At 34.9% G+C, this 72089-nt stretch overlaps 3 protein-coding genes and 1 long non-coding RNA gene across 4 annotated transcripts; 2 read left to right on the forward strand and 2 right to left on the reverse strand.

The window, feature by feature from the left end:
• Positions 1 to 12041: 12041 nt before the first annotated feature.
• Positions 12042 to 12813, forward strand: LOC144573683 (uncharacterized). The gene is made up of 3 exons (XR_013518057.1): positions 12042 to 12179; positions 12446 to 12545; positions 12793 to 12813. It is a non-coding gene; the product is annotated as an uncharacterized LOC144573683 (long non-coding RNA).
• Positions 12814 to 19899: 7086 nt separating this feature from the next.
• On the reverse strand, positions 19900 to 20850 carry LOC144573085 (putative F-box/FBD/LRR-repeat protein At5g44950). Its single transcript, XM_078322773.1, has one exon. The coding sequence runs from the start codon at positions 20848 to 20850 to the stop codon at positions 19900 to 19902; it is 951 nt and encodes a 316-aa protein (XP_078178899.1).
• A 12025-nt stretch (positions 20851 to 32875) lies between these two features.
• On the forward strand, positions 32876 to 35013 carry LOC144573421 (uncharacterized). The gene is made up of 2 exons (XM_078323210.1): positions 32876 to 34563; positions 34878 to 35013. The coding sequence occupies exons 1-2, from the start codon at positions 33447 to 33449 to the stop codon at positions 34913 to 34915; spliced, it is 1155 nt and encodes a 384-aa protein (XP_078179336.1). The 5' UTR covers positions 32876 to 33446; the 3' UTR covers positions 34916 to 35013.
• A 4347-nt stretch (positions 35014 to 39360) lies between these two features.
• LOC144573086 (putative F-box/LRR-repeat protein At5g38386) lies at positions 39361 to 41435 on the reverse strand. The gene is made up of 4 exons (XM_078322774.1): positions 41135 to 41435; positions 40491 to 41020; positions 39949 to 40107; positions 39361 to 39522 (listed from the first exon to the last, which is right to left on the reverse strand). The coding sequence occupies exons 1-4, from the start codon at positions 41433 to 41435 to the stop codon at positions 39361 to 39363; spliced, it is 1152 nt and encodes a 383-aa protein (XP_078178900.1).
• Between the last annotated feature and the right edge of the window lie 30654 nt (positions 41436 to 72089).

Consider the following 72089-nt stretch of genomic DNA (forward strand, 5'->3'; position numbering starts at 1 on the left):
TAAAGTTTTTAAAGTCCAAACGGTTGATCCAAACCGTTCAACTTGATGGATATGTTAAAATGTGCTTGCAGATCAAATTTTATATTTTTTTAGAATTTTTTTACTATTTATTAAGTATTTAACAAAATTGTTATATTCAGATCGTTGAATTTTTGTACCCATCTTAATAAATAGTAAAAAAATTCAGAAAAATATAAAATTTGATCTGCAAACACATTTTAACATATCCATCAAGTTGAACGGTTTGGATCAACCATTTGGACTTTGAAAATGCACGGTGTCATTCGATGTCACCAAAAAAGGATGTCATCCGATCCCTCCTCAATTATAATTTGTATTAGTATAAAAGTGATTGATTATGAAATTACTTTTATTCTCACTGCCATTAGTTTACTGCTCTGCTAAAATAATGTACAGCTCCTTGAATACTTAATAATATCTCTAGGTAAATAATTAATAATATGGTGCTCATAAACATTTTTTAAGAAATAAAATAATATAAATCTATGGGGAATCCCAATCTTTATAGAAAATGTACCATAGTGGTTTGCTCCCGGGTACCTCGGGCCGGGCCGAGCAAAACTCATGACGGACAACGGGCATGGGTACAACAGGTACTCGGGTAGAACGGACACGGGTACATGGGTTTTTTTTTTCAAAAACTCAATCCTGTTCGTTTCATACCCGTGCTCATCTCGGATTCTGGGGCCGGGCGGTCCGGTCCGGTTTTTTTTTTTCTGTTTTTTTTTTACAGTGTCATACGAACATTATTACGTGTTCATAATTTGACTTTTATTTATATCTTGAAATTTTTAGTTTACATTTTAAATTGATAATATATTTTCTAAACGTTCATTTTAAATTGATAATATATTTTCTAAACGTTCATTTATTTTTTCTGTTTTCTGTTTTTTTTCTTTGTAAACTAATAAATTATAAATTAAAATTCATTTGTCATGGTTGATTAATTTTAAGTAATCACTTTCTAGTTTGATTAATTATCCTTGCTCGTATCTTTTTATTTTTTATGAACATAAATAGTTCACAATTTTCAATATTAATTTTCAAATAATAATATTTTCTTATTTCATTTTTTTTAGTTCATTTACGTTTAAATTTAAAAATAGTTATATCCATTTTAATTACTTATGTAATTATATCTTTCCTATAAAAATAAATAATACAGATATACAAAATGAAATAAGAAAATCAAAAGATAAAAATTTCATTTGTTGTGAATTAAAGTAATAAATGTTCAATTTTTGAAAGTAAAAACTAATTGAGATAAATGAAGAGAAAATAACATTGAAGTAAAGAAAATTACAACTAGCAACTGATAGCTCGCGTTTGAAAGTAAAAAATTTACAACGTCGAGATAATCCTAATCGGAATCAGAGTTCCACTGCTTCTTTCGTTTTCTTTTTTGCCTGCTTCACTTAGACTTGTCTAAGGCACAGGGTGGGCATATAAAATGCTTGGACCTTATATCCCCCCTTGTGCGTACCGGGTAGGCGCAATGCAGGAAGGGTGGAAAGCTTGCAAACATTCCGCACAACAGAACATCTCGCTCCTCTTCCCATATTGGTGACATGGATTGCAAAAATTCATCTTTTCTTTGTTTGTACATTGTTGGGACGTTTCATGAAGGTTCTCGGGTTTTTCTTCTTTCATAAGTTCCTCGAGATCTCTTGAGTGGAAGTAGGGGAGGGCTCACATATGAGATTTCGCTGAGGGCTCTGCAATCGGGCTGAGGGCTCGCTTACGAGATTCCGTTGTGTTGGCACGTACTCATTCTTAATATAATATATTCGGTTAATCCGAATGCTTCTTTAAAATGAATATTTATATTAGCAATTCTTCATTAGTAATTCTTCTTTAAAATGAATATTTTTTGGAAAATCCAGGGCCATTCCAATACATCACCAAAACAATTTCAGTATAGACTCTTTTGCATGTGGATCCCTTGGGTCGGTATTCTCATACCAACTGTTTTGGTGATGTACTAGAATTGCCATGGACTCTCTTTGCCGATCGAGTAGGCACCGTAGACTGTCTTGAGCTGTTTATATTGCCCTCCAAATCTATAAGTTATTTAAAAATAAATCTAATCTATTTAAAAATAAATCTAATCTATTTAAAAATAAATCTAACATTTAAAATAAAAAATAAATCTAACATCTTCTGATACCAACTGTTTTACTTCAAATATTCACAAAAATAAATCTAACATTTTTTTAACCTATTAAAAATAAATCCGAATTTCAAAAATAAAATATAACGTATTCAAAATAAATCTAATTACTTCACATATTCAAAAAAAGAAATCTAACATATTTTTTTAACCTATTAAAAATAAATTTGAATTTCAAAAATAAAATCTAACATATTCAAAACAAATCTAATTACTTCACATATTTACAAAAATAAATCTAACATCATTTTTTAATCTATTAAAAATAAATCCGAATTTCAAAAATAAAATCTAACCTATTCAAAATAAATCTAATTACTTCACATATTCAAAAAAAATAATCTAACATCTTCTTTTAACCTATTAAAAAAATCCGAATTTCAAAAATAAAATCTAACCTAATTAAAACAAATCTAATTACTTCACATGTTCACAAAAATAAATCTAACTTATTTTTTTAACCTATTAAAAAAATCCGAATTTCAAAAATAAAATATAACATATTAAAAACAAATCTAATTACTTCACATATTCACAAAAATAAATCTAACATCTTTTTTTAACATATTAAAAATAAATCCGAATTTAAAAATAAAATCTAACCTATTCAAAACAAATCTAATTACTTCACATATTCACAAAAATAAATCTAACATCTTTTTTTAACCTATTAAAAATAAATCCGAATTTTAAAAATAAAATCTAACATATTCAAAACAAATCTAATTACTTCACATATTCACAAAAATAAATCTAACATCTTTTTCTAACCAATTAAAAATAAATTCGAATTTTAAAAATAAAATCTAACATATTCAAAACAAATCTAACATCTTTTTTTAACCTATTAAAAATAAATCCGAGTTTCAAAAATAAAATCTAACATATTCAAAACAAATCTAATTACTTCACATATTAAAAAAAAAATTTCTAACATATTTTTTTAATCTATTAAAAATAAATCTGAATTTCAAAAATAAAATCTAACATATTCAAAACAAATCTAATTACTTCACATCTAACAAATCTAACATAAACTAAATAAATCTAACATAAAATAAATCTAACAAATCTAATTACATAACAAATTTAACAAATCTAACATAAAATAAATCTAACAATTCTAATTACTTAACATTCAATAAATCTAGCATAAACTAAATTTACTCTACAAAAATAAATTAATCTAACATGAAATAAATGTAATCTTTAAATCTTTAAATCTTATGGAAAAATCTTGTGGGAGGTGTTGAACTTCGTAATTTCGATACCTTCATAATTCCGTTTGCGTATTTGTAGAATGAATTAAATTTACAACTATATTTTTTTTAAACAATAAATTTAAAAATTGAGAATAATAAAATGTGAGATTGAGAGAATGTGAAAGTATTGAGAGGAAGAGGAGTGTATTTAAAGAGTTTTGATTGGAGGAGGAATAAAATTTGAAATTTAATAATAAAAAAAAACAGGGAATTGACGAGTGGGTCCGGCCTGTCCGGGTTTGATTTGAACTAGCGGGTGGGGGGGGGGGGGGGTTGAAAAAATTTGAAAAAAAAAACGGGTACAATGGGTAGGGTACACGGGTGCGGGCACGGGTTCAATCCGGTCTGAGTTAGCTCGAGTTTTTTCCAAGAAAACCGTGACCGGCCCGTTTCATACCCGTACCCGTTTACCCGTGTATATCCGGGCTCAGGCACAGGTACCCCGGGCAGCGGACATGAGCGGACCAAGTCCGGTTGGCTCCCGGCGAGTTTTGTCAAACCTCTAACCACCAACAACACCAACTAGGACGTGCTACGAAATAATATAAAAAATACCAATATGAGCAATGAAATAATAGAAAAGGGGATCATTAAAAAAGTTACGAGCAATGAAATAATTTTAGGCATTCATAAATTGTCTCTTTGAAACTAATTGAAATAATGAAGCAACTGCAAACTACTTCCTTTATTTCTCATTCTAATTTCATATTAATTTACAAGTTAACTAATTAGTATAATTGACTTTTGGAACAATAATGGAAAAATAGAAAACTTTTTTTTTTTTTTTTGACATTGTTTGACAGTGGCTGTCAATACATAAGTTACATAGCTCATCTGATTAGCTTCTTACAAAATTTCTAACAGTACTTCATCCAAAGAGCAACCTCCTGGAGCACCCTTTGTCCCAGCACCTGGGGCGGTATCACTTCCTCTCTGAAGATTCTACAATTCCTTTGTCTCCATAACCCCCACATAGTGCACAACATTTTTGAAAACCATTCTTCCAATTTCATTCCCCCAGGCCGTGTTGCTTCTCTGGCCGAGGCATCCCACATATGCTGCATTGCAGTTCTAGAGGAGCTCCCAGTGCTATCTGGTACCACTGCAGCAAGCAAGCGGTTAGCAGACCCGCTTTGCACGTGGGTCCAAACCCGCTTAGCATAGCTGCACCTAAAGAACAAATGGTAGTGCGATTCCGCATTACCGTTGTGACACATGGCACAGCCCATCTCGCAACGTATCCCTCTTCGATTTAGAACATCCCGTGTCAATAGTTTGCCTTTCAACATGAGGTACCCAAATATCCTGACAGATGGAGGAACTTTTGCTTTCCAGACCCTGGAATTTGCACTAATTATTTTCTCTCCTTCTACCATGATTTTGTAAATTGACCTGGATGAATAGGCACCATTCTCATTCCACTTCCACTGAATGCAATCCAATTGATCGGTGAAAACCAGGTTGCAAGTTGGGGCTATCTCCAAAAGAATTGGTTGTGCATCTCTCAAAGACAGCACTTTTTGGAATGGTCTTGGATCCGCGTATGCCATAATCGGGGGACCACACCATGAATCAAACCAAAAGCTAATCTTGTCTCCTCTGCCAATGATCCAGTAGGTACACCAGTGGAATAAATCCTTTAATCTTGCGATTGCATTCCAGAAAAATGAACCTGTTTTAATCCAAGCATATGACCCACCTTGTTCCGTCGGCCATGCATAGATCTTCTGACAGGTTACCGCCCATAGAGAGTCTTGAGCATCATATAGGTGCCACCACCATCTTAGCAATAAGGAGACATTTTGAATTCTTAAATTCATCACTCCCATGCCCCCCATCCTCTTTGGCAGCAGTATCGTGTTCCATATAAACTAAGAGGGTAGTTACAGATATCATTTGACATTATTAAATATTATATTGCTAAACTAAAATATGAAAGCAAAGTGATGACAATCTTCATAATACTTTGCAAATCAATTTAAATAAACTTGAAAATTTAAACATATAGGATAGCTACATAGCCAACCGGCAAATATATTATTTAATTATGCATTAAGTTCAAGGATTATTAATTTTAGATTGTATAATATTTAAGTCACTTGATAAATAGTAAAACACGAACCAAATCTCATCATTCTTACGGGCATATATGTGCACCATAGAAATTATATTTATAATGCCAGATTTTGAATTAAATTTTATTTCTCATCTATATATAATCAAGATCGTCTAATTAATTTATATTATTAATTAATTGATTCCCATTTTAAATTAAAATCAGGGATGCATATTCTAGTAGTTAAAATGATGTATATCAAAATTTGAATCTTAAAAAGTATTTAGTGGTCGCCAATTTATTTAATCCTTTGTTAAGGTCCAGTAGAATGCTTCCAATCAGATAATTTATAGCCCAATAGATTACAGTAAGGCCCACCAGGCCCGCTTATATAACATATAGATATATAGTCACATATATAGAGGATCCGTTTTGAGATTTCTATCAATTTAAAACTGAGGGCTCAGATCTAATTATACTGACTACAATCAGGCATTGCACTCGAAAGTTTGCTTCTGAATATTCATTTCATCTCAACTGATTACAGTGTATATCTATAGACAACAACAATCTATTCTATATTCTGTTACAGCTATCTCATCTCTGGTACAAAAAATGATTAACCACTAACGAATTCTCTAACTGATTCTTTATTATCTTTAGTACGCCTAACAGCTTCTTCCTTGTATTGCTCTTGGTGTCCAGTAGTATCTGTATTGGAGGAGTCCATTTCAATCCTATTACGAGCACATCTCGGGAAAGATAGAATCTAGAATCTAGAATGGGGTTTCCCTTTGCTTTTGACTGGTTTAATGGGACTAGTATTAAGGAAGAATCTAGAATGGACTATTTATGGATTCAGAAAATCGCCAGGGATTTTGGCGAAAATATGTAATGGAGGCGTCACCTATTACTACTTCTCGAGGGGGTTTTCTACAAAGATAGCTTCTGCCGGGCTTTTCTTTCTCTTTGGGTGTTCTATTTCTTTGAGTCTTATAGCCCATTTCTTTGGTTGGATATTCATCAGGTTACCTGATTAAAGCAGAATGGGCTTCAAAGTAGGCCTTACTACACCTCTATTCCTTCTTCAATATTTTTTTTGGAGCAATCAGATAACCAATAAATTAATTATCGTAATTATCGAATATATTTCCTCTCTGTATTTAACGACCTCCTCTTCAAAGAAACCTTGACCTTGTAAAATTAACTCCACCGTAAAATCTGTCTTCAGTGTTCAGTCTTGATCTCTCAAGAAATTCAAGAAGTCCATTTTCCCTCTCTCCCTCTGTGCTACATAATCTCTCTCGCTCTCTCTCTCTCTTGTCTTCTATTACACAACCTCCTCCAATAGTCCTTTGCACCACAACCTCAACTATGAGCAGAGGCAAACAACCGGCCAAGATTGATGGATTATGTAGCACAGACGAAATGATGTCTCAAATGAACTTACAGGACTGGAATGAGTTAGAACAGCAAGGTAACAACCCAGCTCAACCGCTTGAGGTCCCACAGCTACCAGCTCAACCGAATGAGGGCCCACTGCTACCACTTGAAGGGCTGGAGCATCAAGTGCCGGACATCCAACTACCACCTGAACTGCAGGACTTACAGCCACCACCTGAAGAGCTGGAGGATCAAGTATTGCTGGACATCCCACAGCTACCAGCTCAACCAGCTGAGGACCCACTGCTACCATTTGAAGGGCTGGAGCATCAAGTGCTGGACATCCCACTACCACCTGAACTGCTGAACTTATTACAGCCACCACCTGAAGAGCTGGGGGATCAAGTATTGCTGGACATCCCACAGCTACCAGCTCAACCGGCTGAGGACCCACTGCTACCATTTGAAGGGCTGGAGCATCACGTGCTGGACATCCCACTACCACCTGAACTGCTGAACTTCTTACAGCCACCACCTGAAGAGCTAGGGGATCAAGTATTGTTGGACATCCCACAGCTACCAGCTCAACCGCCTGAGGACCCACTGCTACCATTTGAAGGGCTGGAGCATCACGTGCTGGACATCCCACTACCACCTGAACTGCTGAACTTCTTACAGCCACCACCTGAAGAGCTGGGGGATCAAGTATTGTTGGACATCCCACAGCTACCAGCTCAACCGCCTGAGGCCCCACAGCAACCAGCTCAACAGCCTGAGGTCCCACAGCCACCAGATCAAGTGTCGGTGCTCCCACAGCCAGTAAATCAAATGTCGATCCCCTGGGATAATAGCCGTTATAGTCCCTCGATATCAGGGACTGCCTCAAATAACATCCTTAGCTTCTTCCCAAGGATCACCCCGTACCTCTTGAGCTCAGGAATCGCCTCAAATAATGGCCATTATAACCCCTCGAGCACTGGGATCTGCTGGAATAATAACCCTAACCCCTTGAGCGCAAGGCTTAACCCACAGCTGCCAGCAGCTCAAGGGTCGGTGTTCGTACAGCCCAGCCAAGAGGATGGGTGCAATGTAACAAGTTCGGTCATGACAAGGTAAATTCATAAAAATATTTACCCTTACATTTAAAATTTTACTCGACTTCTACATTGTGTTTAATCAAGCTGTTGAAAACAATGTCAACTAAACATGAACAAAGAGAGGCTGGTCTTAGATTGTACATCATTTTGGAAGTGATCGATCAAAAGGAATGACAGAATGAGGGTGCGGTACATTTTGGCCTATTTATATGCTAAGTTGAATTTATTTAAATTGCTCTCCAGTGGGAACAATGACGGAAACAAAGATGGGAACAATGACGGGAGACCGATCCTGGGCACCAAAGCACATAGGATGAAACGTTATGCCCACTTCTTGACGAATAAGAAGCCCAACCTAAATATGGAAAATAAAATAAGGGTAAGTTCTTGGTGTTTCTTCTATTCTCTTCTCTGGTCTTCATTCATGTCATTATGCTAAAAGTAATTGCATCTGTTTTTTTGCAGTACCCGGTAAGAAAGAATTTGTCTGATATTCGTCCGCGAAAAAAGGGACGTTATGTTAGTAGTTCAGAGGCGGAGCCCAGCCACAGATACGGTCTCGGTGCGTCAGACCCAGATGATACCGGGTCGGGTTCTGGTTCAGTAATTCCCAGTACCACCCGGTGTGCCTTACATCCACAACAAGATGCATCCATACAGTCGCAGGTATGCATATCTGTCAATACTAACTTAGTAGTGGACATGACTGGTACAGTATTGTAAACTCTCTCTTTCTCAGTTAGCAGTTGTAAGTTGTACCAGACTACCAGTGCCATCTTGACTGACCCAATTTAGTCTCTGTGAAGGTAACTGTACATATGTGCATGATGCATGTACATCCATACGCCATTATTGATTATTATTGTAGTAACAGTAGTTAATTTGTATACCATACTATTTACAGAAATGTCAAACCATCTAAATTAATTTTTGATTTTGCGCATCATAATAATGCAGGAATTAGCTAGCCCAAACAATGAGCTCAGGTCACAGGTGCGCCGCCAAGGTCATGAGAGACTGATCCCGCCAAACTGGCCGAATGCTCCCTCGGAGTCAGGAGATGACGCCGCCACATTGGAACAGGAACTACGCGCAATTGGATTCTGGGAAAGTGATGCAGGAGGAGGAGATGATCATGTGCCGGGCGAGGACCCTAGCTAAATAGACCATTAAAATTTAGTGATGTTAAACAATGTTAGCATTCTGCTTTTCAATGTAGTTTTGCAATACAGATAGAAGATGCTTTTATAATAGTTCTCTTTAATATCTAGATAGGCAAGTTAATTATCAGCTACTACTAATTAACATATGACAAAACTGCATGGTTTACTGAATTCATATCAGAAGCTTACCTCATCATTGAATAACAATAAATTTATATTATATCACTAATCAAAATAATTGGTAAACCCTTGTATCGCTTATATCAACAAAATGCTTATCTCACAGTCAAACATCAACAGCCTCTTCCTCTACATATATATAGTTGTCCCATTGACATCCTAAAGCAATGAAAACAATATCGACATACATTAGATCTTCAAACTAAAATTCAACTAACACATGCATTGTTTTTATTATGATAAGAGAGCTCATATATTCTCATGTTCTCTATCTTTGTTTAAGAGATAATATATTTGTATTGCTCGGTAGTTTTTTTTCTACATGATTAACAGTAATGTTTTTAATTATATATAATTTTTTATAGATTAAAAAAAAAAACATTTATGCCTAAAATTATCTGAATGTAAGATTTTATATTAAAAATATCATTATAATTCTGAAAAAAATATTAATTATTTTTCAAAGCAAATTAAGTCGAGAAACAATCGTAGCACATGCATGTTAATGTATATATCAAACATATATGCTTTTAAGTAGATTTTCCATTTTAATTATACTTCTGGCAGTCATCAAACCTATTAAATTGTAATACATATGTCACAAGTTACATATATAGTTGTTAAAGAGTTTACATTCATACAAAAGATTAATTCTGTAAAATTAGTTCTCTAATGTACATATTTTACAAATTTTTATTATAAATGTCTTATTCATTCAATTTAGCACGTCTCTATTAATGAGGCGGATATAGAAACTGAAAAATTAATAGTTAATTTTTGTTCATCTCTTTTTATATATATATTTTTTAAATCATTTAACGGAAGAAAGTAACACAACATAAGAGAAAATTAATCTAAATTAAATTCTACAAGGATCATTAGTTTTCTCCAGCCAGACCTTCTCTATAACAAAAATTAAGCTCACAATTTAATCTATCGCCTTTTATTTAGCAATTTCAGGTGTTAGTGTGTTACCATTATAGTGAAATTTACCAACTAATTAAAAGAAAATATATTTTCTAAACAATGCCACAAATTAAAAATAGGCCGTATATTAACATCATTCCCAGAAATTAATTAACATGCATGAAGCCAAGGCAAACTCCTCTCAGATTTATCTCTCTTGTTTCTTGAATCATACACTCTTCTCTTTGCAAATCATTTTCTCAGAAATCTCCTCTGCAACACCACATGCACATTCCCTTTTCTCTTATCTAAAGTATAAAAAAACTTTTTAATGAGATGCACTTTTAACATGGAATCATTGTAGCGTACCTGGATTTGCAATGCTATAACTAGACCAATATAACCCTGGTAAAATTATTTTTTTTAATAATAAAGTAAACAAAAAAAAGTGAGAAATTACACTGTAAATATATATTCTTTCCATCTAATGCAAATTTATTTCCCTTTTAACAAAATCCAATTGCGAATCTCTCATTTCTAAATGTGAGAACAATATGTAAATTTAATTCTACAGATCATTAATTTTCTCCCTCAAATCAAATTCACTAATTATAATAGTTCAAGGGGATGCTACATTTCTATATATTTTTCTTGATTTAGGTTGAGAAGCTTATAAAAGAGCTTCCTTCTGCACCATCAGATTTTTTAGGAGCAGAGATTTGTTCTGTAGCCACTGACTGATGATACCTTGAAGAACTTGGAAACTGGAACTAGCAGTGGAATTACTCAAAGCATTCTATTGGAAAGAATCGCCAGTGAGATGAACCGATTAAATTTCTACATTGGTGATGATAAGGTTTATTTTACTTTTACCAATATTTTTTTTATTTCAGTGGGTATAATGCACAATTATGTACCCTTGAGGAATTTGATACTGAAAATGTCAAAATAAACCCTCACATGACTCTAAGCTGACATATGTCGCAATTGAACACTGAAAATACCTTGTTTAAGTAATTGATAAGATGGTGGAAACTCTTAGAGTCATGATTAAAAATATCCAGAACTGATGAACCAAAAAAAATTGTGGAATAGGGCAATAGGACGGCAGACAATACCAGTACCTTCACGTACTGATATCTAGCACTCGTTATTGTTTCTACTATAATGGTGGTAAGAACCTCCCATTCATTGAAAACTTGGAGGAGAGAATTCAAGCCGCAACCTCACTATTAGAGAACAGCTTAGAGCAGTGCTTCGTTCAAGACCTGGAGCACCATGACAATTATGTCATCTACAACTGCTTCTGTGAATATGCAGCTGTAGACAACACCTCAGCTGCTGAGGCAATCTTTCGTAAAACCATGGTTTCTCCTCTAATATAGGAAATCATTCCAAACAGCAGCAACAACCAGCCTGATGAGGCTGTTACAACGGCATCTAATGAAGAGCTCGAGGGGGATTATCAGCAAATCATGCAGTGCATAGAGAAGGATTTCAAATTCATACTTGAGTTATCTTCTTCAGGTGAGAAATTGCATTTCAACATTTGATTAAGTTTGTACTGTGTTGAAATTAAGGACAGTCAAGTTATTCTTAAGACTCTTTCTGACCCAACTTATAAAAAACAAGCTATGGAAAAACGGCAAAAGAGTTGTGAAGTAGAATACAAACACTCTTTAGTGTATTATGGCAACCCTTGATCCTACCACTAGTGTACTGAAATTTGTATGGCTATCGTCGGTATCATCTGAAGATGCTTCTATGCAATGTTGCATCAAATTCTGGGTTGTATGTTTTTTTATTTCCTGGCTAATGCAATATTGAAGGAGGTGTTGTTTGTGATCGAGAAGGGAAAGTCCGAGACCTTCTCTCCAGGAAAGCCTGCTAAATTCTTGCAGAATTAAAAATCTAGCCTTACTTTTCTTGCATTCCTTGAAGGTACCGCTTGTAAAATATATTTGATTGCAATAGATTACTTCTCGAATGACATTGGAATTGTGGGCCTTCTCTAGGTTCATATATTTGTTGATTAAATATGTCAGATTGATGCTGGGCAGTGTCACGTGCTTAACTAAGTTTGAACACTTTGCACAATTTACTTGGAAGTATAAGTTAATATTTCAGTATAGGATTGATTTTTGTTGAATGTTACCTCCTTCGTTTTGTCAAGAGTTCTGACAACAACCATGCTAATATTTTTTAAGGCTACTGCCCCACAAAATCTGCTATTGCTAGGTTCCGTTCAGAAACAGTGTATGTGGAGTTCATGAGGAAATGGAATGTTGATGCGTACGTTTCATGGAGGTACTTGCATAAACATCTTTAAATCATTGCTTTTTGAAGTTGCAGCAATTATACTATGTGGATTTTGACTTTTAATGTTGAGTTGGTCCTGAAAATTGCCACAGATAAACATAGATACCAGTAAGGTTGCTGGCACTAATCAGAATTAGTACTGCTTGGCACTCCATACTGTAATCCTTGGGGTCATTAATAATCCACTACTAAATGCCCTGCTTTTATGTAATGTTCTTTTCTTTGATTTCCTAAGATTTCAGGAAATTGCGGGGGGGGGGGGGGGGGTCTAGACTCTAGATTCTTCCTTGATTGGTCCCCCATTAAACCAGTCAAAAGCGAAGGGAAAATCCAGAAACTATAGTTGAAATAGAGTATAAAGCTTCTAGAGAGCCTAAGAACTTGTTGGAGTGATGATGTTCTTGTTTTCTCTCATTCTGACAAATTCATGCGTCTATGCTTGCAGCTTCTCTCAAGATTGGCTTATTTCCCCTTTGTCTATTATAACTCTTTCTGTCTTACATCCTTCTAGAATAATTATTTTCTTACTTTTTGGATGTTGGTTGCAAATGCCTCTATCTAGGACATTATAATTCGCTTTGGGCAAATATAATGTAATGTTTTTGGGTACAATTTAGGCAATGAAAAAAGAAACGAAAAAAAAAAAACAAGATAAAATGAAGATCTTGTATCATCCTCATTGTCCTCTGTTATCTTACTATTGAGACACTTTTAGTGTATTGACCATACACATGGAAGTACCCATATAGTCCAATGCTAACGTTTTTCCAATGTTTGGCAGGAATATGGGAGTAATCTTGCAGAAATTGGAATAAACGCTGCTGATATTTTCTCTTACCGCTCCCTGTGGCAGTGGGTTGCCCCAGAAAAAAAGCAATCAGTTATTGCTTTCTAAACAATGTGATATATTGATTTGAACAGTGTCTACTTAGGTTTTCAGGCTTTGTAGGAATGTACTGGACAGCTATGTTCATTGATTTTCTCAAGGAAACAAGTGTTATTTATTACTAGATATATTCCTTTTTGTGGAAAATTATAGATAAAGAGGATCATCCATCAGTGAAACTCAGTTATTAGTTCACAGGTGGTCTTTGTCTCATTTAATTTAAACCTGGAAAATTACGATTGAGAGGACTCGAGTGATATTTGAAATGCATTTAGCTATGTGGTGACACAATAAGAATGATCATTTTGGATAATCCGGGATATTACAAAATTATTGTGACTGGCTCACATTCTTTAGGTCATTGGGATTGATAATGCAAGTGATTTCAACATGACAATTTATTCCTTTTCTTTTTCTTGTACATGGATGAATTTCTTACCAAAAGAAAATTTATATTGAGAAAATCTGCCATTAGTGTTGATAGATTTTATAGTAATCTACAATTAGTTATGAATAAGTCAATTGGCCCTCAATCAGAACAGAGGGTTTTTTAGATGATTAAGCCTTACAGAACAATAATGTAGTTAACGAAAACTAGGAGGTGATCAAAGCTGAAGTGCTGCACTCAATAGAATACAAAACATTACATTAAAAAAAAAGAAATTGTAATTTAAAGGAAAAACCCAGGTGAAAAAGATCGGAACTCAATTATGTTGCCACTGTGCAAGATAAAGATGCAATTTAGAAAATGTCAGGCATTTTATTTCATCACTCTACCACTGTAATATAAGCAACAACCTACATAGTATACATCTCTAAACTTGTACACCATCTCTTCAGTATATCTTAGTTCCTTCAGTATCCCCTTAAACTGAAATCAATAAAATGAAAAATAAACTCTAGAATAGACTTAAAAACCGTAAATATGTAATTTCACGTATTGGAACACCTCAATATTTCATTACAAAATCTGACATATCATTATTTCGCCACAATATTACAGATGGACGTGCTAGTATTGTTTTATTTCTACGATTTTAATTATATTAAAGGCCTATAAGGTACAAACTTCATTTATATATAATACAGCTTCAATATATTATTCAAACAAGCAATGATGCTTGTCTACTAGTTTTCTTGGGTATTTGTGAGATTAGTTGTGATATGTCATGTTTTATAAAGGACATTGCATTTTTTTATTTTAGGGATTCACAGCTACAAAACAAATTTTGCCAAAACATAAGACAAGATATATATAAATTTGGGTGGCAGAAAAGAAAACAGAAAAGCTATATACCTCTCCTTGAGATCTATCCTTTCTTTTTCTTTTCTTTTTTTGAAAAACATTGAGATCTATCCTTTCAATGCCATTTCCTTTGATACATGACCAATACCGCCTCTCCAGTTATAATTAGCTGGTGCATCCACTGTATATAAAAAAAAAACCTATAATTTTTTTTTAATATAATAACGGAACTTACAAACATGCAAACCTGAAGCTTCTGAAAAGTCACTCAATTTCTTACCTTAAAATTTGGAAAGCTTGCAGCAAGCTTGTCGAGCTCTGCTTTCAGCAAAACATCATCAGGCGAAACATTTGCATGTACTAGAGAAAGCTGTGTATCGGCATGAAAATAATTACACAAGCAAAAATCAGTACAAGTGCATAATTAAGATTCCAAAGAAATCCTCTAAAGATATAAATGTAATGCATAATCCCTCAAGGACATACTTTGAAAAGTTTTATAAAAAAAATTCCACCGATGTATTATAAGTAGTTGCATAAGATGTTAGCAAGCTTAATATAAAAATTTTGAGTTCAAATTTTAATGGAACGTAACACATTGCACAGATCTTTTAACAAAAGTGTTGTAATACCGATTCGGCGATTCCGTTCATCGATACCATTCGATTTATAGTAGTTACAATAAAAATGGGCCGACTAACTTTTAAATTATGGGCTGACTAAGTGTTGTAAGAAGCCTTTTTGAAATTGATAGTCTTGAAAATATTATTTTTCAAATGTTTTTCTTCAAATTGATAGTCTTGACAACATTAATTTTCAAATGTTTTAGGAACGGGAGGTTCATTGATTTTGGTGTAATACAGTTCTCATTTTCAAAAAGATAAGTACCGGTAAGCTGCAATGACATCTCCTCTATTGACATACATGTGAAAATTGAATCAGGTAAGTTGAAAAATTTGCAATTTCAATATCGATCGATAATACGCGGGGTCTACACATGACTGCATACCAAAGAAATTCAAATACAATAATATGAGTGTTCCTCTCTTTAACCCACCATTTCAGTTTGAATTTATCCAGGATTAAGTTTTCTCAATGGAAAAGGACGCCGGCAAGGAATCTTAGAAACTTACCTTCGCATTTTTGGAACTCTTCTTCTTTTAGATTATCAAGTGGTTCTTTATGGTCATCAAAGATGAGAACAGACAAAGCAACTCAAACCTTTATCCATCGCTTGAATAATATGCATGTGCACATAGCCTCTTTGGTAGGTAAAAAAGATAGGATGTGGGTAGAAGCAGGTGATCAGGCAACTCACTAATTATGTCTCCGGCGAAATCTCTATCCTCCATTTCACAAGTCATGAAAATGTCTACCAAACACCTTATATGTAGGATCCTCTGATGTAAGGAAACCACAAATTATCTAAGACTATTATACAACTAGGAAAGAAAAAGTACCACTTAAAGTATAAACAATAGACCAAACTAAATCTAGCAAATTTTCTGTTCGGCTGGGGGGAATTATATGGATAGTGCAAATCAGGAATTCAACCATAAATTAAGAACAATGAACGAGTGATTGCTTCTAGCACAGTTTGTTAGGATAAAAACTATGAGAAAGAAGGGAAAAAGATCTGAAGCAACCATATCACGATGGAAAAATATATGCACTCAATCATTCAGCCTTTACAGAGACCATTTCCCAAACATCTTACGTGCATGATATATATCTGGTCTCATGGTACAAGAAAACAACTCTGCTCTTAAATTGAGATTCAGTAATACAAGAGGTGAACCCCCAATTAAAATAATAACGGTACTTCCAATTAATCTTGACATAGTTCTCCAAAAATAAAAAAGAAGATATTATATACAATCATATATTTAATGGATTAAATACAATCATATATTTAAGGATAATAACAAACGGGAAGAAAAACCTACCACCAGTCCCAGTCAATTCCGTAAAATAGAATATGAGGGACTCCTATTTACCTTTGAGAAAGGGAGAAGTAAGAAATCAAGTAGATTCGATTGGCATTCTGAAGTACTTGTTTTTTCACAAAAGAGGCACACTAATGGCAATCGGAGCCTCAGAGGTAATCTTCGCGAAATGGAGAAGATTTTTACAAGTTCAAATTTTGGACCAGAGTGAGAAACTATGTTGCATGGATATTGTTGCATGAATATGGGTACGGATATTATATCGGATACGATATAGATACAATGATACGGCAATTCTCAAAAATAAAAAAGAAGATATGCTTATTATGTGATATCTTTTTTATTATTTAATTATATTATTAATTCAACACTTATATTACATATATTAAATATAAAAAATTATAGGTATACATTATACATAATAGCTATTTGAATCAAACATCAAGTGTGACCTACTGTAGTGTTAATGGTGTATGCCTCTAGAGGGAAGAGCCCGGTTTGATTCTCCACAGGCGCAAAAAAGAACTTATTTTTGGCTTGATCCATACACGGTGTACAGTGTACAGGGTTGAGCGTTGGTTTATAGTGGACATGCAGGTATCGAGCTCTGATGCACGTGAGAAGTGACAGTGTCATATCGGAAACCGTATCAAGAGATTAAGGATGCACGACGTAAACTGATACACAAGCTGGTGTATCAGATAAGTTTCGGTGCCATATTGAATGTGTATCTGTGTCCGATACGGGTATGGAGTAACATAGGTGAGAAAAGTGAATTCGAGAAAAAGAGGGACTAAACCAGCACCAAAATTCTAGGTGAGACTGCTATCCGTATCAGTTCCGTTTTTTTTTTAGCATTTATACTTATATTGGTGCATTTTCTGATGAACTGAGGGGCAAACAAAGCTTAATGCAGTCCTAACGCCATTTTTCACCCTAAAAAATTAAAACTAATAAAGCACTATCCTGGCACCATTTTTTTTTTTTTTTGCGGAAAAAAGGCCCTTAGCCCGATACAATAGCAGTTACCTGATTACAAAGAGATCAAATTCTGAAAATCTAAAGAACCACATACACCAAAATCAATCTTTATAAATAGGAAATATAAATACCACGTTATGCCATCCTTCGTTCCTGCCCTGTTTTGCTAGAAGATCAGCCAAATCGTTTTGGGATCTGTTTATGTGCTGGCACTTAAGGTCCTAATTTTCCTTGAACAACCTCCATATTTTCAATAATTCAAAAAAGGCCCTCTGGTCTTCATTTTGGGGTGGTTGGAGTTTAGCAGCAACTGAGGCTATTGTGAGGTTGTCAGATAGGTTTAGACATCTAGGTGATTCCTTTTGCCAGAACGAATTGTAGGGAACCTGCTTATCGATCTTCCATAGTAAATTGTCATTATTTTCTATATATTTGGTAAAAGAGCTGACTAATAAGACTATTTAGTATTTTAGAAAGTTTCTCATTGGCTTGAAAAAGTAGAGACGGACAATTCATTTTTTGATTAGCTATAGAAATCAACATATTGAAATCCAACATCAAATCAAAACAAGGTAGAACTAATACATATTAAGTGTGCTGGAAATTATAATCGGATTGTGGAATTGAAAGAGAAGAGAGGAGTTTATAAACTTTAATATCTTTTATTACTCAAAAATTACAAGCTTTGATATATGCTCACTGGCACTCACGCCTCACTATCTATCTGATTCTATGATTCTACTTCTATTTTTTCATACCCTACGCCACAAGCTTCACACCTATTTATACTTATCCTAACCGACTTTAGGATATTTCTAGATTATACTTTGTACAAAAGTCTAGACAACTTTAAATATAAAATAGTATAAGAGAGATTTCTACCACATTCTATTATTACCGACTATATAGGTCGGTTAGAATGTTCTAGAATTTTATAGAGTAAATTTTGGGCCTCTTCCAAATTGATTTGGATTGGCGCTGCAACTTCAACAAAGTGTGCACTAAACACAGCCCAAGACAAAAGATAATATCGAGAATAAAACTAACAACACATACTGAGCATCTACTAAGGACTAGTTAATTAGTCAACAACAACAAAAAGCACTAGCCAAAAATGTCAAACAATGTGACAAAAAGTGACAATCTTACAAGATAATAATCTCTGTTAGTGTGCACCCATACTTATCAAATTTAAAAACCTTCTCCGAAGACAACTTAACATTCTTCCCCGGACATCCTCTCTTCACTGCTTCAAGGTATTCATGTTGGAATGATATATCTCCTTCTTCAGCAGCATCATCACTCGGCTTTGGTGGTGAAAAATTAAGAGTTTACTAATTAGATGGCAGATAACAGTAACCGAAGGTCTAGCTTGGGTTTACATGAAACAGAGTGCTTCGCTCCGTTCATTTTGTATTTTACAATGGCATGGAGTATAATCATTTTTTTTTCTCAATTCTACTTTCGCCTTGGCTAGTTTTAGAATGTTGTGGTAGTGAGTCAGAGCCTTAATACCCTATCTAATACCCTATCTAAGCTAGTTAACACAACATCCAGACCCTCACGAAATCAGATTGCAACAACAGTAAAAATAACAAAAAAGATAACAAAATTATTATAATAGTTTGGTACCACGTATGTTAATTGTTAAAGTCATACAATTATGGTACTGAAACCAAACCATCTTACCAGATTGAGCCAGTCATCTTTAGGAATTTACTAGAGAGGGAGAGGGAGAGAGAGAGAGAGAGAGAGAGAGAGAGAGAATACATCACAAAAGAGGCTCAAAGTGAGGTTCTTCAGATTGGGTGAATGTTTGAGGATGCACACCGGTAAATCCCAGTCAAAATTGACATCTATAACTCCAATATACAAGCTCTTTAAGTTTTTTAAGGTCGGACAATTTGGAATATCTTCTTGTAGTAAATTCTACATTGTTTAAAAGAAAAGATTATTTGAAGGGGGGTATGAACTTAAAATTGCACAAATTATTCAATAAAACAACTGCTACTTTAATAAAGCTTTTTATCAATCCTGGCATCAAATTAAAAGAAATTACTTCTCCGATATGGGGCCCTAAAGATATTTCCTAAAGATAGCATTTTTGAAGAATCCAACCTGATCCAATCATTAGTTTTGCCTTCCTTTACCATTCTACAAAATTGCTCAAAATCATTCATAGAAGAATAACTTATTTATGTCACTGCCTTTATCTTTTTCTTATTGACTAAGTAATAAATTAACACCGATTTTTGTATTATTTTTAATAATTAGCTACTTAATTCATAGAAAAATGGAGAATACCATAACTTCACGACAAGTTGTATCTAGCAACAGACTTGTGACATTTGAAAGGCCACCAAGAAGCCTCAAGTCATGATTCAAGGAATCAGATAAATCAATCTCTTCAAAAGAGATATCAGCTGTGACAAGAGATGACATATTCTTCAAAGTAATCCCACCTGTATTTACAGATTTAATGCTCAGAGACACAACTTCTGGGCAAGAAATCTCCATCGACACATCAAAATTGCAATACTTTACTACCAACTTCTTGAGCACATTAGAGGAAATCATATTCACTTCCAAACAGCAATATTTCAAAACTAACTCTTCAAGAACAGGACACCCCGACATAAACATTATCATTATGTCATCATTCAATTGCTGATCACCAAGCTCCAGCTTTTTTAGGAAGGGGAGGTCCATTGATCTCGATTTAATAGATTTCTCTTCATCAATCCAAATAGTAGTGTTAAGCCGCAATGAAATCTCCTCTATTGTGTTAAGCCGCAATGACATCTCCTCTATGGAGGTGCATGTGAAAATTGAACCAGGTACATTGAAAAGTTTTGAGGTTCTAATATTGATCGATAATACGCGGGGTCTGCACTTGACTACATGGCAAAGATATTTAAATACATAAAGATAAGTTCTCTTCTCTTTACCCCACCATTTCAGTTTAAAATTATCCAGGGGTAAGTTTTCTCGATGGAAAAGGACGCCTCTAAAGAATCTTAGAAACTTAAGTTCAGTTTTTAGGAACTCTTCTTCTGTTAGATTATTAGCTGGGGTTTTATGGTCGTCAAAGAGGAGAACAGGCAAAGAAATCCAGACCTTCATCCATTGCTTAGACAATATAGAAGTGCGCACAGCCTCTTCGGTAGGTAAAAGAGATAGGATGTGAGTAGAAAGCAGGTCATCAGGCAACTCACTAATTCTGTCTCTGGCCATATCTCTACCCTCCATTTCACAAGTCATGAAAAGGTCTACCAACTACCTTACATGCACAATCTCTGTATTCAAATGTAATAAAACCATAAACCATTAATTAGATAAGTTATCTCAGACTAATACAAAAGTAGGAAATAATACACCAAACTAAATCTAGCAAATTTTCTTTTCCGATAGGGGGGATTATATGAATGGTACAAATCAGGGATTCAATCCTAAATTAAGAACAATAAACAAGTGATTACTTCTAGCACAATCAGTAATACAAGAGCTAAACCCCCAATTAAAATAGCGATACTTCCAATTAAACCTAACATTGTTCTAAAATAAAATAGAGATAGTCTAATTATAATGCACTATATACAACATATAAATATAGTGATAGTCTAATTAAAATATATTTCTTTTCTTAGAAGTTTTTTTTTCCATTGATTGATCCTCAATAGATTAGCAATATTATTATGTTTAAAAATAATAATTAACCGGTGCAAATTATATTTATTTTTTAAAGTTTTTTAATTTATTTCTTTTGCTTGCTTGAAGTTTCAACTTGCATTCATTGGTATTAATGTTTCTTGTTTGTATTGATAAAAACTACTGTGACTTTTTAAAAAGTTCTAATTAATGGATACAATATTATTGATTGGTTTCTATATGTTTTGATTATTGAATGCCCCAATTTACTGATATTATGTAAAATGTTATGATTGATGTTAGGTTAAGATGATTTTTTTTAACATTCACTCTTAAATTTGCAATGTAGATATTGTATATATAATAAATTAAATCCAAACAGAGACTAATGCTCAGTACATACATTCATGTTTGTCACAAATTTGCGAGACAAATTATCGCAGATCAAATGTCGATTCATCTATGTTGGATTAGAATTTAACGGTCGTAAATAAAGTATACTTGATGGGGCCTTACTATAATAAATGAATTCATTTTTGTTTAATTCTTCTCATCGTAGCTTAGGTAGATGATTATGTTAAAAAAATTGAGGTCAATACATCATCCATTGTCCTTCCATTTCAAATTGAACGGATAAGAACTTTTCATTTTGATGGTAGAGCAAACAATCATGATATTATCATGTGCCAAATTTTATATTTCTTGTACCATAAAAATTGTATTATTTACCAAAACAAAAATTGGAACTTTTGGAGATTTAATCACTAAGATTTACCAAAATTTCCCATGTTGTTAAGATATTTAAATTTGTTTCCCAACCTAAACCCAGTTGGGGGTAGTGGTTGTTTCGCTTAAGGAGTGATTTCGTCGAATACCTTATGGGCATACACCAATACCCAACCAAATGGAGAAATATGAAAGTAAAATAAGAAGTCAACACAAACAAGCAATCAAGCATAGAAAATAAAATAGAGACACAAGATTTTACGTGAAAACCTTTACGTGAAAAGTTTTACAAATACAAGGAAATTAACAAGCTAATAACACTCTTTCTCACATTCTCTTACAATCTCACACACTAATCTATAAGATTCTCAAGTGTATCAGTGAATTGGTACAAAAAGAGCTAACTCTAGAAAGAACTTAGAGAAGAAGAGAAGAGAAGAAAATACACGGCTTGACTCTAAATAGAGAGACATATCGGCACCACCTTTAATTAAATCAAAACACTATCGGTTTGCTTTGTCACCGATAGCAAAGGCTCAAAGCAGCACCTGCTTTGATATTTTGCCGATAGTAAAAGGCACCAAGTGCCATCGGTTTAAATTCAAAACCGATGGGAAAAGGTCAAAGGGTTTGGACCCTTTATTTGTCTTCACTTTAACAATCTTCCACTTAAAAACAAAGCTCCCACTTGATCTCATAATTAAGTACCACACCGCACTCCAACATCCAAGTTACTCAACCCACCCGGATCGCCTCCTTATCCAGAGGCACCACCTTCGTGAACATGTCGACAATCTTCTCAATCGCATGAACCTTCTCTACGATCAATTGCCAACAATCAAGCACATCAACACGAATCAAGTGGTATCGCACATCTATGTGCTTCATCTTTGAGTGATACGTCGCATTTTTCTCAAGGTGTATAATGCTTTGATAATCACAATGCACAACATACTCATTTTGCTTTAATTTAAAGTGTCCAAGCAAACCCTTCAACCAAATAATCTCTTTGGTCACTTCATTCAATGCAACATATTTCGCCTTGGTTGTAGACAAGCCAACAACGTCTTCCATACAAGACATCCAACTAACGGCTCTACCACCGATAGTACAAACATAACGCATTGTAGATTTCCTTGTCTTTTCACAACTCACATGAACGGCGTCAACATACCCTTTATCATTCTCCAACACAAACATCCATCTATTTTTCAATGATTTCCTTTTCTTTGAAAGTTTCACAAACTCCCAAGTCTCATGTAGATGCAACAAGTTAATTTCACGCTTCATTACCCCTAGCCACTTGGCTTTATCCGGGAAATCAATAGCCTCATGAAATGACTCGGGTTCATCCGCATCCACAAATAAAGCATAACATAGAGAAGGAGAATACATTTGTGTAGGTTGAGAAATCCGAGTTGATCTCCTCAACTCTTGTACCGGGGTATTAGTGTGCTCATTTTCGCTTGCACCTTCACTCTCATGCGTCTTCACCGGCTCACTCTCATTCTCATGGTTATCACCACCATCTTGAGGACATGCCACCTTCTTAGATGCAACACTTGCATCAACATACTCCTTCACATGTCGATTTTCATTTTGCTCATTCTCATGATTTTCCATGAATATCACATTTTCATGGAATATAACATCTCGGCTTCTAATTGTCTTCATTCCAATAGGATCCCAAACCCTATAACTCAAAACATCACCGCCATAACCAACAAATACACACATCTGTGACTTGAGATCAAGCTTATTTCTCTTCACATTTGAAATTTTTACAAAAGCTTCACAATAAAAAATTTGCAAGTGATCATAAGAAATTTTCTTACCACTCCACAAAGTTTCTGGTATGCCACCGTCTAACGCCATGCTTGGTGATCGGTTGATTAGATAAACCGCGGTGTTGGCCGCCTCGGCCCAAAATGATTTTGGAAGACCCGAGTGAGACAACATACTTCTAATCGGATCCACAATGGTTCAGTTCATTCTTTCAATGACCCCATTTTCTTGCGATGTATGTGAAACCGTCTTCACTCTCTGAATGCCATGTCTCGCACAAAAATCATCAAATTCATTAGAGCAAAATTCACTATCATTATCCATTTGTAAACATTTGATGGTCTTTTCAATCTCATTTTTAACACGGATTTTAAACTATCTTAAAAGTTTCAAAAACTTGAACTTTTGACTCCAAGGGATAAATCCAACATTTTCTAGAAAAATAATCTAAAAATGTAACAAAGTAAGATGCTCCATGATGTCTCGTTATTTGGTCTATAAAACTGACCATATTTTGTACCAAAACCTGTGTTTTAAACCACCAAATCGTGTCTTTTACATTGAATATCTATAGAATGTGGTACTGCTGCGCTTTTATTCTCATTTTGCATAAAACAGCCGAAATCAGGGAAGTTGTTGAATTATGAAGCTCTCAACGCGCCTCGCGTCACATCCAAAGCGGGCCGCATCATACCCTGACGTGACCACAGACGCGATCACTCATGACTCACGTGAGAGATACAGACAAGCGGGCCGCATCACACTTGACGCGGGTCGCGTCAGCCTTTTCCGGAAACAAAACAGAATAGGAAACAGAGGCTCAATAAAGGAAGGTCGGCCAGAATAGCTATAATACAGGATTCCTTGCTACATACCAATCATTCTGCATTTTCTGGAGCTAAGGAACAATTCCTAGGGTTAGGACTTGACGACTGGCTTGGAAACGAAGTTGAGAAGCGAAAGATGCAAGTTCTTCATAGATCTACTTTGTTCTTCGAGTTTTGTCATGGCTATTTCATTTATTACTTGTTTTATTTGCTTTTTTATCATGTCTGAGTAGTTTATTTAGTTTCTAGGGTTAGGACGTAGTCGGATACTATGTTTTATATGAATGTTGTTTGAATCTGTGTTGATGTTTGTGTTTATTTGTTTGAGTATTATTTTAATTGCTTTGTTGAAATTGTTTGAATGAATCTTAATTTACTGTTAGATGATCTATAGCATCTTTCTGGTACTTTGGCTTTGATGTTTCTTTCAACCAGACTAAGTATTTGAGGTAGGTTTTCGAGTCGTGAGGCTAAACCCAATAGTAACTGAGAGGTAAACTTTCCATTTATCGAGAGATAAAGGATACCTTTAGTAAACCGGACAAATAACTTAGGTATAATACCAATAAACGAGAGTTCAGGTTGGAAATCTAAAAGGGCGAAATTGCAATTCCATTACCAAGTTTATTAAGCCAACAAACGAGAGTTGAGATTTAGGAACATTAGGTACTTTCAATAGAACCTTACACAAAGAAACAACGCAAAAACAGACAACTTCTATATTAACTTGAGGGTCATGCGCCGAGAGGCAAAGTTGAAGATGAAATCAGAAACCCTGGAAACGCCTTTTTATAACTGATAAAAACCCAAATTTTACTTTCTGTCATTCTAATTATTGTTATTGAACTTAGAACCTTAAACAAACCAAATCAAACTTTTCTCACTTCTAGTTTTTAATTAATTTAGGTAAAATCTAGTTAATACTTGAACTGTCCTCTGGATCGATACCTGACCATACCATCGATAGGATTGTATACTTGCAGTCTGAGTCATAGTGTAGTCCAGGTTAAAAGGTATAGCTTGCTATACTGAAACTTTGTTCTATATTTTTGAGTGAACACTCCACCAAGAGATTTGACATTAAATGGGCCACACATATCGAAATAAACCAATTCCAATGATTTCATTTTTCTATGGGATTCATTCTTTTTAAAATTCACTCTCTTTTATTTTCCATAATATAATGAACACAAAACTCAAGAAATGAACAATCAAAAGAAGGAATAAAATTTTCATTTTGTAACAACTTCATACCTCTTTCACTTAAATGACCAAGCCGGTTGTGCCACGCTTGCATATCAGCATGCTCATTTGCCATAGCCACAACACTTCTTCGGGGTGCTCCATGAAGAATGTACAAACTCCCATCTTTTTGCCCTTTTATCAATGGCATGCAACCTTATGACATCTTCCATGATCCTTTACCAAAAGTCACAACAAAACCATCGTCATCAAGTTGACCCACCGAGATTAGATTCTTGGTAATTTTGGGTACATGCCTCACATTGCTCAATTTCAATCACCTTCCATTAGCTTGCTCAAGCTCAACATCGCCAATTCCGATAATCTTACATGGTCGGCCATCACCAAGATAGACATTTTCACCATCTACCTCTTGATAATTGACAAAATAAGAACAATCTGAGCATATATGGAATGAGGCACCCGAATCCAACATCCAAACATCCATGTTTGAACTCACACTACAAGCAACGCTTAGTGTCACCGTATCTTCTCTTTCATCGGAAACTATACTCACTTCACCATCATGCTTCTTATACTTTTGCTTGCCTTTCAAGAGAGGACAATCTCTCTTCAAGTGCCCTTCCTTCTTGCATGCCAACAAGAAAATTTTCGGCGTTGAGATTCAACCCTTATACCCAAGGAATTGTTCCTAGTAACCAGCCTTCCCCTTTCACCAACCGTCAATGCCTCACTAGACCCGGTTTCCAATTAGGTTGTTGTCTTCCTAGTTTTCTCATTCAACAATGAAGTAACAACATCACTCAATTTGAATTTGTTGCCCATTATGTTCGCAACGGTAGTAACAAGAGCATCTCAACTAGTAGGCAAAGGACTCAAAAGTAATAAGCATAATACCTCTTTATCAAGATTTACCTTCAAGGATTTCAATTGAGCCGCAATTGAGTTGAACTCGCTCACATGCGCTCTCATTTATATACCATCCTTCATCTTCAAGAGAAATAACCGCTTCATAGCATGCATCTTGTTTACACCTGAAAGCTGCTCATATAATTACTCCAATGTGGTCCAAAACTCATGAGCAGTCTTACATTGATAGACATCAAACAAGATCGATGGTGAAATACACGGCCTTATAGCCGCCAAACATTTCCGGTCAAGCAACTCTCATTCATGATCCTCCATGTTCATAGGTTGCGCACTACTACCAATCAATGGTAAATCCAACTCCCTTGACCCCAAGTAATCCTCCATCAATATTTTCCAAATAACCCAATTGCTACCATTCAACTTCTCAAATTCCATAGCCTTCTCCATTCTTCACGTGTAATCACGATACAAGCTCAAATTAAACCAACTCAAGCTTCAATCACTCCTACGCCAAAGCCCAATGTGGTCTGATACCAATTGTTGTGATTAGCCCAAATGAAGAAATATGAAAGTAAAATAAGAAGCCAACACAAACAAGCAATCAAGCATAGAAAATAAAAGAAAGACACAAGATTTTACATGAAAACCCTTGCAGAAAAAATCACGGGAGTACACAGCGCAACTTCACTAGATCAAAGTGTTTTACAAATACAAGGAGATTAACAAGCCAATAGTACTCTTTCTCATACTCTCTTACTATCTCACACACTAATCTATAAGATTCTCAAGTGTATCAGTGGATTGGTATACAAAGAGAGCAAACCCTAGAAAGAGCTTGAAGAAGAAGAGAAGAGAAGAAAATACACGGCTTGACTCTAAATACAGAGACATATCGGCACCACCTTTAATTAAATCAAAACACTATCAGTTTGCTTTGTCACCGATAGCAAAGGCTCAAAGCAGCACCTACTTTGATATTTTGCTGATAGCAAAAGGCACCAAGTGCCATCGGTTTAAATTCAAAACCGATGGGAAAAGGTCAAAGGGTTTGGACCCTTTATTTGTCTTCACTTCAACAAACCCTAAAATAACATTCCGCACTCTCTTTAACCTAGGTCATACAATTAGTACAAACTACAAAGTTTTCTTCTTCTCAAGACTATTTAGAAGATCAATAATTATACAATAAATATTTTGATAATTATATATGATAAAGTCATGCATATATCAACATAAAACTATTAAAGTATATATGTTTTGTATCTCTTATTAGATATTGTCTCAATTTTGGCGTAAATTGTTAATTTTTTAATCATGACTTTTTTAAATTGCACTGGAGAAACATGTCAAATGAGGAATGCTAGCTATCAGTGTCTCTCTGACGCCTTGTGATCATTCTCGTTTCTTTTCTTTGTTTTCAATTGATGTCCTTTCATGTTTATCCTAATAGGTGATAAGCTGGAAGCAAAGCTTGTTGAAATTAATATTTTTTTCTTAATTGATCAATTAGTCAAATATTTGAGTGAATGTATTTATAATTTCAAGATAGTTAAATATTTATAATTTCTAGGGTCATATTGGGATGTGCTTGATAGTTGTGTCATATTTAATGTTATTTATTTTCTTAAATTTGTAAAGTCGCCATATGACCTATAAATAGATATATTATCATCTGTAATATGTATGAGAGATAAAAAAAATACTAATATAAAAAGAAAAATTTTGCTACCAAAAAAACTTTGTTAGAAATATAATATTAATATTGATTGAGGGAAGACAAGTTCATCAACACAAATTCTGTAAGTTTTCTATTCAAAACTATCTCTCTCTCTCTCTTACTATTACAAAAATACTCTAGAATGCATACGTAGACTTAAAATTATATTTAGCCTTCCCGACAACCACACACTAAATGACTATTACATCCACTTTTTCCTTGGAACTGCATAGAATACCAAATTTCAAATTAGACATTTAGAAGACCCAAGAAACTTTATACCTCTCTTCATTACTTATTATGTTGACCATAAATAATTCTAATAATTAAGTTTATAATTTAACAACATCCCTTAAACTTAATTTCTTTTCCATCCTTCAAGCTAAGAAGATTCTTGAAATTTCAAAGATATTAAGTTTAAGGGATGTTGTTAAATTATAAACTTAATTATTAGAAGGGGAATTTAGTTCTATGCCACTCCAAAATGCTGAATTTAGAAAAATGTCATCCCAAAATTTCGGTTCTGTTAAATGCCACCCCAAATCTCATTTATTAAGAAAAATACCACAATTAACATATTATTATACATTTGTAATAAAAAATAAACATAATATGTTGTATTTTGAGTAGTATATTCATATATTCCAAAAATACCCTCAGTCCCTAACCCTTTCCTTTCCTTAATGGGTCCGATCAGAAATTCGTCTCCTCTCTTCGTCTCCTAGTCGCAAGTCATAAAAACCCTTTCCTTTCCTTAATAGAATTTTCTTTACTGTCCCGTAAACATCTTGCTATATAATTTTTTATCTTTTTGTTTCTGTGAACACAGAGCTTGAATTTGGATCAATAAACCTCATATTTTTATCTTTAGTAAGAGTAAACAATAGTAAAGAGTAAAGAAATATGAGGTTTATTGAATTTGGGGAAATAAAAGAAACGAACTATAACCACCATGCAAAGGATCGATCAAGAACAAGCAGTACAAACAAAATCCATCTTCTATGTTAGCTGCAGCTAGCTTATACTTAATTTCTTTTGTAATATAATTTGGAGATATATCGTACTTGCTTGATGCAAGTAATTTGAAGCTCTGATTCGCTAACTTGAGAGGAAGGCGGAGTGGAGAGGACGGTGGAGAGGAGGCGGGCCGAAGGTGGAGGCGAACGGAGAGGAGGCGAGCAGAGGGTTTAGGGTTGGCGTTAATTTTGAATTCTGTTCATAGCTTCATCAGGCGTTCTATTCATCTAACCTTCATCTGGCGTTAATTTTAAAATCGCGTTTCTAAGGAGAAAAAGAAATTTGAATCAAGGTTATTTTGGTAACTTCAGTTATTATGTAAATTGTTAATCTAAAATTATACATTAATATGGTATTTGCGGCATTTTTCTTAATAAATGAGATTTGGGGTGGCATTTAACAAAATCATAATTTTAATTAGGGTGACATTTTTCTAAATTCGACATTTTAGCAAGGAACCAATTAATTTCTCCTTATTAGAATTATCTATGGTCAACATAATAAGTTATGAAGAGATTCCTAGAAGATTTTTGGGTCTTCTAAATGTCTTTTGGGACTTCAAATCTGAAATTCGGAATTCATGTAGTGCTCATGAAAGTGAGCGCAATGGTGATTTAGTGTGTTGTTGGGAAGCTTAAAGGTTATCTTAAGTCTATATATGCTTGTAGAGTCTTGAATAGAAAAATTACATAATTTGTATTGAACTAATCTCTCTTCCCTTCACTAAAATTTATATTTGTTTTTGAGAAAACACTAAAATTTATATTATTTCTAAGAAAAGCTGATATATATAAATATTCCATCTATTGTCCTGGTTCTCATGTTATTCATCTTTTTTCGTGTGATAGTAATGATAATACTTAGAAGAAGAAAACGCCAGTAAGTTAATTGCTATATTAATATATCCACTATCCGCTCTCATTTAGTTGGGAGCTTAATATACTTAGATATTAATTTCTGAGATAAAACTTAATTCGTAGCTAAAATAAATTAATTATAACATTTTTATTCTCAATTCCCAGTGTTTCTCAAAATAAGGACAGTCACCAGGCATGGGTGATCATGAAATTAGCATTATAATTTCCAGCACAGGAACTGAGCTAGTGAGCTTGTTCTAAAATATCATCAGGCGAAACATTTGCATATACAAGAGAAAGTTGTGCATCGGCAAGCAAAAATCAGTACAAGTGCATAATTAAGATTCCAAAGAAATCCTCTCAGGATATAAATGTAATACATAATCCCTCCAGGACATACTTTGAAAAGTTAAAAAAAAAAAAAAAATACCACCGATGTATTATAAGTAGTTGCATAAGATGATAGCAAGGTTAATATAAAAATTTTGAGTTCAAACTTTAATGGAACGTAACACATTGCACAGATCTTTTAACAAAAGTGTTGCGATTCCGTTCATTGACACCATTCGATTTACAGAACTTATAATACAAATGGGCCGACTAACTTTTAAATTATGGGCCTATGTTTCTATGGCTTGGCCCAGATCTTTATCGGTTGACTAAGAGCATCTACATCCCTGAAACTCTTTGAGTTTCTAATCTGATGTGGCAGTTTCTAAACCAGTTTCAGGGATGCAGATGAGTTTCTTATTTAGCAACTTTGCTCCAAAGTTTCTTAATAAGAAACCGTTTATAAACTCTGACGTGGCCAAATAATTCGCTGAAATTCTTTTCTCTTGTAATTTATTTGCTGATGTGGCAATTAAGAAACTCTAATTTTGAGTTTCAGAGATGTGAGGGTTTATAAACTTTCAGAGATAAAGTTTCTAAAAATTAGTTAACAGTTATTTAGAAACTCCAAGAGTTTCAGGGATGTAGATGCTCTAAGTCGTTATGGGTCAAACGCCACTGTCTGTAAGAAGCCTTTTTGAAATGGATAGTCTTGACAACATTATTTTTCAAATGTTTTTCTTCAAATTGATAGTCTTGACTACATTAATTTTCAAATGTTTTAGGAACGGGAGGTTCATTGATCTTGGTGTAATACAGTTCTCTTCTTCAAAAAGATAAGTACCGGTAAGCTGCAATGACATCTTCTCTATTGACGTATATGTGAAAATTGAATCAGGCAAGTTGAAAAATTTGCAATTTCAATATCGATCAATAATACGCGGGGTCTACACATGACTGCATACCAAAGAAATTCAAATACAATAATATGAGTGTTCCTCTCTTTAACCCACCATTTCAGTTTGAATTTATCCAGGATAAGTTTTCTCAATGGAAAAGGACACCGGCAAGGAATCTTAGAAACTTACCTTCGCATTTTCGGAACTCTTCTTCTTTTAGATTATCAAGTGGTTCTTTATGTCATCAAAGATGAGAACAAACAAAGCAACTCAAACCTTTATCCATCGCTTGAATAATATGCATGTGCACATAGCCTCTTCGGTAGGTAAAAAAAATAGGATGTGGGTAGAAGCAGGTGATCAGGCAACTCACTAATTATGTCTCTGGCGAAATCTCAATCCTCCATTTCACAAGTCATGAAAATGTCAACCAAACACCTTATATGTAAGGAAACCACAAATTATCTAAGACTATTATACAACTAGGAAAGAAAAAGTACCACTTAAAGTATAAACAATAGACCAAACTAAATCTAGCAAATTTTCTGTTCGGCTGGGGGGAATTATATGGATGGTGCAAATCAGGAATTCAACCCTAAATTAATAACAATGAACGAGTGATTGCTTCTAGCACAGCTTGTTAGGATATAAACTATGAGAAAGAAGGGTAAAAGATCTGAAGCAACCATATCACGATGGAAAAATATATGCAATCAATCATTCAGCCTTTACAGAGACCATTTCCCAAACATCTTACGTGCATGATATATATCTTACGTGCATGAAGCCTTTACCAGTACGTTTACAAAAATTGGATTCTATAATAATCATTGGTTCTAAAATGAGAAGTCTTGATCTTTTAAATCTATCCGATCGATATACCCAACAAACATATTAAACTTCGTTTAGGTCAGCAGGGTCTGACTTAAAAACGTTACTTATTTTATTGAAGAAAGTAGTGCTTCTAACTTTGCATATTTTATGGTTTTCTTTCTACACTCATCTTTTCCCTCTTCGACATTTTGTATTGGTGCAATCAAACTTTGGGTCCTTATATTACGATTTTTGTATTCATAGCACTAAAAAATAAAAATAAAATAAGTTCCTAACATCATATTTGTGAAGTGTCCAAATCTAAGAAAATCAGTTATGTAGGGTGCGTACAAAAACATGCATCAAGTTCTACATTGGTGAGAAGGAACTTATTGAGATGAAATACAAATCGAACATTATATATGGTCAGCCAATACAGACAAAAATGTGAGGCCATGCAAGCAAAATTCACAGAGAAAATGGCCAGAAAGTGCCAACTAATGCAGAAGCCAGAAGGAGGTAGAGAATCTGACCAAAGACAAACAGGAACCCTAAAAAATCTGTTAGCGTGAGCCACAGCCACAGAAGATCTGACCAGTTCAAATATAGAAGAAAAAGGTGGCACATAAGGCATGATGGCTGGCGATTCTCTTCTGATATTTTTAGCTAGTAATCTTGTAATATTTGATGAATCTTGTAATAAAAGGAAAATAGATAAGCTGTACGATTCTAAGTTCCTATTTAACAGAACCTTGTAAGGTGAATGATTATTTTTTGTAGTATTGTATCAAAAATTCCAATAAATAAAATCTGGGAGGGAGGGAGCTTTCTTGGGAGTCTTGTGTTCATCTTTACCTTTCAATTGTTGTCATGGTATCAGAGCAAGTGATTGATGATATCAGATTGCTGATGGCTATGCCGAAGGTGACCTAGATATCGCTCTCATTTGTTATTCCTTCCTCTTGATTCATTTTCTGTTTCCAGCGTTTTTTTTTTTTTTTTCTTTTTCACTGCAGTTTGCGTGTCGTGTTCTTCCGGCACGATTTGTTTTCTTTTTCGCTTCCGCTCGAGCAGAAGTTATACCTGCTCGTATTCCTTTTTTCTTTTGTTCTGAAATAATCTTCCTAAAGAAACCAGTATGTCTGACGAATCAGAAAAATCAGAAAAATCTGAATCCGCTTTCCTAATGGAGAGCTTGAATGCTACTCTCTTATCTCTGTCTCAACTTATACAACAAAATAAACCAGGCAATTCCAGTCAAGATGGACTCATCTCTGCTATGACTATTACACTTGAGGGCAAGAAGAATTTTAATCTCTGGTCCAAGATGATAGAAATGAAGTTGGCTGGCAAGGACAAATTTGGCTATCTTGATGGCTCAAAACCGAAACCTGGTGAAAAGGATGAAGCATGTCGCAAATGGAAGATGGAGGACTCTCTAGTCAAGGACTACATGATCAACTCCATGCATTCATCTTTAATAGGTAATTATCTTCCTTTCTCTTCTGCTAAAGAAGTTTGGGACTCGGTTAATGCAACCTACTTTGATGGAGATGATTTGACTCAATATCTAGACTTGGTAAGAAAGGTTAACCGGGTTAAACAAGCAGGTAGTTCAGTTGAGGCCTATTATAGCCAATTACAAGGGTTGTGGAGGGAATTAGATGTCCGTAGACCAAATCCCATGACATGTCCAGCTGATATTGAAAAATATAATAAACTTGTTCGAGAAGACCGAGTTGTAACCTTTCTGGACGGTCTTGAGGATCGCTTGGATAATGTACGGGCAACTATCTTACAACTGAGACCATTCCCCACCTTAGAACAAGTCTTTGCTCTGGTTAATAGAGAAGAAAACCGTCAAGGTGTAATGTTGAACAAGGAAATTGGGGTAGAAAACTCTATGGTAATGTTTGCCAAAGGACCAGCCTTAACCATGAATAAACCTAATTTCAATTCCAAGTTCAAAACTGGTTCAGTAGAAGGGTGCACCCACTGTGGCTTTACAAATCATACACGAGATAGGTGTTTCAAGCTAATTGGTTACCCCGAAGGATGGAAGGATCGTAAGAAAAAACGACAACAGAGAGGGGAAGCACATATGGTCACTTCAGATCCGAGGGAGGCGACTTTAAATGGGTCTGATGCATCCAGGCCGACTAGCTCTACGGCTGCTGATCCAAGCACTGCACAAGCCGCCACTACAATTTCAATGAATAAGCATTCTATCCTGCCACCGGTTGAGAACAAAGAAGGTAACACTTGTTTTGTTTCAAATTACAGTACTAATAATCTTGATTGGATAATAGATTCAGGGGCAACGGATCACATGACTTATTCAGCAAAGGATCTCGTGAAAACTTCAAAACCGAGGAGAACGGAGATTTTGAATGCTAATGGAGAATCTCATCCTGTGACGGCCGCAGGAGATGTTCTTTTTTCTTCTTCTCTTACTTTACCAAATACTCTATTAGTTCCTTCTTTATCCACCAAATTGTTATCTGTCGGACAAATTTGTGAAGAGTTAAATTGTGCAGTACTCATGTATCCTCAGTTTTGCATCTTTCAGGATCTTTTAACGAAGGAAGTTATTGGTCGTGGTACTAAAAGAGGGAGACTGTATCATTTGGACGATATGGTTACTGGAAAAGCTCATCTTTCTACAGGATCATCTTTGAATAGGAAATCTCACATTTGGATGTGGCATAAGCGGTTAGGGCATCCGTCTTTTGGTTATTTAAGAAAACTTTATCCAAGTTTATTTTCTGGTTATGAACATGAAACTTTTAGTTGTGCGGCATGTATTAAAGCAAAAAGTCATCGTGTTCATTTTTCTAATAGTTTGAATAAAAGCACAAATCCATTTGACTTGATTCATTCAGATGTTTGGGGACCTTCCCCGGTGAATTCTTCTAGTGGAAATAGATGGTTCGTTTTGTTTATTGATAACTGTACTAGAATGACTTGGTTATATGTGCTTAAGACAAAGGATGAAGTGCCACATGTTTTTAAAACTTTTTTTACAATGGTAAGAAACCAGTTTGGTAAAATGATTAAATATTTGAGAAGCGATAATGGGGGGGAGTTCGTGAATAAAATACTTCGGGATTTCTTTAACAGTCAAGGGATTATCCACGAAACAAGTTGCGTAGGCACCCCACAACAGAATGGAGTGGCAGAACGCAAAAATAGACATGTTTTAGAAACAGCCCGGTCAATGTTACTCGAGTATGATGTACCACAGGTTTATTGGGATCATGCGGTTGCAACGGCAGTTTATTTAATTAATCGAATGCCATCTGTTGTATTAAATTTCCAAACACCTCTCCAAGTCCTCTCCTCATATTTTCAAATTCCTTCCATTCTCAACCTTCCACCAAAAATATTTGGCTGTGTTGCATATGTTCATATACAAAAGCACCAACGGTCAAAATTGGCACCTTGTGCTGAAAAATGTGTCTTTGTAGGATATGGTCAAAATCAAAAGGGATATAAATGTGTTAATCCCAGTTCTAACCGAACTTATGTTACCATGGACGTGACATTCCTTGAAAATGACAGTTTTTTTAAAAAGGCGCTGATTCCTCCTCAGGGGGAGAATTTAACTGAGGAAGAATCTTGGTTTAATGGTCCACCTGCTGATTTGCACTCTGGTTTGACCGCCGAACCTTGCTCTGGACCAGCTTGCTCTGGACCAACAATTCCGCACCCTGCCGAACCTTGCTCTGGACCAACAAATCAGCACCCTTGCTCAACGGATCAGCTGGATCCTTTTAATTCTGGCCCAGAAGCCCACCTATTAAATCTGGACCCGCCTATTAATTCTGGCCCAGAAGGTGCTGACCTGGATCCATCATTTCAAAGCCCGCATATTAATTACACCCCCCATTCGAGTTCAGCAAACTCGGACCCACTCACAGCTGACCCGAATCTATCTCAGGGTGTGTTTTATCCAACTCTAGAAGGCCGTGAAGCTCCAAACTCAGAACATGGGCGAGAGCAAATGATACAGTTCCCTCAACCACAAGAAGACCAACTTCCTGAGAGAGAGGTACAAATTCAAAACTCTGAAACTAACAATAATTTTAGATTGCCTTACAGATACAATCGAGGTGTGCCTCCTAAAAGATACAGACCAGATGAAGGTGGTGAAGGGAACTACGCTATCAGTAACTTTGTCACGACGAATCATTTGTCAGGTCAAATAAAAGACTTTGACAAGGTTCTCGCATCTGTTCGGATTCCAGAAAAATTGGATGAAGCCATGAGTGATCCGAAGTGGCTCGAGGCAATGAAGGTGGAGATGGAGGCATTGGAAAAGAACAATACTTGGCAGCTGGTAAGTCTACCGGAGGGACGAAAGACCGTAGGGTGCAAGTGGGTCTTCACTATTAAATATGGCCCAACTGGTTTGATAGATCGGTACAAGGCTAGATTAGTTGCCAAAGGGTTCACACAAACTTATGGTATTGATTTCCAAGAGACTTTCTCCCCAGTCGCTAAATTAAACACTGTTAGGATTTTACTGTCCCTTGCTGCTAACCTAGATTGGCCGTTGCATCAATTTGACGTTAAGAATGCTTTTCTTCATGGTGACCTGGAGGAAGAGATTTACATGGACATCCCACCTGGATATAACTGTTCGGGTTCACAAGTATGTAAGCTGAAAAAGGCACTATACGGGTTAAAACAATCTCCTAGAGCATGGTTTGGGAGATTTTGCAGTGCAATGAAGAAATATGAATATTCTCAAAGTGAATCTGACCATACTTTGTTTTACAGGAAGAGATGTGAAAAAATAACCATACTGATTATTTATGTAGATGACATAATAATCACAGGAGATGATCAAGATGAGATTAAGAGACTACAAGAACAACTCTGTAAGGAGTTTGAAATGAAGGATCTAGGGCGATTAAAATACTTTCTTGGTATTGAAGTTGCAAGGTCAAAGGAAGGTATATCTCTATCTCAAAGAAAATATGTGTTAGATTTATTATCCGAAACTGGAATGTTAGATTGCAGGCCAGTAGACACACCTGTGGTACAAAATCTCAAGCTAGGGGAGTTCCAAGATCAAGTGCCAGCCAATAAGGAAAGATACCAAAGGTTAGTTGGTAAGCTTATTTACTTGTCCCACACAAGACCAGATATTGCTTATGCCGTGAGTGTAGTAAGTCAATTCATGCATGCTCCTAGTGAGCAGCACATGGAAGCTGTGTTTCGAATTCTTAGGTATCTAAAAGGAGCACCTGGTAGAGGCATATACTTCAAAAAGAATGGGCATTTAAGAATAGAAGGATACACAGATTCTGATTGGGCGGGAAGTATCACCGACCGTAAATCCACATCTGGTTACTTCACTTTCATTGGCGGTAATTTAGTAACATGGAGAAGCAAAAAGCAAAAGGTAGTAGCTCTCTCGAGTGCTGAGGCAGAATTTATTGGAATTGCGAAAGGAGTGCAAGAGTTGATATGGTTAAGGAGAATAATGCGTGAACTCGGGTTTGATCCGAGTGAAGGAATGAGACTCATGTGTGATAACAAAGCAGCAATAGCTATATCTCAAAATCCGGTACAACATGACCGTACGAAACATATTGAGGTAAGCAGACATTTTATCAGACATCATTTAGAAGAAAATGTGATCTCACTTCCATTTGTACGAACCGGTGATCAACTTGCAGACATCTTAACCAAAGGAGTTTCAAGCACAACCTTTCATGACTCACTTGTCAAGTTGGGCATGAAAGACATCTACATGCCAACTTGAGGGGGAGTGTTAGCGTGAGCCACAGCCACAGAAGATCTGACCAGTTCAAATATAGAAGAAAAAGGTGGCACATAAGGCATGATGGCTGGCGATTCTCTTCTGATATTTTTAGCTAGTAATCTTGTAATATTTGATGAATCTTGTAATAAAAGGAAAATAGATAAGCTGTACGATTCTAAGTTCCTATTTAACAGAACCTTGTAAGGTGAATGATTATTTTTTGTAGTATTGTATCAAAAATTCCAATAAATAAAATCTGGGAGGGAGGGAGCTTTCTTGGGAGTCTTGTGTTCATCTTTACCTTTCAATTGTTGTCAAAATCCAGGTTGATCTGAAAAATAATTTTTAGAAGAATATACAGTTGTGTTCAAAACTTCAGATTATGTACCCAGGGAGTACAGGACTTCTATCCGTATCAGTTCCGTTTTTTCTTTTAGCATTTATACTTATATTGGTGCATTTTCTGATGAACTGAGGGGCAAACAAAGCTTAATGCAGTCCTAACGCCATTTTTCACCCTAAAAAATTAAAACTAATAAAGCACTATCCTGGCACCATTTTTTTTTTTGCGGAAAAAAGGCCCTTAGCCCGATACAATAGCAGTTACCTGATTACAAAGAGATCAAATTCTGAAAATCTAAAGAACCACATACACCAAAATCAATCTTTATAAATAGGAAATGTAAATCCCACGTTATGCCATCCTTCGTTCCTGCCCTGTTTTGCTAGAAGATCAGCCAAATCGTTTTGGGATCTGTTTATGTGCTGGCACTAAAAGTCCTGATTTTCCTTGAACAACCTCCATATTTTGAATAATTCAAAAAAGGCCCCCTGGTCTTCATTTTGGGGTGGTTCGAGTTTAGCAGCAACTGAGGCTATTGTGAGGTTGTCAGATAGGTTTAGACATCTAGGTGATTTCTTTTGCCAGAACGAATTGTAGGGAACCTGCTTATCAATCTTCCATAGTAAATTGTCATTCTTTTCTATATATTTGGTAAAAGAGCTGACTAATAAGACTATTTAGTATTTTAGAAAGTTTCTCATTGGCCTGAAAAAGTAGAGACGGATAATTCATTTTTTGATTAGCTATCGAAATCAACATATTGAAATCCAACATCAAATCAAAACAAGGTAGAACTAACACATATTAAGTGTGCACTAAACACAGCCCAAGACAAAAGATAATATCGAGAATAAAACTAACAACACATACTGAGCATCGATCTAATAAGGACTAGTTAGTCAAACATGTCAAACAATGTGACAGAAAGTGACAATCTTACAAGATAATAATCTCTGTTAGTGTGCACACATACTTATCAAATTTTAAAACCTTCTCCGAAGACAACTTAACATTCTTCCCTGGACATTCTCTCTTCACTGCTTCAAGGTATTCATGTTGGAATGATATATCTCCTTCTTCAGCAGCATCATCACTCGGCTTTGGTGGTGAAAAATGAACAGTTTACTAATCAGATGGCAGATAACAGTAACCGAAGGTCTAGCTTGGGTTTACATGAAACAGAGTGCTTCGCTCCGTTCATTTTGTATTTTACAATGGCATGGGGTATAATAATTTTTTCCTCAATGCTACTTTCGCCTTGACTGGTTTTAGAATATTGTGGTAGTGAGTCAGAGCCTTAATACCCTATCTAAGCTAGTTAACACATAACATCCTGACCCTCACGAAATTAGAAGGCAACAACAATAAAAATAACAAAAAAGACAACAAAATTATTATAATTGTTTGGTACCACGTTGTTAATTGTTAAAGTCATATAGTTATGGTACTGAAACCAAACCATCTAACCAGATTGAACTAGTCATCTTTAGGAATTTACTAGAGAGGGAGAGAGAGAGAGAGTACATCACGAAAGAGGCACAAAGTGAGGTCCTTTAGATTGGATGAATGTTTGAGGATGCAGGCCGCTAAATCCCAGTCAAAATTGACATCTATATCTCCAATATACAAGCTCTTTAAGTTTTCTAAGGTCGGACAATTTGGAATATCTTCTTGTAGCAAATTCTACATAGTTTAAAAGAAAAGATTATTTGAAGGGGGGTATGGACTTAAGATTGCATAAATTATTCAATAAAACAAACTGCTACTTTAATAAAGCTTTTTATCAATCCTGGCATCAAATTAAAAAGAAATTACTTCTCAGATATGGGGCCTTAAAGATATTTCCTAAAGATAGCATTTTTGAAGAATCCAACCTGATTCAATCATTAGTTTTGTCTGCCTTTACCATTCTACAAAATTGCTCAAAAACATTCATAGAAGAATAGGTTATTTATGTAACTTCCTTTATCTTTTTCTTATTGACTAACTAATTGATCAATTAATACGGATTTTCTATTATTTTTAATAATTAGTTACTTATTAATTCATAGAAAAATGGGGAATACCATAACGTCAGGACAACTTGTATCTAGCTTCAGACTTGTGACATTTGAAAGGCCACCAAGAAGCCTCAAGTCATGATTCAAGGAATCAGATAAATCAATCTCTTCAAAAGAGATATCAGCTGTGACAAGAGATGACATATTCTTCAAAGTAATTCCACCTGTATTTATAGATTTAATGCTCAGAGACACAACTTCTGGGCAAGAAATTTCCATTGGCACATCAAAAACGCAATACTTTACTACCAACTTCTTGAGCACATTAGAGGAAATCATATTCACTTCCAAACAACAATATTTCAAAACTAACTCTTCAAGAACAGGACACCCCGACATAAACATTATCATTATGTCATCATTCAATTGCTGATCACCAAGCTGCAGCTTTTTGAGGAAAGGGAGGTTCATTGATCTCGGTGAAATAGATTTCTCTTCATCAATCCAAATAGTATTGTTAAGCCGCAATGACATCTCCTCTATTGTGTCGAGCCGCAATGACATCTCCTCTATTGAGGTGCATGTGAAAATTGAATCTGGCACATTGAAAATTTTGGAGGTTCTAATATTGATCGATAATACGCGGGGTCTGCACATGACTACATGGCAAAGATATTTAAATACATAAAGATAAGTTCTCGTGTCTTTACCCCACCATTTCAGTTGAAATTTATCCAGGGGTAAGTTTTCTCGATGGAAAAGAACGCCTCTAAAGAATCTTAAAAACTTAAGTTCACTTTTTAAGAACTCTTCTTCTGTTAGATTATTAGTTGGAGTTTTATGGTCGTCAAAGAGGAGAACAGGCAAAGAAACCCAAACCTTCATCCATCGCTTAGACAATATAGAAGTGCGCACAGCCTCTTCGGCAGGTAAAAGAGATAGGATGTGAGTAGAAAGCAGGTTATCAGGCAACTCACTAATTTTGTCTCTAACCATATCTCTACCTTCCATTTCACAAGTCATGAAAAAGTCTACCAAATACCTTACATGCACAATCTCTGTATTCAAATGTAATAAAATCATAAACCATTAGATAAGTTATCTCGGACTAATACAAAAGTAGGAAAGAATAGACCAAGCTAAATCTAGAAAATTTTCTTTTCCGATAGGGGGGATTATATGAATGGTACAAATCAGGGATTCAATCCTAAATTAAGAACAATAAACAAGTGATTACTTCTAGCACAATCAGTAATACAAGAGCTAAACCCCCAATTAAAATAGCGATACTTCCAATTAAACCTAACATTGTTCTAAAATAAAATAGAGATAGTCTAATTAATGCACTAATTAAATACAACATATAAATATAGTGATAGTCTAATTAAAATATATTTCTTTTCTTAGAAGATTTTTTTCCATTGATTGATCCTCAATAGATTAACAATATTATTATGTTTAAAAATAATAATTAATGGATGCAAATTATATTTATTTGTTAAAGTTTTTTAATTTATTTCTTTTGCTTGCTTGAAGTTTCAATTTGCATTCATTGGTATTAATGTTTCTTGTTTGTATTGATAAAAACTACTGTGACCTTTTAAAAAGTTATAATTAATGGATACAATATTGATTGGTTTCTATATATTTTGATTATTGAATGCTCCAATTTACTGATATTATGTAAAATGTTATGATTGATGTTACGTTAAGATGATTTTTTTAACGTTCACTCTTAAATTTGTAATGTAGATATTATATATATAATAAATTAAATCCAAACAGAGACTAATTCTCAGTAGTCAGTACATACATTCATGTTTGTCACATTTGTGAGACAAATTATCGCAGATCAAATGTCGATTCATCTATATTGGATTAGAATTTAACGGTCGTAAATAAAGTATACTTGATGGGGCCTTACTATAATAAATGAATTCATTTTTGTTTAATTCTTCTCATCGTAGCTTAGGTAGATGATTATGTTAAAAAAAAATTGAGGTCAATACATCATCCATTGCCCTTCCATTTCCTTTTGTCCATTTCAAATTGAACGGATACGGACTTTTCATTTTGATGGTGGAGCAAACAATCATGATATTATGATGTGCCAAATTTTATATTTCTTGTACCATAAAAATTGTATTATTTACCCAAAAAAATGGAACTTTTGGAGATTTAATCACGAAGATGTACCAAAATTTCCCACGTTGTTAATTAAGATATTTAAATTCGTTTCCCAACCTAAATCCTAAAATAACATTCAGCGCAATCTTTAACCTAGATCATATAATTAGTACAAACTACAAAGTTTTCTTCTTCTCAAGGCTATCTAGCTAGAAGATCAATAATTAAACAATAAATATTTTGATAATTATATATGATAAAGTCATGCATATATCAACATAAAACTATTAAAGTATATATGTTTTGTATCTCTTATTAGATATTGTCTCAATTTTGGCATAAATTGTTATTTTTTAATCATGACTTTTTTAAATTGCACTAGAGAAACATGTCAAATGAGGAATGCTAGCTATCAGTGTCTCTCTGACGCCTTGTGATAATTCTCTGTTCTTTTCTTTGTTTTCAATTGATGTCCTTTCATGTTTATCCTAATAGGTGATAAGCTGGAAGCAAGGCTTGATGAAATTAATATTTTTCTTAATTGATCAATTAGTCAAATATTTGAGTGAATGTATTTGGAATTTCAAGATAGTTAAATATTTATAATTTCTAGGGTCATATTGGGATGTGCTTGATACTTGTGTCATATTTAATGTTATTTATTTTCTTAAATTTGTAAAGTCGCCATATGACCTGTAAATAGATATATTATCATTTGAAATATGTATGAAAATATGTATGAGAGATGAAAAATACTAATATAAAAAGAAAAATTTTGCTACCAAAAAAACTTTGTTAGAAATATAATATAAATATTGAGTGAGGGAAGACAAGTTCATCAACACAAATTATGTAAGTTTTCTATTCAAAACTATCTCTCTCTCTCTCTCTCTCTCTTACTATTACTCTAGAATGCATATATAGACTTAAGATTATATTTAGCCTTCCCGACAACCACACACTAAATGACTATTACATACACATTTTCCTTGGAACTGCATAGAATTCCGAATTTCAAATTTTGAAGTTCCAAGAGACATTTAGAAGACCCAAGAAACTTTTATACCTCTCTTCATTACTTATTATGTTGACCATACATAATTCTAATAATAATTAAGTTTATAATTTAACAACATCCCTTAAACTTAATTTCTTTTCCAGCCTTCAAGCTAAGAATAAACTTGAAATTTCAAAGATATGAATTTTAAGGGATGTTGTTTAAGGGATGTCTAAGAAGATTCCTAGAAGATTTTTGGGTCTTCTAAATGTCTTTTGGGACTTCAAATCTGAAATTCGGAATTCATGTAATGCTCATGAAAGTGAGTGCAATGGTGATTTAGTGTGTTGTCGGGAAGCTTAAAGGTTATCTTAAGATCTATATATGCTTGTAGAGTCTTTTTGTAATAGTAAGAAAGAGAAAAATATAGTTTGAATAGAAAAATATTGTTTGAATAGAAAAATTACATAATTTTTATTGAACTAATCTCTCTTCCCTTCACTAAAATTTATATTATTTCTAGGAAAAGCTGATATATATAAATATTCCTTCTATTGTCATGGTTTCCCATGTTATTCATCTTTTTTCATGTGATAGTAATGATTAGACCTAGTTTGAATTTGGTTTGAATTAATTTCGAACCGAATCTGGTTTGGTTCGTTTCACTTCGAACTAATTTCGAATCGAATTAACTCGAATTAAACTCAAATCGAATCACGAACTACGAACTTTTTTGCCAGCCCTAAGCTAGACCAATAAGCCCTGGAAATTAATTTTTAGATATATAAAGTAAACAAATAAGTCAGAAATCACACGTTATCTTCTTCTAGACTATTTCCATCTAATGCAAATAAATTCCCTTTTCACAAAATCCATTAGCAAATCTCGCATCTCCTAATGTGAGAACAATTTAATTCTACACAGATCATTATTTTTCTCCCTCGAGAACTTCTCCACAACAAAAATTAAGCTCACAATTGCACATGTCAACTTTGTTAATCTTCCTTTGATTTAGCAATTTCAGGTGTTACCGTTAGAGTGAAATTTACCAGCTAAATTTCTCCAAACAATCAGTGATTTCCATCAAAAGTCGCTAGTTGAGAAATTTAACGCGAGATTTCTCCCAGAAACTATAATCACGTCTTAATTTTTAGTTAGATGCAATCCAAACATGTTTTATACATTAGCACACTCTTAGTTATCTCATATTATTAAATTTTGCAATATTTCGAATAGCTTAAAATTAATATTACTCCTACGTTATTAATTAATTTGCAATTTTTCTTGAAATATTTTCTTATATATATTAATCTTAATAGTACTTCTTATACTATCTTTTTTGTATGATCCAAACACACCCTGTTACATTATAGCATTATTGGGATAGAGTTAATTATTAGTTAGATCACCTCAACGGTCTCTTCTTCTTCCTCAGGGAATACTTCTGTGTGGGAGAGGTGCTTAATTACCCTTATGATTTTATAATCAGAAAAATAATTTCCAATTCTCATAGAGCACTGATCAATTAAAAAAAAAATTGAATAAAATCCTCCCGTTAGCAAAATATGGATGACATCTCTTAGTGATATGATAGCGGCATGCATAAAATATATCTCAACAATTTCAGTAGCAAGTTGATTTTCACACAAAAAAGAGGTTATTTTGAAATAGTTCCATTCCATAAATTCTTACCCTGAAATGGTGTATATATATGCATACTGGACTTGATGAACTTTGTTTGATTCCTTACAATCAAAAGTAGTTTCAAAATCCAAATTTAGGAGAGAGTGTCAGCATTAGAAATTTAATTTTTGGGCATGTCTACCCAAATCTTAATACGAGACATTGGCGGACAATCAAAGAAAAATAATATCAACCCTTAATGTGATAAATTTCAATTTCACCAAATTTAATTTGTATAATGTTTAAAAATGAAGTTTTGTATATGCTTTGAAGATGTTCATAACTATTGATAATATGCTAACAAAATATAATCCAGTTATCTCTTTTTATTTTAGAATTATATATGTATGTTTAGAAAGAACCTTTTTTTGTTGATGCTATATTTTGGTTCAATATATAATTATTTTGGTTATTAATTTTGTTAGTTAGATATATATTTTGTAATGGCATAATACTAATTTTAATAACATGACAAAAAAATATTTTGTTTGTCATAATAATCATTTTGTTCGACATATATAACAAGTTCAAATATCAAAATGAATGTATTTGTATTAATATATGTATAATATTCGATATGTATTCATATTCATTTAATAGCCGAACTGTATCTACATCCAGATAATATTCGATCTGTACGGATACATGAAAAAATTACGTACGGATAATTTTACCACTATCCGATCTGTTTGCACCCCAATCAAGTATATGCAGATTTCTTTTTTATTATTATTTTCTTTTTGCTAAAAGGCTGGAGAATTTTTCACAAGATTATATGAAAACTGCATGGTTTAAACTTTAAATGGAGTTGCTCATGCATGCACATGGCGTATAATGGAGCGGCGATTTTTATTAATATCCCTAAAACAAATCAAAATTTTAAAAATGTCCCTGCTCCCAATTTTTTTTTAAAAATGCCCTGACCGCCTGGGCCCAGGGCGGCCCAAAATACCCTGTGAGGCGCCACCCCCTGGGGCGCCCCATAAGGCAAGTGAGGCGCCATCCCTAAGGGCGCCCCATGGTTTTTTTGTTTTTTTTGTTTTTTTATATAGATCTTATAATTTTGATTTGAAGAATTTTGTGAAGAAAAACGGATTAAAATTCATAATAAATCCAGGAATTTAAAATTGAAATACATTACTAAATAATACAGTACCGTCGAGTCCATAGAAAAAGGTAACATAAAATTCATACAGCAACAACCAGTTCAAATATCAATTATACAAACCGTTACAGTTAAAACATAAAATACTACAACAACATACAATTGGGGTCTAAGCCTTACGAGACGAGGAGCTTGCTCCCTTTTTTTTCTCAGCCCGACGGACGCACGCAGGACACTCCCACGTAGTGAGACGAGCGTCGTTCAGCAGATCTGCATGCGGGTCCATGCAATTGGGATGAACAGCTTTGCCACATTTATAACAGAAGAACATATCCACCATATCTCCGTTCAGCTCACATAAGCAGCACTGTCCCCATCCAGGTGGAGGGACCCTGTCCACCCAGCCTTCCATCAGCATTTTTCTAATCGATGGATCAAGAGTGCTCAGAAATGCTTCTTTATTTTTGGGTGAAAACAATCTTTCCAAATTCCTCATCGCGTAGGCTTCAGCCGTCCAAAAATTATTAATGAGTGCTCTTTTTGCTTCGCGTTCGGTTTCAGTTCTTCCTCTATTTTTTCCAACTTTGGGTGCCATTATAACTAGGGTTTCAAGTGACAGCAATTGATTAGGAAGGCTAATTATGTGCGTAATTAAATACTAACTGTACAGTAATCAACGGCTAATTAGAAAATAATTAGAAAATATATAAAAAATAATTGAAATAAATATTTTAAAAATAATTAAAAGAAATATTTAAAAAATAATTACCAAAAATATTTAAAGAATAATTTAAAAAATATTTAAATTACCTGTAGCTGTAGTCGCCCAGAAAATCGCCCGAAATCGCCCGAAATCGCCTTGAGCGCTTTCTCCCTTCTTTCTGCCTTTGAGGTGGAAGGTAGACTGATGTTGGAGTGAGAAGAGAGAGAGAAAAAACGAATAAATAGGCATCCCTAGTGGACCGCCCGTGGCCCAGGCGGTCAGGACCCTAGCAAACTGCCCCTGTCACAGGCGGTCTGCTGGGAGTGTGGGTCGCAAATAGTGAAGAAATTGTAATTACTTGAATATAATTTCTTAGTTTGAATGTAATTACTTGAAGTATACTGTTAAGCTTTTAATTATATTGTTGAACTTTAATTGTATTGTTGAACTTTAATTATATTGTTGAACTTTAATTGTATTGTTGAACTTTAATTGTATTGTTGAACTGTGTTATAATAATGAAATGCAAAGTGCAAACAACATAATACCAACATGAACATAAAATAAAAAAACGTAATGTCAACATAATACAGCAGTCCCATAGTCAAAATACTACAGTCAGAAATATATTACAATAAACAAAAACTCTACAATCATCATCTTCGTCTCCTTCCGGATAGAGACAACCTAGGAGCCGCTACGCCCTTGCCATGCCTGTGCGGCTGCACGCGCCTCTGCGGACTCACATCTCGTAATGCATCCTCTCCCAAATCCTCCTCATCGTCCCCCATATCCTCATCCTCGTCCCCCGTATACATGTGCTGCGTACCTGTCCTGGCTGCCCATGGATCAAATCCAGCAGCCGACTCTGCATTGGCGGGCTGTGTACGCAGCTCCCATGGATCTTGCTCCCAGCTTGCAGAATACGTGGAAGGAGGCGGTGCGCCAAATAATGCAGAGACAAAGCCATCTGCAGTCTGAGATGAACTCCCACCAGCCTCAAAGTCATGCTCCATCTCCACTCCATATCGTGGTCTGTGGGAGCCATACGCCTCTGCATCTGTATCTGCCGGGTCCAGCTCATTTATGCTAAATATGGGATCGGCATTCCATCGAGGTGCTCCATCCTAGATTAAAATAATGTTAGTTTTGCTACATACAAAGAACTCTGCAACAAATAATGGTATAATTGGCGACTGACCGTGCCAAGCTCTACTGCAACTCCGTATTTATTTTTATAAGCATCCCATCCTTGGGTATTCAGCACCCAGTCGTGGAACGCCCAACCTGAGTCATCAGCTGCATAATTGGAAGTTAACTGAGTTAGAACGAACAATTCAACGAAAATACGAATATTGTGTGTGTCGTACTTTTAATATTAACTTGTAATTACCTGCAGGAGCTTGCGGCATCTCATCGCCGTAGACAGGGACTCGTTGATAATCTGGATTTCGCGGTGCAGACTGTATCTCCCGCCAATTGATGTTCTCCCTAGCATCGCGCAGCATGCCAACGAGGCGGCCTTCAAAACCGCCTGTCTCCACGATTGGTGCAGTGTGCTCGAGCATCTGGCATCCTATATATCGCCAAGCATCCTTCGCCATGCACGCCAAGCTGTGTCCAACTCCTCTCATAGCGGTCAACAGCTGCACACAACATGATTATGCCTACAGTAAGTAATCTGGATTTGCAATTTAAAATTAAAGTATGTTTCGGTTTTACTTACCGCGCGAGCATTGATCGGACCCCAGGACATATAATTGCTGGATGAATCCATCAGCCTACGTCGTAGGGTCTCGCCATAATGGCCTGTCAGGTAGACTGACGGCATGCCCCATCTCTGGTACCATACGGCATATCTCAGATCCCCGGGACCAGCACCCAACGATGTAGTATCTGGCGGGCTCCATAAGTGCTGCTCCGGATGTCGAGCCCAGTTGTACTGCATGACGAAATGCTGGCTCCAGTCGACTTTAGCTTTAGTGTGCGCCGTTCTGCAAGTGCAATTAATTAGAAAGTAGAGAAACAGTGGATATATTAAAGTTAAAAATTAATTAAGTAGATGGTACTTACTTGTGGAACTTGTCGGTAGCATCCTTGCCCATCAACGGGTGCTCCGGGATGAAAGCATCCAAGCCAAACTGTCAGGATACCCGATCGGGGTAATGGTACTCCACTATCCAGAAACAGACGACCGGTCCCCGATAATACCATAGATGTGTCTGCTCTAATGTCAGCGGGCTCAGCCATTTGCGCTGATACCATGCACGATACGGAAACCAATTGATATTCCCATCTCGGAGCATCTGGAGCTGACCCCGGACATAAGAAATCCCCCTGCCCCTCTCTTCATGATCGTGATGACTGCCCCATATGGCGGCGTATGCGGGGCATCTGGCTGGCTCAGGGCCTCCCCAATCGGGATGCGGCAATGGTATGACTGGCCGGTTTATGGGCAGATGTGACCACGACCAATGCTGAAGCAGAAGCAGTGGTCCAAAGAGCTGTTTATTCTTGACCTGAAAATTTAACTTACAATTAAATCTGGGTGCTTCTTATCCATCCTTCAATAACAACGTATATTAATACAGACTTACCAGACAAGCATGACAGAGGCCTCTGTATAAGTGGGCGAGGACAGCTCCACCCCAGTTCCATCTCGATTCTTTCTCTAGGTCCCTCAGCAGGGAGAGGTACATCATCGGAACTGCGTCACCGCTGGAATCCTCGAACATGATAGCACCGCACAAATCCAGCACATATGCTCTAGTATACCTGCAATATAAAATAATCAATGTAAATAATTGAGACTGTTGAGCAACTACTAAGTTAATTTAAAGAGTGTAATAGTACCTCCTGACCGCCTCAATGTCATCAGTATCAACATCTATCTGATTCTGGAAGAAGTGAGACCGGAGTGCCTTTAGAGAAATGCAGTACCCGGAATAACGAAACTCCTCCTCCTCCCCCTTCTTCTTCTTATATTTCTTCTGCAGAGTCTTCGGATCACACCCTAACAACTCCGGTATCATCCTCTGCAGCTCTGGATGGTCTGAGATGCCACCTATGGGGTCGCCATCGATACGTAAACCCCATAAGGCGCTCACATCACCAAGGGTGACTGTCATTTCCCCGACCGGGAGATGAAATGTATGAGTCTCAGGTCGCCATCTCTCCGCTAGACCCTGCATCAGAGACACATCGATCCTACTCTGCGTCATGGTGGCAAGCTGATACAAGCCGAGGTTCAAGATGTATCGCTGCATTTCTTTATGGGGGACGTACGAAATCTCAGACCTGCGGTGCCTCACCGTAAGCATGACATCATCCTGTATTTATTATCAATTTGTCAGACTCAAATCGTGCATTTTTTTAGTAACTCAACAGAATGTCATTTTTTTAAGTATGAAAATGACATACCTCAAGAGATGCCAATGAGACGCGGTGCTTAACATGATGGGTCCATAGAAGAGGACTAAATGTGTCAGGATCATGCACACCATCTGGAAAATCGGCCTGAGACGACGGATCCGCTCCAGTCGGATCCTCAAAACCCCTACCAGTCGTATCATCATACGACGACGGGCCCTCTCCAGTCGGATCCACCGAGGACGTCCCAGCTCCACTCGGATCCACAGGATCTGCACCCTCTGCAGGCTCAGCTCGTACTCCCCACCGTCTAACTCTAGGCATACTACATTTGCCAAAAAATATTAATCAAAACATACAATTTATATAAATTTTTTTTAATAAGAATTGAATGTATATAATCCCAAAATAATTGCATGTATATGATTTAAAAAAAATAATTTTGTTGAAAATAAATAAACTTTACAAAAAAAAATGCATATACAACTCTGGGTTTACTTTTTGGGTGTATATGCAATTTTTTTACAAAATTAATTTTGCATGTATATGTATTTTTTTTGTAAAAAAAAAAATTAATTTTTAAACAAAAAAAATGCATATACATGCACATGCAATTTATTTACATGCAATTATTTTGGGTTTACTTTTTTTAGATTTATTGAAAATCACTGTTTTTGCATGGTCCACAATTTTGATATACATGCAATTCTTTGAAATTTTAAACCGCACAAAATTTTTGCAGACCTAAATTTTAAAAATAAAAAAATGAGATATACATGCAATTTACTTACAATAAAAAATATATATATGTCATTTTTAAACAAAATTACTTTTACTTCAAATTATTTTGTATTGATATATACATATTTTTCATGAACTATCACAAAAATAATTTTCAAAAAATAAATATGCATATTTTTAAATCATAAACCCAAAAAATAAATTCTTAAACCGTTCAACCATTTGAACCATAAATTTCAACCCTAAATTGACAAACATAAACCCTAAATTTAACTATAAACCCTAAATTTTACCCTAAATTTTACCATAAATTCACAATTGACAACTATAAACCCTAAATTGAACCATATGACATTCAAGCAATTTTACCATAAATCATAATCCTCAATTCGAGTAATTGAACCAATTCAAGCAATTGAAGCATCTAATTTAAGCAATCAAGCAATTCAACCATCTAATTCAAGAATCCAATCGAACTAATTCGACCAATTCAATCAATTCAACTAATTACTCACATTTAACCCTAAACATCGAATCAAACCAAACCGAATCACATTACATCATTTAATCACATTTAACCGAAACCCTAAACTCTAATCGAATCAAAAAGAAGAAAACTCACTTGTTCGATCGAGAGAGAAGCGAATCGAGGCGCGAGGCAGTGACGAGCGTAGTGCGAGGCAGAGAGGGGTCGACTCGGCAGGGCTTCTTTCTTCTTCTTTTTTCTCTTTTTTTTTTCTGTTTTTTTCAGCAGAGAGGAGGGGGAGAAGAGGCAGAGAGGAGGGGGAGGGGCTCACGGGTTTAGGGTTTATTAGATGGGCAGTGGGGCGCCAGATGGGGGGGCGCCTCACTTGTGGTATGGGGCGCCAGATGGGGGGGGCGCCTCACGGGCTTTTTTGGGCCGCCCGAAGCCCAGGCGGTCAGGGCAGATTTGATAAAAATTTGGAGACAGGGGCATTTTTTAAATTTTGATTTGTTTTAGGGATATTAATAAAAATCGCCGATAATGGAGTACAATCCCAAAGCTTTATAAATTATAATAGTCTCTGTAACATTATTAAATTATTTAAAACAAGATCTGAGATGCGTAGAGTAAAATTTGTAGTGCTTTTCAATTTGACCATCAAACTTCTTGGACCAGAACCGCTCAAAAATAAAGATGGTGTTCTGCGTTATATATATAATCGTCTTTTAAATTACAACATGAAGAATGGTACACAAGATCAAAGCTCCTGAACTGTGTTGCATTGAGTGCCACATGATCATACCATGTTTTAGCTAGTCTTACACCATGTCTGTTGCCAAACTATCTTAATTTTTTTGTTGTTGTTGTGATTGAGGCGCTTGTTGTTTAAAACACCATCCATTTAATGTTGCCAATAAATGAAATTTGATGCATTTTTTTTTTATTCCAATTGTATATAGTTTCAGGAGTTGTCATTTTTATTATCAAGTTTAGAGCGCAACCTATAACTTTTTCTTATTATTGTAGCTAGATATATTTACATGAAATTTTGAATTTAAGAACCCAATTTGAATGCAGTGCCAAAACTTCAACCTTATTAATTAGTATATAAATGAATTTAATTGTTTCCTTTCATGCATACTTGTAAGTATTAATGAATTAAGACATATATAGAATTTAAAAGATGTGAGATTATTAAGAAATTAAAAACTAAGGGTAAATTGAGTATTGTAGTGTAAAAAATTCTCTCAAGTCTTAAAATCACATTTTGTGTAAAAAATTCTCTATGTTCGTATTTAGGTTTGATGATTTTTAACCTAGTTACGTAGTACGATCGGATTGTGTACACAAGTAAATTCTTAGTTCTTAATTTTCTAGATTGCAAATTAATTAATGCTTGTGATTCTTTAAAATTAGTGGATAGTACTGGTGAGTCTCAAGTTTATATATGGCTTAAATGGATTCATGGTTGATTTTTGGAAAACTCAGATCAATTAATGCAATATTTTATATGCCTTATTATATAAGCTATCTTCAAGCAATTTTAATGATAACATAAAACGCTATTTTTTTTATGAGGGTACAATCTTAGTATAAAATCAATGGAAGGATTAGTGCTGAAATCAGCTATAAAAGGGGTCGGAAGTGCGCATATTTTAAGAAAGAAACTTCTTAAAATTATAATTTGTATTAGTATAAAAGTGATTGATTATGAAATTACTTTTATTCTCACTGCCATTAGTTTACTGCTCTGCTAAAATAATGTACAGCTCCTTGAATACTACAAGCAGAAATATCTCTAGGTAAATAATTAATAATATGGTGCTCATAAACATTTTTTAAGAAATAAAATAATATAAATCTATGGGGAATCCCAATCTTTATAGAAAATGTACCACCATTGGTTTGCTCCCGGGTACCTCGGGCCGGGCCGAGCAAAATCCATGACGGACAACGGGCATGGGTACAACAGGTACTCGGGTAGAATGGACACGGGTACACGGGTTTTTTTTTTTTCAAAAACTCAGTCCTGTTCGTTTCATACCCGTGCTCGTCTCGGATTCTGGGGCCGGGCGGTCCGGTCCGGTTTTTTTTCTGTTTTTTTTTTACAGTGTCATACGAACATTATTACGTGTTCATAATTTGACTTTTATTTATATCTTGAAATTTTTAGTTTACATTTTAAATTGATAATATATTTTCTAAACGTTCATTTTAAATTGATAATATATTTTCTAAACATTCATTTATTTTTTCTGTTTTCTGTTTTCTTTTTCTGTTTTTTTTTCTTTGTAAACTAATAAATTATAAATTAAAATTCATTTGTCATGGTTGATTAATTTTAAGTAATCACTTTCTAGTTTGATTAATTATCCTTGCTCGTATCTTTTTATTTTTTATGAACATAAATACTTCACAATTTTCAATATTAATTTTCAAATAATAATATTTTCTTATTTCATTTTTTTTAGTTCATTTACGTTTAAATTTAAAAATAGTTATATCCATTTTAATTGCTCATGTAATTATATCTTTCCTATAAAAATAAATAATACATATATACAAAATGAAATAAGAAAATCAAAAGATAAAAATTTCATTTGTTGTGAATTAAAGTAATAAATGTTCAATTTTTGAAAGTAAAAACTAATTGAGATAAATGAAGAGAAAATAACATTGAAGTAAAGAAAATTACAACTAGCAACTGATAGCTCGCGTTTGAAAGTAAAAATTTTACAACGTCGAGATAATCTTAATCGGAATCAGAGTTCCACTGCTTCTTTCGTTTTCTTTTTTGCCTGCTTCACTTAGACTTGTCTAAGATACAGGGTGGGCCTATAAAATGCTTGGACCTTATATCCCCCCTTGTGTGTACCGGATAGGCGCAATGCAGGAAGGGTGGAAAGCTTGCAAACATTCCGCACAACAGAACATCTCGGTCCTCTTCCCATATTGGTGACATGGATTGCAAAAATTCATCTTTTCTTTGTTTGTACATTGTTGGGACGTTTCATGAAGGTTCTCGGGTTTTTCTTCTTTCATAAGTTCCTCGAGATCTCTTGAGTGGAAGTAGGGGAGGGCTCACGTATGAGATTTCGCTGAGGGCTCTGCAATCGGGCTGAGGGCTCGCTTACGAGGTTCCGTTGTGTTGGCACGTACTCATTCTTAATATAATATATTCGGTTAATCCGAATGCTTCTTTAAAATGAATATTTATATTAGCAATTCTTCATTAGTAATTCTTCTTTAAAATGAATATTTTTTGGAAAATCCAGGGCCATTCCAATACATCACCAAAACAATTTCAGTATAGACTCTTTTGCATGTGGATCCCTTGGGTCGGTATTCTGATACCAACTGTTTTGGTGATGTACTAGAATTGCCATGGACTCTCTTTGCTGATCGAGTAGGCACCGTAGACTGTCTTGAGCTGTTTATATTGCCGTCCAAATCTACAAGGTTATGTTTAGTTAGTTTGAGAATAGGTTATTTAAAAATAAATCTAACATTTTTAAAATAAATCTAACATTTAAAATCAAAAATAAATCTAACATCTTCTGATACCAACTGTTTTACTTCACATATTCACAAAAATAAATCTAACATTTTTTTTAACATATTAAAAATAAATCCGAATTTCAAAAATAAAATATAACGTATTCAAAATAAATCTAATTACTTCACATATTCAAAAAAAGAAATCTAACATATTTTTTTAACCTATTAAAAATAAATTTGAATTTAAAAAATAAAATCTAACATATTCAAAACAAATCTAATTACTTCACATATTTACAAAAATAAATCTAACATCTTTTTTTAATCTATTAAAAATAAATCCGAATTTCAAAAATAAAATCTAACCTATTCAAAATAAATCTAATTACTTCACATATTCAAAAAAATTAATCTAACATCTTCTTTTAACCTATTAAAAAAAATCCGAATTTCAAAAATAAAATCTAACCTAATTAAAACAAATCTAATTACTTCACATGTTCACAAAAATAAATCTAACTTATTTTTTTAACCTATTAAAAAAAAAATCCGAATTTCAAAAATAAAATATAACATATTAAAAACAAATCTAATTACTTCACATATTCACAAAAATAAATCTAACATCTTTTTTTAACATATTAAAAATAAATCCGAATTTTAAAAATAAAATCTAACCTATTCAAAACAAATCTAATTACTTCACATATTCACAAAAATAAATCTAACATCTTTTTTTAACCTATTAAAAATAAATTCGAATTTTAAAAATAAAATCTAACATATTCAAAATAAATCTAATTACTTCACATATTCACAAAAATAAATCTAACATCTTTTTCTAACCAATTAAAAATAAATTCGAATTTTAAAAATAAAATCTAACATATTCAAAACAAATCTAACATCTTTTTTTAACCTATTAAAAATAAATCCGAGTTTCAAAAATAAAATCTAACATATTCAAAACAAATCTAATTACTTCACATATTAAAAAAAAATTTCTAACATATTTTTTTAATCTATTAAAAATAAATCTGAATTTCAAAAATAAAATCTAACATATTCAAAACAAATCTAATTACTTCACATCTAACAAATCTAACATAAACTAAATAAATCTAACATAAAATAAATCTAACAAATCTAATTACATAACAAATTTAACAAATCTAACATAAAATAAATCTAACAATTCTAATTACTTAACATTCAATAAATCTAGCATAAACTAAATTTACTCTACAAAAATAAATTAATCTAACATGAAATAAATGTAATATTTAAATCTTATGGAAAAATCTTGTGGGAGGTGTTGAACTTCGTAATTTCGATACCTTCATAATTCCGTTTGCGTATTTGTAGAATGAATTAAATTTACAACTATATTTTTTTTAAACAATAAATTTAAAAATTGAGAATAATAAAATGTGAGATTGAGAGAATGTGAAAGTATTGAGAGGAAGAGGAGTGTATTTAAAGAGTTTTGATTGGAGGAGGAATAAAATTTGAAATTTAATAATAAAAAAAAACAGGGAATTGACGAGTGGGTCCGGCCTGGCCGGGTTTGATTTGACCGATCCGGGCCAGGTTTGATTTGAACCAACGCGGCGGGGGGGGGGGGGGGGGGGGGGTTGAAAATTTTTGAAAAAAAAACGGGTACAATGGGTAGGATACACGGGTGCGGGCACGGGTTCAATCCGGTCTGAGTTAGCTCGAGTTTTTTCCAAGAAAACCGTGACCGGCCCGTTTCATACCCGTACCCGTGTATATCCGGACTCAGGCACAGGTACCCCGGGCAGCGAACATGAGCGGACCAAGTCCGGTTGGCTCCCGGCGAGTTTTGTCAAACCTCTAACCACCAACAACACCAACTAGGACGTGCTACGAAATAATATAAAAAATACCAATATGAGCAATGAAATAATAGAAAAGGGGATCATTAAAAAAGTTACGAGCAATGAAATAATTTTAGGCATTCATAAATTGTCTCTTTGAAACTAATTGAAATAATGAAGCAACTGCAAACTACTTCCTTTATTTCTCATTCTAATTTCATATTAATTTACAAGTTAACTAATTAGTATAATTGACTTTTGGAACAATAATGGAAAAATAGAAACTTTTTTTTTTTTTTGACATTGTTTGACAGTGGCTGTCAATACATAAGTTACATAGCTCATCTGATTAGCTTCTCACAAAATTTCTAACAGTACTTCATCCAAAGAGCAACCTCCTGGAGCACCCTTTGTCCCAGCACCTGGGGCGGTATCACTTCCTCTCTGAAGATTCTACAATTCCTTTGTCTCCATAACCCCCACATAGTGCACAGGATTTTTGAAAACCATTCTTCCAATTTCATTCCCCCAGGCCGTGTTGCTTCTCTGGCCAAGGCATCCCACATATGCTGCATTGCAGTTCTAGAGGAGCTCCCAGTGCTATCTGGTACCACTGCAGCAAGCAAGCGGTTAGCAGACCCGCTTTGCACGTGGGTCCAAACCCGCTTAGCATAGCTGCACCTAAAGAACAAATGGTAGTGCGATTCCGCATTACCGTTGTGACACATGGCACAGCCCATCTCGCAACATATCCCTCTTCGATTTAGAACATCCCGTGTCAATAGTTTGCCTTTCAACATGAGGTACCCAAATATCCTGACAGATGGAGGAACTTTTGCTTTCCAGACCCTGGAATTTGCACTAATTATTATCTCTCCTTCTACCATGATTTTGTAAATTGACCTGGATGCATAGGCACCATTCTCATTCCACTTCCACTGAATGCAATCCAATTGATTGGTGAAAACCAGGTTGCAAGTTGGGGCTATCTCCAAAAGAATTGGTTGTGCATCTCTCAAAGACAGCACTTTAATTTTGGAATGGTCTTGGATCCGCGTATGCCATAATCGGGGGACCACACCATGAATCAAACCAGAAGCTAATCTTGTCTCCTCTGCCAATGATCCAGTAGGTACACCAGTGGAATAAATCCTTTAATCTTGCGATTGCATTCCAGAAAAATGAACCTGTTTTAATCCAAGCATATGGCCCACCTTGTTCCGTCGGCTATGCATAGATCTTCTGACAGGTTACCGCCCATAGAGAGTCTTGAGCATCATATAGGCGCCACCACCATCTTAGCAATAAGGAGACATTTTGAATTCTTAAATTCATCACTCCCATGCCCCCCATCCTCTTTGGCAGCAGTATCGTGTTCCATATAAACTAAGAGGGTAGTTACAGATATCATTTGACATTATTAAATATTATATTGCTAAACTAAAATATGAAAGCAAAGTGATGACAATCTTCATAATACTTTGCAAATCAATTTAAATAAACTTGAAAATTTAAACATATATTATTGGATAGCTACATAGCCAACCGGCAAATATATTATTTAATTATGCATTAAGGTCAAGGATTATTAATTTTAGATTGTATAATATTTAAGTCACTTGATAAATAGTAAAACACGAACCAAATCTCATCATTCTTACGGGCATATATGTGCACCATAGAAATTATATTTATAATGCCAGATTTTGAATTAAATTTTATTTCTCATCTATATATAATCAAGATCGTCTAATTAATATATATTATTAATTAATTGATTCCCATTTTAAATTAAAATCAGGGATGCATATTCTAGTAGTTAAAATGATGTATATCAAAATTTGAATCTTAAAAAGTATTTAGTGGTCGCCAATTTATTTAATCCTTTGTTAAGGTCCAATAGAATGCTTCCAATCAGGTAATTTATAGCCCAATAGATTACACTAAGGCCCGCTTATATAACACATAGATATATAGTCATATAGAGGATCCGTTTTGAGATTTCTATCAATTTAAAACTGAGGGCTCAGATCTAATTATACTGACTACAATCAGGCATTGCACTCGAAAGTTTGCTTCTGAATATTCATTTCATCTCAACTGATTACAGTGTATATATATAGACAACAACAATCTATTCTATATTCTGTTACAGCTATCTCATCTCTGGTACAAAAAATGATTAACCACTAACGAATTCTCTAACTGATTCTTTATTATCTTTAGTACGCCTAACAGCTTCTTCCTTGTATTGCTCTTGGTGTCCAGTAGTATCTGTATTGGAGGAGTCCATTTCAATCCTATTACGAGCACATCTCGGGAAAGATAGAATCTAGAATCTAGAATGGGGTTTCCCTTTGCTTTTGACTGGTTTAATGGGACTAGTATTAAGGAAGAATCTAGAATGGACTATTTATGGATTCAGAAAATCGCCAGGGATTTTGGCGAAAATATGTAATGGAGGCGTCACCTATTACTACTTCTCGAGGGGGTTTTCTACAAAGATAGCTTCTGCCGGGCTTTTCTTTCTCTTTGGGTGTTCTATTTCTTTGAGTCTTATAGCCCATTTCTTTGGTTGGATATTCATCAGGTTACCTGATTAAAGCAGAATGGGCTTCAAAGTAGGCCTTACTACACCTCTATTCCTTCTTCAATATTTTTTTTGGAGCAATCAGATAACCAATTAATTAATTATCGTAATTATCGAATATATTTTCTCTCTCTATTTAACGACCTCCTCTTCAAAGAAACCTTGACCTTGTAAAATTAACTCCACCGTAAAATCTGTCTTCAGTGTTCAGTCTTGATCTCTCAAGAAATTCAAGAAGTCCATTTTCCCTCTCTCCCTCTGTGCTACATAATCTCTCTCGCTCTCTCTCTCTCTTGTCTTCTATTACACAACCTCCTCCAATAGTCCTTTGCACCACAACCTCAACTATGAGCAGAGGCAAACAACCGGCCAAGAGTGATGGATTATGTAGCACAGACGAAATGATGTCTCAAATGAACTTACAGGACTGGAATGAGTTAGAACAACAAGGTAACAACCCAGCTCAACCGCTTGAGGTCCCACAGCTACCAGCTCAACCGGATGAGGGCCCACTGCTACCACTTGAAGGGTTGGAGCATCAAGTGCTGGACATCCAACTACCACCTGAACTGCTGAACTTCCTACAGCCACCACTTGAAGAGCTGGAGGATCAAGTATTGCTGGACATCCCACAGCTACCAGCTCAACCGGCTGAGGACCCACAGCTACCATTTGAAGGGCTGGAGCATCAGGTACTGGACATCCCACTACCAGCTGAACTGCAGGACTTCTTACAGCCACCACTTGAAGAGCTAGAGGATCAAGTATTGCTGGACATCCCACAGCTACCAGCTCAACCGCCTGAGGACCCACTGCTACCATTTGAAGGGCTGGAGCATCAGGTACTGGACATCCCACTACCAGCTGAACTACAGGACTTCTTACAGCCACCACTTGAAGAGTTGGAGGATCAAGTATTGCTGGACATCCCACAGCTACCAGCTCAACCGCCTGAGGCCCCACAGCAACCAGCTCAACAGCCTGAGGTCCCACAGCCACCAGATCAAGTGGCGGTGCTCCCACAGCCAGTAAATCAAATGTCGATCCCTTGGGATAATAGCCGTTATAGTCCCTCGATATCAGGGACTGCCTCAAAAAACATCCTTAGCTTTTTCCCAGGGATCACCCTGTATCTCTTGAGGTCAGGGATCGCGTCGAATAATATTTATTATAGCTCCTCCTTAGCAGGGATCCCCCCGTACCCCTTGAGCTCAGGAATCGCCTCAAATAATGGCCATTATAACCCCTCGAGCACAGGGATCTGCTGGAATAATAACCCTAACCCCTTGAGCGCAAGGCTTAACCCACAGCTGCCAGCAGCTCAAGGGTCGGTGTTACTACAGCCCAGCCAAGAGGATGGGTGCAATGTAACAAGTTCGGTCATGACAAGGTAAATTCATAAAAATATTTACCTTATATTTAAAATTTAACTCGACTTCTACATTGTGTTTAATCAAGCTGTTGAAAACAATTTCAACTAAACATGAACAAAGAGAGGCTGGTCTTAGTTTGCACATCATTTTTGAAGTGATCGATTAGTTAGGAATGACAGAATGAGGGTGCGGTACATTTTGGCCTATTTATATGCTAAGTTGAGCGCTATAGGAGGAAGAGGCCATACCGAAACTGGGAAAAGAAAATCAGGGTAACTGCTTGGTTTTTCTTCTCCTTCTCTTCTCTGGTCTTCATTCATGTCATTATTCTAAAAGTAATTGCATCTGTTTTTTTGCAGTACCCGGTAAGAAAGGAATTGTCTGATACTCGTCCGCGAAGAAAGGGACGTTATGTTAGTAGTTCAGAGGCGGAGCCCAGCCACAGATACGGTCTCGGTGTGTCAGACCCAGATGATACCGGGTCGGGTTCTGGTTCAGTAATTCCCAGTGCCACCCAGTGTTCCTTACCTACACAACAAGATGCATCCTTAGAGTCACAGGTATGCATATCTTTCAGTGCTAACTTAGTAGTGGACATGACTGGTACAGTATTGTAAACTCTCTCTTTCTCAGTTAGCAGTTGTAAGTTGTACCAGACTACCACTGCCATCTTGACTGACCCAATTTAGTCTCTGTGATGGTAACTGTACATATGTGCATGATGCATGTACATCCATACGCCATTATTGATTATTATTGTAATAACAGTAGTTAATTTGTATACCATACTATCTACAGAAATGTCAAACCATCTAAATTAATTTTTGATTTTGCGCATCATAATAATGCAGGAATTAGCTAGCCCAAACAGTGAGCTCAGGTCACAGGTGCACCGCCAAGGTCATGAGGGACTGATCCCGCCAAACTGGCCAAATGCTCCCTCGGAGTCAGGAGATGACGCCGCCACATTGGAACAGGAACTACGCGCAATTGGATTCTGGGAAAGTGATGCAGGAGGAGGAGATGACGATCATGTGCTGGGCGAGGACCCTAGCTAAATAGACCATTAAAATTTAGTGATGTTAAACAATGTTGGCATTCTGCTTTTCAATGTAGTTTTGCAATACAGATAGAAGATGCTTTTATAATAGTTCTCTTTAATATCTAGATAGGCAAGTTAATTATCAGCTACTACTAATTAACATATGACAAAACTGCATGGTTTACTGAATTCATATCAGAAGCTTACCTCATCATTGAATAACAATAAATTTATATTATATCACTAATCAAAATAATTGGTAAACCCTTGTATCGCTTATATCAACAAAATGCTTATCTCACAGTCAAACATCAACAGCCTCTTCCTCTTCATATATACAGTTGTCCCATTCACATCCTAAAGCAATGAAAACAATATCGACATACATTAGATCTTCAAACTAAAATTCAACTAACACATGCATTGTTTTTATTATGATAAGAGAGCTCATATATTCTCATGTTCTCTATCTTTGTTTAAGAGATAATATATTTGTATTGGTCGGTAGTTTTTTTTCTACATGATTAACAGTAATGTTTTTAATTATATATAATTTTTTATAGATTAAAAAAAAAAACATTTATGCCTAAAATTATCTGAATGTAAGATTTTATATTAAAAATATCATTATAATTCTGAAAAAAATATTAATTATTTTTCAAAGCAAATTAAGTCGAGAAACAATCGTAGCACATGCATGTTAATGTATATATCAAACATATATGCTTTTAAGTAGATTTTCCATTTTAATTATACTTCTGGCAGTCATCAAACCTATTAAATTGTAATACATATGTCACAAGTTACATATATAGTTGTTAAAGAGTTTACATTCATACAAAAGATTAATTCTGTAAAATTAGTTCTCTAATGTACATATTTTACAAATTTTTATTATAAATGTCTTATTCATTCAATTTAGCACGTCTCTATTAATGAGGCGGATATAGAAACTGAAAAATTAATAGTTAATTTTTGTTCATCTCTTTTTATATATATATTTTTTAAATCATTTAACGGAAGAAAGTAACACAACATAAGAGAAAATTAATCTAAATTAAATTCTACAAGGATCATTAGTTTTCTCCAGCCAGACCTTCTCTATAACAAAAATTAAGCTCACAATTTAATCTATCGCCTTTTATTTAGCAATTTCAGGTGTTAGTGTGTTACCATTATAGTGAAATTTACCAACTAATTAAAAGAAAATATATTTTCTAAACAATGCCACAAATTAAAAATAGGCCGTATATTAACATCATTCCCAGAAATTAATTAACATGCATGAAGCCAAGGCAAACTCCTCTCAGATTTATCTCTCTTGTTTCTTGAATCATACACTCTTCTCTTTGCAAATCATTTTCTCAGAAATCTCCTCTGCAACACCACATGCACATTCCCTTTTCTCTTATCTAAAGTATAAAAAAACTTTTTAATGAGATGCACTTTTAACATGGAATCATTGTAGCGTACCTGGATTTGTAATGCTATAACTAGACCAATATAACCCTGGTAAAATTATTTTTTTTAATAATAAAGTAAACAAAAAAAAGTCAGAAATTACACTGTAAATATATATTCTTTCCATCTAATGCAAATTAATTTCCCTTTTAACAAAATCCAATTGCGAATCTCTCATTTCTAAATGTGAGAACAATATGTAAATTTAATTCTACAGATCATTAATTTTCTCCCTCAAATCAAATTCATTAATTATAATAGTTCAAGGGGATGCTACATTTCTATATATTTTTCTTGATTTAGGTTGAGAAGCTTATAAAAGAGCTTCCTTCTGCACCATCAGATTTTTTAGGAGCAGAGATTTGTTCTGTAGCCACTGACTGATGATACCTTGAAGAACTTGGAAACTGGAACTAGCAGTGGAATTACTCAAAGCATTCTATTGGAAAGAATCGCCAGTGAGATGAACCGATTAAATTTCTACATTGGTGATGATAAGGTTTATTTTACTTTTACCAATATTTTTTTTTTATTTCAGTGGGTATAATGCACAATTATGTACCCTTGAGGAATTTGATACTGAAAATGTCAAAATAAACCCTCACATGACTCTAAGCTGACATATGTCGCAATTGAACACTGAAAATACCTTGTTTAAGTAATTGATAAGATGGTGGAAACTCTTAAAAATATCCAAAACTGATGAACCAAAAAAAATTGTGGAATAGGGCAATAGGACGGCAGACAATACCAGTACCTTCACGTACTGATATATAGTACTCGTTATTGTTTCTACTATAATGGTGGTAAGAACCTCCCATTCATTGAAAACTTGGAGGAGAGAATTCAAGCCGCAACCTCACTATTAGAGAACAGCTTAGAGCAGTGCTTCGTTCAAGACCTGGAGCACCATGACAATTATGTCATCTACAACTGCTTCTGTGAATATGCAGCTGTAGACAACACCTCAGCTGCTGAGGAAATCTTTTGTAAAACCGTGGTTTCTCCTCTAATATAGGAAATCATTCCAAACAGCAGCAACAACCAGCCTGATGAGGCTGTTCCAACGGCATCTAATGAAGAGCCCGAGGGGGATTATCAGCAAATCATGCAGTGCATAGAGAAGGATTTCAAATTCATACTTGAGTTATCTTCTTCAGGTGAGAAATTGCATTTCAACATTTGATTAAGTTTGTACTGTGTTGAAATTAAGGACAGTCAAGTTATTCTTAAGACTCTTTCTGACCCAACTTATAAAAAACAAGCTATGGAAAAACGGCAAAAGAGTTGTGAAGTAGAATACAAACACTCTTTAGTGTATTATGGCAACCCTTGACCCGACCACTAGTGTACTGAAATTTGTATGGCTATCGTCGGTATCATCTGAAGATGCTTCTATGCAATGTTGCATCAAATTCTGGGTTGTATGTTTTTTTATTTCCTGGCTAATGCAATATTGAAGGAGGTGTTGTTTGTGATCGAGAAGGGAAAGTCCGAGACCTTCTCTCCAGGAAAGCCTGCTAAATTCTTGCAGAATTAAAAATCTAGCCTTACTTTTCTTGCATTCCTTGAAGGTACCGCTTGTAAAATATATTTGATTGCAATAGATTACTTCTCGAATGACATTGGAATTGTGGGCCTTCTCTAGGTTCATATATTTGTTGATTAAATATGTCAGATTGATGCTGGGCAGTGTCACGTGCTTAACTAAGTTTGAACACTTTGCACAATTTACTTGGAAGTATAAGTTAATATTTCAGTATAGGATTGATTTTTGTTGAATGTTACCTCCTTCGTTTTGTCAAGAGTTCTGACAACAACCATGCTAATATTTTTTAAGGCTACTGCCCCACAAAATCTGCTATTGCTAGGTTCCGTTCAGAAACCGTGTATGTGGAGTTCATGAGGAAATGGAATGTTGATGCGTACGTTTCATGGAGGTACTTGCATAAACATCTTTAAATCATTGCTTTTTGAAGTTTTGTGGAGCAGCAATCATACTATGTGGATTTTGATTTTTAATGTTGAGTTGGTCCTGAAAATTGCCACAGATAAACATAGATACCAGTAAGGTTGCTGGCACTAATCAGAATTAGTACTTTTGGCACTCAATACTATAATCCTTGGGGTCATTAATAATCCACTACTAAATGCCCTTCTTTTATGTAATGTTCTTTTCTTTGATTTCCTAAGATTTCAGGAAATTGCAGGGGAGGGGGGGTCTAGACTCTAGATTCTTCCTTGATTGGTCCCCCATTAAACCAGTCAAAAGCGAAGGGAAAATCCAGAAACTATAGTCGAAATAGAGTATAAAGCTTCTAGAGAGCCTGAGAACTTGTTGAGTGATGATGTTCTTGTTTTCTCTCATTCTGACAAATTCATGCGTCTATGCTTGCAGGTTCTCTCAAGATTGGCTTATTTCCCCTTTGTCTATTATAACTCTTTCTGCCTTACATCCTTCTAGAATAATTATTTTCTTACTTTTTGGATGTTGGTTGAAAATGCCTCTATCTAGGACATTATAATTCGCTTTGGGCAAATATAATGTAATGTTTTTGGGTACAATTTAGGCAATGAAAAAAAGAAACGAAAAAAAAAAAACAAGATAAAATGAAGATCTTGTATCATCCTCATTGTCCTCTGTTATCTTACTATTGAGACTCTTTTAGTGTATTGACCATACACATGGAAGTACCCATATAGTCCAATGCTAACGTTTTTCCAATGTTTGGGAGGAATATGGGAGTAATCTTGCAGAAATTGGAATAAATGCTGCTGATATTTCCTCTTACCGCTCCCTGTGGCAGTGGGTTGCCCCAGAAAAAAAGCAATCAGTTATTGCTTTCTAAACAATGTGATATATTGATTTGAACAGTGTCTACTTAGGTTTTCAGGCTTTGTAGGAATGTACTGGACAGCTATGTTCATTGATTTTCTCAAGGAAACAAGTGTTATTTATTACTAGATATATTCCTTTTTGTGGAAAATTATAGATAAAGAGGATCATCCATCAGTGAAACTCAGTTATTAGTTCACAGGTGGTCTTTGTCTCATTTAATTTAAACCTGGAAAATTACGATTGAGAGGACTCGAGTGATATTTGAAATGCATTTAGCTATGTGGTGACACAATAAGAATGATCATTTTGGATAATCCGGGATATTACAAAATTATTGTGACTGGCTCACATTCTTTAGGTCATTGGGATTGATAATGCAAGTGATTTCAACATGACAATTTATTCCTTTTCTTTTTCTTGTACATGGATGAATTTCTTACCAAAAGAAAATTTATATTGAGAAAATCTGCCATTAGTGTTGATAGATTTTATAGTAATCTACAATTAGTTATGAATAAGTCAATTGGCCCTCAATCAGAACAGAGGGTTTTTTAGATGATTAAGCCTTACAGAACAATAATGTAGTTAACGAAAACTAGGAGGTGATCAAAGCTGAAGTGCTGCACTCAATAGAATACAAAACATTACATTAAAAAAAAAGAAATTGTAATTTAAAGGAAAAACCCAGGTGAAAAAGATCGGAACTCAATTATGTTGCCACTGTGCAAGATAAAGATGCAATTTAGAAAATGTCAGGCATTTTATTTCATCACTCTACCACTGTAATATAAGCAACAACCTACATAGTATACATCTCTAAACTTGTACACCATCTCTTCAGTATATCTTAGTTCCTTCAGTATCCCCTTAAACTGAAATCAATAAAATGAAAAATAAACTCTAGAATAGACTTAAAAACCGTAAATATGTAATTTCACGTATTGGAACACCTCAATATTTCATTACAAAATCTGACATATCATTATTTCGCCACAATATTACAGATGGACGTGCTAGTATTGTTTTATTTCTACGATTTTAATTATATTAAAGGCCTATAAGGTACAAACTTCATTTATATATAATACAGCTTCAATATATTATTCAAACAAGCAATGATGCTTGTCTACTAGTTTTCTTGGGTATTTGTGAGATTAGTTGTGATATGTCATGTTTTATAAAGGACATTGCATTTTTTATTTTAGGGATTCACAGCTACAAAACAAATTTTGCCAAAACATAAGACAAGATATATATAAATTTGGGTGGCAGAAAAGAAAACAGAAAAGCTATATACCTCTCCTTGAGATCTATCCTTTCTTTTTCTTTTCTTTTTTTGAAAAACATTGAGATCTATCCTTTCAATGCCATTTCCTTTGATACATGACCAATACCGCCTCTCCAGTTATAATTAGCTGGTGCATCCACTGTATATAAAAAAAAAACCTATAATTTTTTTTTAATATAATAACGGAACTTACAAACATGCAAACCTGAAGCTTCTGAAAAGTCACTCAATTTCTTACCTTAAAATTTGGAAAGCTTGCAGCAAGCTTGTCGAGCTCTGCTTTCAGCAAAACATCATCAGGCGAAACATTTGCATGTACTAGAGAAAGCTGTGTATCGGCATGAAAATAATTACACAAGCAAAAATCAGTACAAGTGCATAATTAAGATTCCAAAGAAATCCTCTAAAGATATAAATGTAATGCATAATCCCTCAAGGACATACTTTGAAAAGTTTTATAAAAAAAATTCCACCGATGTATTATAAGTAGTTGCATAAGATGTTAGCAAGCTTAATATAAAAATTTTGAGTTCAAATTTTAATGGAACGTAACACATTGCACAGATCTTTTAACAAAAGTGTTGTAATACCGATTCGGCGATTCCGTTCATCGATACCATTCGATTTATAGTAGTTACAATAAAAATGGGCCGACTAACTTTTAAATTATGGGCTGACTAAGTGTTGTAAGAAGCCTTTTTGAAATTGATAGTCTTGAAAATATTATTTTTCAAATGTTTTTCTTCAAATTGATAGTCTTGACAACATTAATTTTCAAATGTTTTAGGAACGGGAGGTTCATTGATTTTGGTGTAATACAGTTCTCATTTTCAAAAAGATAAGTACCGGTAAGCTGCAATGACATCTCCTCTATTGACATACATGTGAAAATTGAATCAGGTAAGTTGAAAAATTTGCAATTTCAATATCGATCGATAATACGCGGGGTCTACACATGACTGCATACCAAAGAAATTCAAATACAATAATATGAGTGTTCCTCTCTTTAACCCACCATTTCAGTTTGAATTTATCCAGGATTAAGTTTTCTCAATGGAAAAGGACGCCGGCAAGGAATCTTAGAAACTTACCTTCGCATTTTTGGAACTCTTCTTCTTTTAGATTATCAAGTGGTTCTTTATGGTCATCAAAGATGAGAACAGACAAAGCAACTCAAACCTTTATCCATCGCTTGAATAATATGCATGTGCACATAGCCTCTTTGGTAGGTAAAAAAGATAGGATGTGGGTAGAAGCAGGTGATCAGGCAACTCACTAATTATGTCTCCGGCGAAATCTCTATCCTCCATTTCACAAGTCATGAAAATGTCTACCAAACACCTTATATGTAGGATCCTCTGATGTAAGGAAACCACAAATTATCTAAGACTATTATACAACTAGGAAAGAAAAAGTACCACTTAAAGTATAAACAATAGACCAAACTAAATCTAGCAAATTTTCTGTTCGGCTGGGGGGAATTATATGGATAGTGCAAATCAGGAATTCAACCATAAATTAAGAACAATGAACGAGTGATTGCTTCTAGCACAGTTTGTTAGGATAAAAACTATGAGAAAGAAGGGAAAAAGATCTGAAGCAACCATATCACGATGGAAAAATATATGCACTCAATCATTCAGCCTTTACAGAGACCATTTCCCAAACATCTTACGTGCATGATATATATCTGGTCTCATGGTACAAGAAAACAACTCTGCTCTTAAATTGAGATTCAGTAATACAAGAGGTGAACCCCCAATTAAAATAATAACGGTACTTCCAATTAATCTTGACATAGTTCTCCAAAAATAAAAAAGAAGATATTATATACAATCATATATTTAATGGATTAAATACAATCATATATTTAAGGATAATAACAAACGGGAAGAAAAACCTACCACCAGTCCCAGTCAATTCCGTAAAATAGAATATGAGGGACTCCTATTTACCTTTGAGAAAGGGAGAAGTAAGAAATCAAGTAGATTCGATTGGCATTCTGAAGTACTTGTTTTTTCACAAAAGAGGCACACTAATGGCAATCGGAGCCTCAGAGGTAATCTTCGCGAAATGGAGAAGATTTTTACAAGTTCAAATTTTGGACCAGAGTGAGAAACTATGTTGCATGGATATTGTTGCATGAATATGGGTACGGATATTATATCGGATACGATATAGATACAATGATACGGCAATTCTCAAAAATAAAAAAGAAGAGATGCTTATTATGTGATATCTTTTTTATTATTTAATTATATTATTAATTCAACACTTATATTACATATATTAAATATAAAAAATTATAGGTATACATTATACATAATAGCTATTTGAATCAAACATCAAGTGTGACCTACTGTAGTGTTAATGGTCTCTAGAGGGAAGAGCCCGGTTTGATTCTCCACAGGCGCAAAAAAGAACTTATTTTTGGCTTGATCCATACACGGTGTACAGTGTACAGGGTTGAGCGTTGGTTTATAGTGGACATGCAGGTATCGAGCTCTGATGCACGTGAGAAGTGACAGTGTCATATCGGAAACCGTATCAAGAGATTAAGGATGCACGATGTAAACTGATACACAAGCTGGTGTATCAGATAAGTTTCGGTGCCATATTGAATGTGTATCTGTGTCCGATACGGGTATGGAGTAACATAGGTGAGAAAAGTGAATTCGAGAAAAAGAGGGACTAAACCAGCGCCAAAATTCTAGGTGAGACTGCTATCCGTATCAGTTCCGTTTTTTTTTAGCATTTATACTTATATTGGTGCATTTTCTGATGAACTGAGGGGCAAACAAAGCTTAATGCAGTCCTAACGCCATTTTTCACCCTAAAAAATTAAAACTAATAAAGCACTATCCTGGCACCATTTTTTTTTTTTTTGCGGAAAAAAGGCCCTTAGCCCGATACAATAGCAGTTACCTGATTACAAAGAGATCAAATTCTGAAAATCTAAAGAACCACATACACCAAAATCAATCTTTATAAATAGGAAATATAAATACCACGTTATGCCATCCTTCGTTCCTGCCCTGTTTTGCTAGAAGATCAGCCAAATCGTTTTGGGATCTGTTTATGTGCTGGCACTTAAGGTCCTAATTTTCCTTGAACAACCTCCATATTTTCAATAATTCAAAAAAGGCCCTCTGGTCTTCATTTTGGGGTGGTTGGAGTTTAGCAGCAACTGAGGCTATTGTGAGGTTGTCAGATAGGTTTAGACATCTAGGTGATTCCTTTTGCCAGAACGAATTGTAGGGAACCTGCTTATCGATCTTCCATAGTAAATTGTCATTATTTTCTATATATTTGGTAAAAGAGCTGACTAATAAGACTATTTAGTATTTTAGAAAGTTTCTCATTGGCTTGAAAAAGTAGAGACGGACAATTCATTTTTTGATTAGCTATAGAAATCAACATATTGAAATCCAACATCAAATCAAAACAAGGTAGAACTAATACATATTAAGTGTGCTGGAAATTATAATCGGATTGTGGAATTGAAAGAGAAGAGAGGAGTTTATAAACTTTAATATCTTTTATTACTCAAAAATTACAAGCTTTGATATATGCTCACTGGCACTCACGCCTCACTATCTATCTGATTCTATGATTCTACTTCTATTTTTTCATACCCTACGCCACAAGCTTCACACCTATTTATACTTATCCTAACCGACTTTAGGATATTTCTAGATTATACTTTGTACAAAAGTCTAGACAACTTTAAATATAAAATAGTATAAGAGAGATTTCTACCACATTCTATTATTACCGACTATATAGGTCGGTTAGAATGTTCTAGAATTTTATAGAGTAAATTTGGGCCTCTTCCAAATTGATTTGGATTGGCGCTGCAACTTCAACACTCCTCCTCGGCGCCAATTGGATTCTCTCCTCCTTGAGCTAAAATTCCATGTGGCTGCTTCACGTAACTTTCTTTGTCAAGGTAGTTATTTTGTAATACCGATTTAACGTCTCGCCACTTTTTTAGCCTTCTCATCGGAGCATATGTCTTCCAATAGTTGATGCCGGATTCTTGTTTGAAGCCTTTTGTCATCAACCTTGTTTTGTAGTTTTTGACTTCACTGCTAGGATTTAACCTTGTCTTGTAGATGTATTTATCACCAATGACTTCACGATATTTTGGTTGATCTACAAGATTCCGAGTGTTGTTCTTCTCAATTATTTGCATTTTGTTCTTCATGGCCTTTATCCAATTTTCGTGCTTCTCGACCTCTTCAAGACTTTGAGATTCAACTATTGAAAAATTAGATGACTCATAAATTTCGGGTAAAAATCTTACTTGCTTGTTGGATGACTTTGGTATCGTAGACCCTTCTTTAGCTCTTCGAGTAGCACTCAGGTTTGATCCTAGACTTGAAGTAGTGTTTGAACTCGATCCAACTTGATGATTTGTACCACCTTGCACTTGTGGTTTAATTACTTCATTTCTCAGTGCCAAATGGGAAGCGTAGCTTATGCGGAGTGGGAAGCTTCTAGACTTCTCCATTTGTATTCTTGCTATTATTTGATTTTTATTTT

Source organism: Carex rostrata, chromosome 21 (assembly GCF_964058835.1).
Source record: "Carex rostrata chromosome 21, lpCarRost1.2, whole genome shotgun sequence".
NCBI lineage: Eukaryota > Viridiplantae > Streptophyta > Magnoliopsida > Poales > Cyperaceae > Carex > Carex rostrata.

Bases quoted from the DNA above. Each gene is read 5' to 3' on its own strand.
- LOC144573085 (XM_078322773.1), bottom strand. From the start codon at position 20,850: ATGGCCAGAGACAGAATTAGTGAGTTGCCTGATGACCTGCTTTCTACT.
- LOC144573421 (XM_078323210.1), top strand. From the start codon at position 33,447: ATGTCTGACGAATCAGAAAAATCAGAAAAATCTGAATCCGCTTTCCTA. The intron at 34,564-34,877 runs GTAACACTTGTT...TGCATCTTTCAG, and splicing joins ACCGGTTGAGAACAAAGAAG to GATCTTTTAACGAAGGAAGT.
- LOC144573086 (XM_078322774.1), bottom strand. From the start codon at position 41,435: ATGGAAGGTAGAGATATGGTTAGAGACAAAATTAGTGAGTTGCCTGAT. The intron at 41,021-41,134 runs GTAAAGACACGA...TCAATGTGCCAG, and splicing joins ATTTCAACTGAAATGGTGGG to ATTCAATTTTCACATGCACC. The intron at 40,108-40,490 runs GTATTCCCCATT...TAAACTATGTAG, and splicing joins CAAGTTGTCCTGACGTTATG to AATTTGCTACAAGAAGATAT.